Below are 69,280 nucleotides of genomic sequence, written 5' to 3'. Positions count from 1 at the left end.
CTCCAGGTCATCATAGAAATGGGGATACAATCAATAAGATACTCCACCGCCCCCTGCCCCCACCTCAGCCAAATCAGCAACAAAATAGAAACAGAGCAAACCAAATAAGGCTCACACACAAATGCACATACACCCACAACTGTTTGTTGTTGTTTTTTTTTCCACACGCAACTTTTAAAATAATACTATGATAAAGGTAGAAGTTGGTGAAATGGAGACATTTATACATTGCGGCTGGACTGGAAAGTGGTTCACCTTTTCTCGGAAACTACCTGACAAAGTGCATTAGGATCCTTCAATATTTTATCACTTTGTCCAGTAAAATTGCTAACTAACAGGGGTGCCTGGGTGGCTCAGGCTGTTAAGCGACTGGCTCTTGGTTTCAGCTCGGGTCATGATCTCAGAGTCACAAGATGGAGCCCCGAGTTGGGCTTCCGCATAGCTCAGAAACTCCTTGGGACTCTCCCTCTGCCTCTTCCTCCTTCTCTGAGCACCGCCCCGCCCCGCCCAAACACTCTCTCTCTAAAATAAATAAATATCTCTCTCTCTATTTTTTTTTTAAGATTTTATTTATTTATTTGACAGAGATCACAAGTAGGCAGAGAGGCAGGCAGAGAAACAGGAGAAGGCAGGCTCGGAGCAGAGAGCCTGATGTGGGGCTCCATCCGAGGACCTCGGGATCATGACCTGAGCCGAAGGCAGAGGCTTTAACCCATTGAGCCACCCAGGTGCTCCTAAATCTCTCTTTTTTAATCCTAACTACCAGAAAGGATTTTCAGCTTAAAATTGAGGTGTGCACTGTTAATAGGAAAATTGGAAACTGTAAGGTTTTGCGACGAAATAAACACAACACCAGGCAAAGTGGGTGCAAGGCAAGATTTATTAAAAACGCTCTCCAGTGAAGTTTCAGGGCTCAGGAGAAGGGGAGCCAGGAAAGTTGCTCCGGGAGGAGGTGGGCACCCTCGGTCGAGGTTCCGCCACTCTGGAAAGCAGAGTGGCGGAAGTCACGCCCAAGGCAGGGAGGAGGGGGCTTTTAAGGGGTCTTGGGGAAAGCTCAGGGGTCTTCTGGCAAGTTTCCCTTATTTGGATATCCCGCCTGCTCATCGGGATCCCATTGGTCCACAGGAGCCCGGGGCGGGGGTCTCAGATTCCTGCTTGGGCCTTTGTTCTCCCCTCTGAGCTCAGGTCTTGTGGCGGGAACTTTCGCCATCTTTAGTAGCCCTTCCTGCCAGCCCAACAGAAACAATTTTTTAGGAAGCCGCAGTGCTTAATGTGGTTGATGAAGAGTTTATAACCACATGTAAAAAAATACCACGAAACAATTTGGAAAAGACAAGACCATATTATATATACCATATGCTTCCAGATTATAAAATGAAATCCATACAATAGAAGAAGAGTTAGTTTACATGCAGCTCTGAGAAGTGGGAAAAGTTGTATTTTTAAAATGCCACAAGTAAGGAGTCACCTCCTAAGAGAAGGCTTTGTTTATCAAGGGCTTGCCAGTATTTTCCATGGGCCAGGCCCTGTCCTAAGGGCTTTGTAAGTATTAGTTTCTACGTCCAAGAGATAAACAATGGAAGCCACATAGGTAACTCTAAATTCTCTAGCAACCACGTTTTTAAAAATCTAATATTAATTATGCTTTATTTAACCAGAGTGTTCAAAATATTATCATCTTGAAACAAAATCGATATGATTAATAAATGAGATAAATTAATTATCTTATTAAAAATTAATAGTGAGATATATTGCATTCTTTTTTTGTACTAAATCTTTGTGTGTGTGTGTGTGTTTTAAAGATTTTATTTATTTGTCAGAGAGAGAGAGCACAGGCAGGGAGAGTGCCAGGCAGAGGGAGAAGCAGACTCCCCTCAGAGCAGGGATCCCAATGCAGAACTCGATCCCAGGACCCTGGGATCATGACCTGAGCCAAAGGCAGATATTCAACCAACTAAGCCACCTAAACACCCCTGTACTAAGTCTTTGAAACCCAGTGTGTATTTAGCATTTCAGTTCAGTATGCAGTCTTTCATTTCAATTCCAACTAGCCACATTTCAAATGCTCAATAAGCCACATGTCATATTTTGGGTTGGATTGTGTCCCCTCCCAAATTCATATGTTGAAGCCCTAATCCCCAGTATCTCAGAAGGTGACCTTGCTTGGAAATAGGGTCATTGCAGATGTAATTAATTCGGGTGAAGTCTTACAAGAGAATGGTGGGCCCCTATTCCAAAGTGACTGGTGTCCTTATGAAGAGGGGACATTCAGATACAGACATGCCCACAGGGAGAGTACCCTGTGAGGACAGAGATGGAGGTGATGCTCTCACAAGCGAAGAAATGCCAAAGATTGTCGGGAACATGTCAGAAGCCAGAAGAGAGACAGGGAACAGATTTTCCTCCCATGGGAAGCACCAAGCCAGCTGACACTTGGATCTTGGACTTTTCGTCTCCAGAACTGGGAGAGAATACATTTTATTGTGTAAGCTACTTGATTTGGGGTACTTTGTTATGGCAATCCCAGCAAACTACTGTAAGTGGTTAGCAGTTGCCTTCTTTGACAATGCAGGGTTCATTCACTTAGTCCTCCTGGTGCATTCTGACATTGGCATGATTATTACCCCAATTAGGGACCAGGAAACTGGAGTTCAAGGAGCCTCTGAGGTTTGAGAGCCAGCATGCAACAAAGCCAGGATCGGAACCCAGATAGGCTGGTATGGGTCCAGGCACTCACCACCGTGCTGTGTCCTTCTACCTGACAAGTTCCCTGCATCCAGGTTACCCTCAGGTCCTGTCATGCTGACACAGCACTGATGTCTTTCCTCTGAAACTGTAGGGTGAGGCCGCCTCCTCGAACGTCAGCCACTGGCTGGGCATGGAGGACTTTCAGTCTAAGCATCTGGATGCTGAGGCTTTGGGGGGACAGAAGATGCCCCTCTTCCATGATGGGTCTATCTACCCCCCAACCTTCCCAAGCTAGCTCATTCTCTCGGTCCCCCGAGCCATGGGCTGAGAAGCTAAACTATAGGGATGGTGTCGTGATGGTGTATAACCTTAATCTCACATCTTCTGCCCACTCACTGCGCTCACTGTCTCTCCCTCCCACCTTCTGGGTGCTCTGGAAACTCCAGGCATCTGTCGGTGGCCATAGGTGGCCTGCTTGTGGTCCTAATTCAAGCCTGTAGTCTAGCCTGCCAACTGAAGGAAGTTCTGTGGGGGGTGAACAAACGGCATCTCCACTGTTGGAGTGGGATCAGTCTTTGCGGAAGCCCCTGCCAGCTCTGCCCCACCTCATGGCTAATTCAGTCCTATCCTGCAGACGTCTCAGCCCAACAAATGCTACTGGATGTCCCTCCAAATATGTAGAATGGGGCATAGGTTACCCCTGGTGCAGGGGTTGGGAGGGAGTGTCTCCCTGACAGAGATGCCCGGGGTGGGTGTGGCCTCATGCCTGAGCCTGCCTGGGAGGTGAAGATTAGGATTTAGGGCAGCTGGGGGAAGGTTTGTTGGCTCCCACCACCATCTCAGGGTGACCTCAGGGTGGCATGTCCACATCCCCTCTGCTCTTTAACTCTAGGGTGGGAGGTGGTGCAAGGGCCTGAGAAAGAGAGAGAGGTGAACAGTGGGAGCCTGACCAACTACTCTGAAGACCTAGGACTAGGAAAAAAACATAGGTTAGGGGTCTGGGGCCACAAGTGAATTTCTATCTTTCTTTCTCTACAAAAGCCAGGAGGTCTGCCTTTACCAAGCCACAGAACATCAGGCAGGGAGTGTACAGAGCGATCTCTCTCCCCTTGATGTTCTATCCTACCACAGGGCCTTTGCACATGCTATTCTCGTCATCTTGACCATCTTACCTTACCTCCTTCTGCATTGTCTTGTTAGTGCTGCAATTCCTCTGATTCCGCAGTTAAATGCTCAAAAAGAACCCTGTTTCTGTATTCCAGAGTATTGTTCTCATTAGACATTGATTGGCTCAACTATTTGACTCATCCCCTTAACTGTCAACCCCATGAAGGCACAGGCAATATTTGCTGTGCTCACCATTGTACCAGTGTGCTCATTTGCATGTGCAGCAACTAAGAGGCTGGTAAGACCCAGAACTAGGGTTTGAACCCTCATTTGTCTATACCGAAGGCCTGGATCTTTAACTACTACCTGTCCTGTCACCCTGAAGATAGAGTGTTTTAGTAAAGGTATAAGCAAGAACACTGCACTAAGGGGTGTCCTGTCCTGGGATGTCCCCCAGAGGAGATGGTCTTTGAGCTGGGCCTCTAGGTGGGAATGGGAGAAGAATATTCTAGATAGAGCTGACCACTTCAAGAAACTCATAGAGGTAAGAGAGGAGAGAGTGGCTGTAAAGGCAGGGGCCTCAAAAAGATTGAGGTCAGGTCAGGAAGGCACTTCAGGCCAGGCTGGGCACTTCAGGCAATTCGTGGGGGACCTTTGAAAGTTTTAGAAGAAGAAACCGATGTGATTCCCCCAGTGTCAGGAAGAGAACCATGGCCCAGGGGTGAGGAATGACCTAGACAGAAGATACTCAGAACAGGAAACTTGTCAGGAGGTTGTTGCATAAATTCGTGGTGGACGTAGGGGAGGAAGTAGAGGAGCAAATGGTGATCGGGGACATGTCAGAGCCTCACCTCTGTCCCAGACCATAACCCTGTGGGCAGACTTGCCTGGGGAATATGGAAGGCTGAGTAGCGCTCAGGGCCTGGTGTGTGGGACTTATTAAATTAATTATTAAATTAGAAATTCATTCCAACGGAGAGTTTTGAGCACTTCAGATTACTCTGAACAGCAAAGGCAGAAATCCAATGATCCCCAGAATTACTACAATTATACTAAGGCTTGTTCCTAGACATCCCACTTGAACTTCATGTGTTTATTGGTTATTTCTTTACTTGCTTTCATATCTCCCTCTAGTCTCCCCACAGGCTTCCAACTCTATACTTTGACATCTCTGCTGAGTTTCAATATTCATCTTTTGTTACTTTGTTGGAGTTGTAACTTGCGTGTAAAATTTTCACCAGATACTCCTTGTTATTATGGTTCTGAATTATGGGCCAATTTGCCAGAGCAGGGGACATGGAACCTGGGGTTTTCTCGCAAAGGGAATTAAAGCCACACCGAACTGACTATAAACTTTACTTGTTACTTCAACCAGATTTAAAGTTTACAACTTTTACAGAAGTTTTGCTTGTTTGCTTACAACTTAAAATGCCCGTCCTGTCTTAAAAAAAGGGGGGGGGGGCGGTGGCTCAGTGGATTAAGCCACTGCCTTCGGCTCAGGTCATGATCTCAGGGTCCTGGGATCGAGCCCCACATAGGGCTCTCTGCTTGTTGGGGAGCCTGCTCCCCGCCCCACGCCTGACTCTCTGCCTGCTTGTGATCTCTCTCTCTGTCAAATAAATAAATTAAATCTTGAAAAAAAAAAAAAAAATGCCCGTCCTGGCGTGCCTGAGTGGCTCAGTCCTTAAGAGTCTGCCTTTGCCTCAGGTCACGACACCAGGGTCCTGGGATCGAGCCCCACATGGGGCTTCCTGCACGGCGGGAAGCCTGCTTCTCCCTCTCCCATGACCCCTGCTTGTGTTCCCTCTCTTGATATCAAATAAATAAATAAAATCTTTAAAAAATAAAAAAATAATAAAATGCCTGTCCTTCCTCCAAAATGTTTTTTTAATGCTTTTTTATATTTTGACCTGATTTGCTTCTTTAATATTCTCCCTTATCAGTTGAGCTCCTTGGAGGCTTCCTCTCCTAGGAGATGAAGGATCAGTTGGGTGGCCCCCTCTTAGGAAGATTTGATGATGTCATCATCATATGAAGCACTGCTCCACAGGGTTTTCCACATGTCCTATGTCCACACTGTCTAATTTCATAATGTCAAAGATGAACAAAGCTTTGGGGCACCTGGGTGGCTCAGTGGGTTAAGCTTCTGCCTTTAGCTCAGATCATGATCTTAGGGTCCTGGGATCCAGCCCCACATCAGGCTCTCTGCTCAGCAGGGAGCCTGGTTCCCCACCCCCCTTTGCCTGCTGCTCTGACTACTTGTGATCTCTCTCTCTGTCAAATAAATAAATAAAATCTTAAAAAAAAAAAAAGATAAACAAAGCTGAGCACTAGTTAAGGCAGACAACAGTGCAAGTTGGAGCAAGTATCGCCCCTCCCACTCACCCCCGTCCCCCAAGTTAAGCTTATATCCTTTTATCCTCCTACATGAACTGGGAACAGGATCAAAAGTCATGTCCTGGGGTGCCTGGGTGGCTCAGTGGGTTAAAGCCTCTGCCTTCGGCTCAGATCATGGTCCCAAGGTCCTGGGATCGAGCCCTGCATTGGGCTTTCTGTTCAGTGAGAAGCCTGCTTCCTCCTTTCTCTCTCTCTGCCTGCCTTTCCACTTACTTGAGATCTCTGTCTGTCAAATAAATAAATAAAATCGTCAAAAAAAAAAAAAAAAGTCATGTCCTTGAATGTCTGCATTTCAAAGAGATGGCTTTCAGGTCCTTGAGGGACAGTTTTGAGTGGTATATGATTTACATCTCAAAGGAATAGAGAAAGGATATATAATTGCAAACTTTCTCAGTGGGCATATTAGGGGGTTTGGGATTATCCTAGGGACACAGGCATAAGCTGCTAGAAACCAGGCTGAATTTGGTCAAGGGGAAAGTCTTTGTCAGCAGCCACTAACCACATACTGAGCCCTTGAAATGAACTGAACTGAATTTTTTATTTTAGTTACTTAAGTTTAAATAGTGGTCAATTACCACTGCTTTGGACAGCACAGTTTTGGAAGATACTGGTGTTTTTTTTTTTTGTTTTTTTTTTTTTTAATTTTAATTTTTATTTTTTTTAAAGATTTTATTTTTATTTATTTGTAAGAGAGAGAGAGAGTGAGAGCAAGCACAGGCAGACAGAGTGGAAGGCAGAGTCAGAGGGAGAAGCAGGCTCCCTGCGGAGCAAGGAGCCCGATGTGGGACTCGATCCCAGGATGCTGGGATCATGACCTGAGCCGAAGGCAGCTGCTTAACCAACTGAGCCACCCAGGCGTCCCTACTGGTGTTTTTTTTTAAAGATTAATTAATTTATTTTTCTTTTAAATTCAGTTAATTAACATATAATGTGTTATGTGTCTCAGAGGTAGAAGTCAATGATTCATCGGTTACACATAACACCCAGTGCTCACTACATAATCTGCCCTCCTGAATGCCCATCACCCTGTTACCCCAACCTCCCACCCACCTCTCCTCCAGCAACCCTCAGTTTGTTTCCTGTGGTTAAGAGTATCTTATGGTTGATCACATCTTGTTTTATTTTTCCCTCCTATCCCCTATGATCCTCTGTTTTGTTTCTTAAGTTCCACACATGAATGAAATCATATGATAATTGTTTTTCTCTGGTTGGCTTATTTCATTTAGCATAATATCCTCTAGTTCCACCCACATTGTTGCAAATGGCAAGATTTGATGGCTAAGTAATATTCCATTGTGCATATATACCACATCTTCTTTATCCACTCATCTCTGTCAGTGGACACTTGGGCTCTTTCCATAGTTTGGCTATTCTGGAAATTGCTGCAATAAACATTGGGGGCCACGTGTCCCTTTGGATCACTACATCTGTATCTTTGGGGTACATACCTTGTAGTGCAATTGCTGGGTCCTGGGATAACCTTATTTTCAACTTTTTGAGGAACCTCCATACTATTTTCCAGAGTGGCTGCACCAGCTTACATTCCCACCAGCAGTGTAAGAGGGCTCCCCTTTCTCTGCTTTCTGCCAACATCCATTGTGTACGATTTATGTATTTATTTTACAGAGAGAGCATGAGCAAGAGGGGCAGAGGAAGAGAGAGAAAGAATCTCAAGCAGACTCTGTCCTGTGGAGGCTGATAATAATAATAATTATTACTATCTTCCGAACACTTATTCTGTGACTGGCACTGAGTAAGAGAATCTGTTTTTCGTTGCCTTTTTTTTTGACCCAACAACCCAGTGATGTAGGTACTACTATCAACCCTGTTTTGCACTGGAGGAAACGAACTCAGAGAGGATAAACGACTTGACTAAAGTCACTCAGCTAGCAAGCAGCCATGCCAGGTGAGTCTGACCTTAGAGGCCAACTGCTTACCATCTTCCCAGAGGAAGAGCTTGAGGAGAAAGGATAGGGAAGAGGTTTGCTCTTGAGATAAATGTTGGAAATCCCAGGAACCTGAATGCACAGAGAGGAAACCCCTTTTCCATGGTCCCGAGAATGTGGCCAGAGTTCCCACGTGCAGACTCCTTCTTAGTGGGGTAAGCCTGGCATCAATTTTGGCTGCTGGGAGGAAACCAATATGAAACGATGTCGATGGGTGCCTGGGTGCTTTAGTTGGTTAAGCATGCTTGGCTCAGGTTGTGATCCCCAGGTCCTAGGATCAAGTTCTGCGTTGGGCTCCCTGCTCCCCCACACCTGCATGCGCTCTCTCTCTCTCTCAAACAAATAAGAACTTTAACACATAAATAAATAAAACCATGTGGATGATTACGCATACCCCTACTTGTGCAGAGTACACAGAGTTCACATGCCTGAATGGAGAGAGAGAGCATGCGGGATACTTAATACGCGATAACAGCTTTTGTAAATCTGTGAGGGCAACTTGACTCTGAACGAGGTGTATAGCTTATTCAAGTTATACACAGGAATTCACATGCCTGAATGGAGAGAGGGAGCACACAGGATACTTAATATGCGATAACAGCTTTTGTAAATCTGTAAGGGCAACTTGACTCTGAACGAGGTGTATAGCTTATACAAGTTATGTATACCTTATACAAGGCTCTCCCAGCTCAAAGCCTTTGTTCAGCCTTTGTTCCCTCCACCTACAATGCCCCTCAAACCACCATCAAAGCAGCAAAAAATCCTCCGTGGAATCCTGAAGACCGAGTCTGCAGATGCCTGGGTGGCTCAGTTGGTTGAGCGGCTGCCTTCGGCTCAGGTCATGATCCCGGGGTCCTGACATCAAGCCCCACGTCTGGCTCTCTGCTTAGCAGGGAGCCTGCTTCTCTCTCTGCCTGCCACTCCCCCTGCTTGAGTTCTGTCCCTCTCTGAAAAATAAATAAATAGAATCTTAAAAAAAAAAAAAAAGACCAGTCTAATCCCATCTGTGCCTCTTACTAGCTGGGTGGAATCTGGGGCAGGCGACACCCTTCTGTTGGGCCTCGGTTTCCTTGTCTGTTCTTGGGAAACTTGGCCCTTCTGCCCACCCTGCAGGGTGGTCATGAGACCCATGTGAAGGCAATGCAGAGACCAGTGCTGGAGCCTTGGGAACCAGTGAAGCCACTCGGTTCTCATCAGCCGGGAGCACTTAGCAGAAGTGCTGCAGACCCGGGTGGGAAGTGGAGTGTGAGCCCAGAGGGACAAGGCTGGCTGCAAGAGGGAGAGCCGGGGAGTGGCCCAGGCAGCTGGGCTTGGCCTTGGAGCAGAGCACTGTCCTTGCCAGCCTACTGGGACTGCTAAGGAGGACCTGATTTTCATTTGTTTATAAAACCCACTGGGGTTTTCTGATCATGATATCTATGCACTCTCACCATGACCCTGAGATCACGACCTGAGCTGAAACCAAGAGTCACTTGCTTAACCGACTGAGCCACCCAGGAGTCCCTAAAACATACTATTGACACGTTCTTCTTGGTTATTTTGTGTGGCCCCTGGTGCCCATTAATTCCTTGACCCTGTTCCTACCTATTTATAAAGTCTGACTTCATAAATTTGGTCAGCCCTTCTGCTCTTTATGTAGCTTTTATTTTTCCATGACTGTGTGGCCAACCCGTATTTTCCTGTGGATTGTATTTCTTTGCATGTGTGTTATTTTTATATTTAAGGGAAAGGAATCCACAAATATTACTTTAGTTTTATTATTTGTTTGTCTGTTTATTTATTTTTAAGTAAATTCTACACCCAAAGTAGGGATCAAACTCGTGACCCCGACTTCAAGACACATGGTCTACCCACTGACCCACCAGGCACTCCCTCAAGTGGTATTTTTTTTAAAATTTCTTATTGGGATAAAGTTCATGTAACAGAAAATTAACCATTTTAGCATACCATTAGTGGCGTTTTGTCCATGCACAATATTGTACAACCACTACTTCTAGCTACTTCCAAAACATTTCATCAACCCCAAAGGAGAACCCCCATTAAACAGTCACTTGCCATTCCCCTCTTCCCCCATCCTCTGGCCTCCGCCAATCTGCTTTCTATCTCTATGCATTTATCTATTCTGGATAATTCATATAAAATGTATCGTCCGTCATGTGACCTTTTGTTTGTGGCTTTGCTCACTTAGCACCATGTTTTCAAAGATCATCCACATTCTAACTTGTATCCGTACCTCATTCCTTTTTATGAATCAATAATATTTTGTTGTGTAAATAAACCACATTGAATTTATTCATTTGTCTGTTGGTGGACTCTTGGGCTGTTTTTACCTTTTGGCTGTTGTGAATAGTCCTGCTGTGAATGCGGGTGTACAGCTTTTGTTCGAACCCCTGTTTTCAAGTCTGGGATATCTACCTAGGAGTGGAACTGCTGGGCCATATGGCAATTCTATGTTTAACAGTTTTTTTTTTTTAAGATTTTATTTATTTATTTGACAGACAGAGATTACAAGTAGGCAGAGAGGCAGGCAGAGAGGAGGAAGCAGGCTCCCTGCTGAGCAGAGAGCCCGATGTGGGGCTTGATCCCAGGATACTGGGATCATGACCTGAGCCAAAGGCAGAGGCTTTAACCCACTGAGCCACCCAGGCACCCCTATGTTTAACAGTTTTTAAAAAGATTTTATTTATTTGAGAAAGAGAGAGAGAGAATGAGTAGGGAGGGAGCAACAGAGGGAGGGAGAGAAGCAGACTCCTCAGTGAGCAGGGAGCCTGATGAGAGACTTGATCCTGGAACCCTGGGGTCATGACCTGAGCCGAAGGCAGATGCTTAACCCACTGAGCCACCCAGGTGCCCCTCTGTGTTTAACTTTGGAGAAACACAAGTTTGTTTTTCTTTTTTTCCTCAAAGGCAGAAGCACAGATCAAGAGCCTAGGACTCTGGAGGCCCTGCCTTACCCCAACCCCAGGTGTCCCAGCTGGGACATGTCACCATATGGGCCCTGTGGGCCCGGCCAGTTCCTCTGGACAGGACATGCTCAGTGAGGAAGCACAGAGAGACAGGAAGAAAGGATGTCTGGCATACAAGGTTAAGCCAGGCGTAAGGCAGGGTTGAGGAGAGTAGAGAGACAAAAGGCTGAGCAGGAACCTGTTAGAAGAGGCTGGAGCTGTAGAATGAGCAGTAAGACCTTGGAAGAGGAACGCCTGGGAGGCTCAGTTGGTTAAGCAGCTGCCTGCGGCTCAGGTCATGATCCCAGGGTCCTAGGCTCAAGTCCCTTCTTCTCCTTCTCCTTCTGCTGCTCCCCTGCTTGTGCTCTCTCTCTCTGGCAAATGAATAAGTACAATCTTTAAAAGAAAAAAAGAAAAAGAAAAAAGGACTTTGGAAGAGTCCCGTGGCTAAGCCCCACCAAAGCTACCCCTGTCCTTGGAAGGGGGACTAGTTCTTCGAAGCCTGAACTCAGGCCCTGGGGCCTGGTCTGGTGGCAAGGCTGGTCTGAGATCTGTGGCTTGCTGTGTTCAGCTTGTGGGCCATGAGGGGGTCCTGCTCATGGAGGCTGCATTTGGTTGCCAGCTTGCAGCCCAGGCTCAGGAGACCAGGGGTCAGGCAGGAGACCCTGGGGTTCTAGTACAAGGGATGAGCCTCCTAGCTGATCATCCCAGCAATGCATCAGCCCTAGACAGAGCAGAGGAGGAATTTGGCATCATTCATTCATTCATCCATTCATTCATTCGCTATGCACTTGCTCCATGCTATGCACTGGCCCAGTGCTGACACTGTCAGTGGACACCGGATGGGAAATGTCAGGAGCTCCTGTGTGTCCCACCAACTCCTTAGCTATGTACATTCAAGAGCCCACCACACTCTGGGCCCAGGGCCATCTGTGCTCCCAGAGCAGGGACCGCCAGGCTGCTTTCCTCCTCTGCCGTAAGGTACACTAGCAGCCCCGGCTATGGCTGCAGGGCAGTGGTGTCCCAGAGGCCCTGGGTGAGTGCACAAGCCCGGACCTGGCCGGGGCAGCAGGGAGGGACATGCACAAGGGGCTTCTTGCTCTGCTGTCAGAATCACTGTTGCATGACCAAGTTTGCATTGACCCTCAGAATGGGGGGGTCTTCTGAGAGCCAGAGAGAGTTTGCAGGCCTAATGCCTGGCACTCAGGGCCCAAGCAGACAGCTGCAGTCTGCATTACTGTTCTGTGGTGTGTGTTGAACTGGGATGGATGCAAGACCATTTACTAGGGACGACTGTCCCGAGTCTGGACGGACAGTCACCACCCAAGGAGAGAATCCACGGAAAGATGTGTAAGTTTACAAGCTGATGGCAGCAGACACCAACAGGCACTGAAATAACACAGGCTGGACAAGGGCCCCAGAAAACATATGACACATGCCCCGGATCTGGCCAAGGAGTCCCTGCAGGGTGGGATGGGAGACGGCTCTCTAATGACCTGAGAAGGGCAGGGTTTTATTTTTGTTTTTTTCTTTTAAAGATTTTGTTTATTTATTTGACAGACAGAGATCACAAGTAGGCAGAGAAGCAGGCAGAGAGAGAGAAGAGGAAACAGGCTCCCTGCTGAGCAGAGAGCCCGATGCGGGGCTCGATTCCAAGACCTGGGATCATGACCTGAGCCAAAGGCAGAGGCTTAACCCACTGAGCGACCCAGGCGCCCAGGGAAGGGGTTTTGAATTATTCATTAACTGAATTAAGAGAAGGAAGTCCAGAAACAGGGTAAGTGAGAAAGTCAAATTTGGGGACAGATGTAAGAGGTTTACTGAGGCCTAAGTGTGAGATATCAGGGGCAGGGCTGACCATGCTAGGGTGAGCCAGCAGCCAGCTGGGGAGAGATATTGGGGGTGGGGGTGGGGGCATGAGACCCAGAGAGGGCAGTGGGAGATCAGAGCTGTTGTAAATGACAGAGGGTTCTTTGGGGCAGTTGGGGCGAGCAGAGCAGGTGAAATGAAGATGCCTGGGCAAAGCTTGTGGGACACATGTGGGTAGGTCTCTGGTCTCCAACACTTGTTATCAGCACCCATGAGCAGCTGCTGTCTGCCCCTCTCCGCAACCTACCATGCTCACTGGGTGCCTGTGGATCTCATTTCTCCTCATAGCAACCGCCCAAAGATAGATACCGTTATCTTCCCCATTTGTCAATGAGGAAACAGAGCCCCCAAGAGATCTGGTCAAGGTCACACAGTAAGCGCCAGACACAGGACTTGAACTTGGGTCTGCCTTATCTCATAGATGATGCCCTCTTCACGAAAGGACGCTCAACAGCCCTAGTCATTAGTGATGTAAATTAAATGTAAATTAAAACCACAGAAATATCATCACGTACATATTAGAGTGGCATCAGAACATCAAGATAACCGAGGATACCGAGGCAGGGGTGTGGAGAAAATGGAATGCTCAAATGCTCGGATGGGAAATGCAGAACGAGGCAAAAAAAAAAAAAAAAGTTTGCCAGTTTCCTACAACACTAAACAGACCCTTCCCATATGGCTCAGCAGTGATCCCACCCCTGGATATTTATCTTGGAGAAATGAAAACAGGAACAGACAAAAACCTCATGTATTCATATAGCGGCTTTATTAGTAATTGCCTCAAACTGGAAACAACCCAGCTAACCTTCCACCGGGGAAATGGATAAACACAACACAGTGCTTCCACGCAATGGAACACCACTCAGCCACAAGAAGGAGCCAACCACTAACACAGGCAACAACACAGATGGTTCTCAGAGGCGTCATGCCAAAAGAAGAAAGCCAGATCCGAAAGATCACATACCGTATAATTTGGCATTTTCGGAAAAGTCAACTGCAGCATTAGAAAACAGATCAGTGGTTGTCAGGGCTGGGGTAGGGGAAGGATGGATGACAAAGGGCCCGCAGGAGGGAATTTGGGGGGGGAGATGGAGTTGTTGTGCGTCCTGATTGTGGCAGTGGTCCTAGAACTGTAAAGGTTTGTTGAAGCTCTCGGGATTATTCAGTAGAAAGAGAGAATCTCATGGGTGTAAATGACACACCAAGTACTTGCCCTCACTGTGACTCAGCACTGCTTGCTGGAGAGAAACTTTGTACAGAGGGAAGAAAAGCATGCCTTCTATGTGAGGGAACAGCGTGAGCAAAGACAAAGATTTGGGGCAGGGGACTGTGGGCTCAGAGTGAAGGCTTTGTAGGAGAGGAGGCAGATGGGGACAGCTGTGAACATGTCCGTTATCTGGCCAACAGCTCTGGTCTTCAGCCCATGTCTCCAGAAGACTGTAGCAAGGGCAGTTGCTAGAAACAGATGGAACGGTGGGTGGGATATGGCAGATCATGGGGTCAAGGCAACCCAAGCCAGGGAAATCCCTCCATCCTTGACATGGCTCTCCAATGCCCTCTCCTCCCATGTGGCACTTCTCCAACTAAACTCCCCCTACCAGTTGGCCCCAGCACCTTGGTGCCATCTGGGCAAGATACCATGGTAGAACCATAGAGGATGATAGGAACCAGGCACTGAATTTGGGAATCGGTTGAAAAAACTTGCTATCAAGATTCTGGAATAGATTGTTGAGAAGGGGTGCTTGGTGAGCCCTTAAAAAATGGGATCCCAGGGATGACTGCCTTCAGTCTTTCATGTTTTGTTTGCTTTGCTGTGGCTGTCTGGCCACCCCTGGGACACAGTCCTAGTAGTTCCTAAGATGCAGACCCACTGTGACAACTGGGCTGGGAGCAGCTGTCGTAGGATTCCCATTCCTAGGGAGGTTGGAGGGAGTCTGGCCAGGGAAGGCTATGAATTCATTGTGGTCCTAGAGATCAAAGGGGAGGCTATGGGAGCCACAAGGCTTGCCTAGAATCTCTTCGTCTTCTCCACAAAGATTTGGTCCATGCGTAGAACATCTACAGTGGAGCTGATATGTTTGGAATGAACTAGGCTGTAGATGTTGTCAAACCTCAGGACATCTCCATCAAGGGACAGATTTTCAGACGGGATGCCCCACCCAGGACCTCACCCTCCATGGTGTAAGTTCTTGTGCCAGGACCAGGGAGCCATTGTCCTGCCTGAGAGCCCGAAGCCAGTTACACATCCTGTCTGCTGGTGCCAAGAGCCCCCACATGGTAAAACGTGGATGCACATCAGGACTCCAGCCCCCAGCCCCCAGGTCCAAGTGCAGCTGTTTCCTGCCGATATTTCCAGATGCTGGCCTTGAGGCAGGTGAGGCTCCCGTCCTCAGGGACCACATGGGCTTTGCAGCGTTGGATGGGCAACACCTCCACCATGTCCCCTTCCTGCTTCTGTTCACACATCCTGGTATTCAGGAAAATCCCAAGGCCGATGTCTGTCCCTTCCGATGCGAACTGCCATCTGCAGGCGACAGGGCCCCACAAATGACCACCTGCCTGAGCTCCAGGCCCCTCTCAGCTGTGCCCAGGGATGGCATGGCCACCATCCCTACCTGAGCACACAGCCCAGGAACAGGATTTTGTTCTCCACCTGCACAAAGGAGCCTCTGGCCACAGTCACCGTGTGCTCATAATGTGTCCTCACCTGGTTACGCGGGTGGTAGCTCTTGGGCACATCGCCCCCGTATTTGATCTGTGGGTGAGGGTTGGTGAACAAGCACTACACCATGGCCATCCCCCCTCCCTCCTCATCCTCTGGCCATCCTGGTCAGGGTCAGGTGCTTGGGGTTGCCATCAAGTCGGTCATGCTGCGCCCAAACTCCATGGACAGCTGGTCAAGATGGATGAACTTGTCAGCTCCCATTCAAGTTGCCTGTGAGAGGAGGAGGGGGCACTTGTGGCAGCCAGGGAGGTTCAACAAAGAACAGAGAGACCAAATCCCAGACTGTCCTGTGGCATACTGTTCCTTTTCCCTGGCATGCTTCTGGCGCCCCTGGGGGAAGAAGCCTAGAGGCTCGAGGTCTAGGCTGGGTACTCAGCATGTGTACCTGTTCCTGTCCCCAGGTCTGCCCTTCCAGACCCTGCCCCCATCTGTCCAGGTGTTGGCCCACTGGCCATCTTAGTTGGGACTCAGACTAGTACCTCCTGGAACCTAAAGTTGAGGAGAGGCTGTCTCTGACCTGGGCTTCCTTTTCCTTAGAGACTGAGCTTCCAGTCAACCTGCTCCTACAGCTCCAGCACCCCAAGAACTGGGGGGCAAGCCTGTGTCATTTCCTGCCCAAGCTACTCTGAGAAAGCCAATGGTTGGCTTTCTCTGAGAAAGCCACAGACAAAGGATTAGGGTCATTGCAGGAACAAAGTAGAAGAAAGCAGAGGTAAACACCTAACATATTCTATGATAGGTATGAACTACTTAAGCATAAAAGCAATGGAGAAATCAAAGGAAAAACCTCCCAAATGAAATAACATAACACAAAGTTAAAAGTCAAAGATAGCAGCAAACTACAAACTGGAGAAAATGCCACAATATGAGAGAAAAGGTCAATGTGCTTAATATGTAAAAAGCACTTATAAATTAATAAGAAAAATACTTTTCTAGAAAATGGGTAAGAGATACCAGAAAGCAATAAATAAATAAATAAATAAATAAAATAGCCAATTAGCATGAAGAAAAATTCTGGCCTCACCAGTGATAAAAGCAGCCCAATGCATTCCCTTAGATTCAGAGCAATGACGTCATCACACATCATGTAGCCTCTGGAAAACTCTAATGAACACTCATGAAAGGATGGGAGCAAAAAAGGCAAATAACATTTAGGTGTTCTTATGAACAATTGTGTAGACCTTGAGGGCCGGTTCAGACCACGAATGACTTAAAACATGTAAGGAAGAGAACCCAAAATGTCATGTCTCCACACTGTCACAAACCTGCTGTGTGACTTTGAGTCATTCCCTCCTCTGTCAGAGTGAAGTTTCCTTCCCTCTCAGTTAAGACTGCCCATGACCCAGTGACCCCACCTCTTAAGATCCACCTGAGAAAAACATTCACACATTTGTGTAAAGGGAGTGTGTAGGTTTTCCACACTGAAAGGTTTATAATAATGAAAAATTGGAACCAACCTAAATATCCATTCCTAGTGGGTTGGTTAAGTAAATGCTGGCCCCTCCACCTTGTAAAATACTATGCAGCAATTAACAATGACAAGGTTGGGGTGCCTGGGTGGCTCAGGCATTAAGCGTCTGCCTTCAACTCGGGTCATGGTCCCAGGGTCCTGGGATCGAGACCCACATCAGGCTCCCTGCTCAGGGGAAAGCTTTCGTCTCCTTCTGACACTTCTCCTGCTTGTGTTCCTTCTCTTGCTGTGTCTCTCTCTATCAAATAAATAAATAAAATTTTTTAAAAAAATAAAAAAATAAAAAGGACAAGGTTTATTAAAACATCCTCAGATAGGCAAATCTGCAAATTATGCATATTGTCTAATGAAAAGAGTAAGTTGCAGAATAATTCTTACACTATATTCAATCATGCACTCTAGCTATTTCTATTATATAGATTATATTTTATACATATTATATAAAAAATTTTATATATTTATATATCTATTTCTTGTGGATACACGGAAATGCATTGAAAAATGCCTGCAAATTATACAGAAACTGGTGACAAGGGTTATTTGGGAGGGCCTCAGGAGGCTTCAATGTAATCAGTAAGGTTTAGATTTTTTTATACTGAGAGTATGTTCAGAGAGTCCTTGTATAATTAAACCTTTAAAAAATAGCATAACAGGGATGCCTGAGTTCAGTGGGTTAAGCCTCTGCCTCCAGCTCAGGTCATGATCCCAGGGTCCTCAGATCGAGCCCTCCATCGGGCTCTCTGTTCAGCAGGGAGCCCGCTCCCCCCCCCACCCCCCCACCCCCGCCTGCCTCTCTGACTACTTGTGATCTCTGCCTGTCAAATAAATTTTTAAAAATCTTTTAAAAAATAGCATAACAATGGAGCTCTTCACCATGGCCAGACATCCTTTAGTTTTCAGATTTATTTATTTTTAAGATTTTATTTATTTATTTGACATAGGTGGGGGATGGCGGAGAGCAAGCAGGGGGAGCAACAGGCAGAGGGAGAAGCAGGCTTCCCATTGAGCAGGGAGCCTGATGTGTGGCTTGATCTCAGGACCCTGGGATCATGACCAGAACTGAAGGCAGATGCTTCACGACTGAGCCACCCAGGCACCCAGTCCTCAGATTTCTATTTTGAGAGGTTCTTGGAGCCGGTAGAACTAGCTCTGTCCAACTGAGAAAGCGGGAATGCCAGGAAGGGGATATTTAAGTCAATAGCATAGAACTACTCCCCTAGAACATCCTGTATCCTTACAACTACCCTAGAGAAGACGTCTCTCTCTTTTTCTTTTTTTTAAGAGGAAGAAGAAGACATCTCTTATTTTATTTTATTTTATTTTAGAGAGAGAGAGAGATCATGAGTGGGGGAGGGTCAGAGGGAGAAGAATACTCCCCATGGAGCAAAGGAGCCCAATGCGGGACTCGATACCAAGGACTTCGGGATCATGATCTGAGCCAAAGCAGTTGGCTAACCAACTAAGCCACCCAGGCACCCAGAACACATCTCTTAATGACTTGGAGAAACATTCCTGAATTTAACAGTGAACAAAATAGTATATTATAGATGAACTCAATTGTGATTGAGATATATATATATTATACCGTGAGGTTACTTTACATATATATATATGTAGAGTAACCTCACAGTATTGGTAGGATTACAGGTTATTTCTATAACTCTCATGGTGCTTTTGTCTACACTTTCCAGATTTTCCAGGATGAGAGTGCGCCGATATCATGATCAGAAAAACACCCAGTAGGTGTTATAAACAAATGAAAATCAGGTCCTCCTTAGCAGTCCCAGTAGGCTGGCAAGGACAGTGCTCTGCTCCAAGGCCAAGCCCAGCTGCCTGGGCCACTCCCCGGCTCTCCCTCTTGCAGCCAGCCTTGTCCCTCTGGGCTCACACTCCACTTCCCACCCGGATCTGCAGCACTTCTGCTAAGTGCCCCCGGCTGATGAGAACCGAGTGGCTTCACTGGTTCCCAAGGCTCCAGCACTGGTCTCTGCATTGCCTTCACATGGGTCTCATGACCACCCTGCAGGGTGGGCAGAAGGGCCAAGTTTCCCAAGAACAGACAAGGAAACCGAGGCCCAACAGAAGGGTGTCGCCTGCCCCAGATTCCACCCAGCTAGTAAGAGGCACAGATGGGATTAGACTGGTCTTTTTTTTTTTTTTTTTTTTTAAGATTCTATTTATTTATTTGTCAGAGAGGGACAGAACTCAAGCAGAGGGAGTGGCAGGCAGAGAGAGAAGCAGGCACCCTGCTAAGCAGAGAGCCAGACGTGGGGCTTGATGTCAGGACCCCGGGATCATGACCTGAGCCGAAGGCAGCCGCTCAACCAACTGAGCCACCCAGGCATCTGCAGACTCGGTCTTCAGGATTCCACGGAGGATTTTTTGCTGCTTTGATGGTGGTTTGAGGGGCATTGTAGGTGGAGGGAACAAAGGCTGAACAAAGGCTTTGAGCTGGGAAAGCCTTGTATAAGGTATACATAACTTGTATAAGCTATACACCTCGTTCAGAGTCAAGTTGCCCTTACAGATTTACAAAAGCTGTTATCGCGTATTAGGTATCCTGTGTGCTCCCTCTCTCCATTCAGGCATGTGAACTCTGTGTACTCTGCATAAGTAGGGGTATGCGTAATCATCCACATGGTTTTATTTATTTATGTATTTAAGATCTAATTTGTTAGAGAGAGAGAGAGAGAGAGAGCGCATGCAGGTGTGGGGGAGCAGGGAGCCCAACGCAGAACTTGATCCTAGGACCTGGGGATCACAACCTGAGCCAAGCATGCTTAACCAACTAAAGCACCCAGGCACCCATCGACATCGTTTCATATTGGTTTCCTCCCAGCAGCCAAAATTGATGCCAGGCTTACCCCACTAAGAAGGAGTCTGCACGTGGGAACTCTGGCCACATTCTCGGGACCATGGAAAAGGGGTTTCCTCTCTGTGCATTCAGGTTCCTGGGATTTCCAACATTTATCTCAAGAGCAAACCTCTTCTCTATCCTTTCTCTCCAAGCTCTTCCTCTGGGAAGATGGTAAGCAGTTGGCCTCTAAGGTCAGACTCACCTGGCATGGCTGCTTGCTAGCTGAGTGACTTTAGTCAAGTGGTTTAACCTCTCTGAGCTAGTTTCCTCCAATGCAAAACAGGGTTGATAGTAGTACCTACATCACTGGGTTGTTGGGTAAAAAAAAAAAAAAAAAAGGCAATGAAAAACAGATTATCTTACTCAGTGCCCATCACAGAATAAGTGTTCAGAAGATAGTAGTAATTATTATGACTCCTGGCGGTAGCCACCCAAAATGGCCCCCAATGAGCCATACCTCCTGGTTTTCACCCCCTTGATTAGTCCCCTCTGAAACTAAGCAGGGCTGGTCTTTGTAACCAAGAGGATATTGCAGAAATGATGGGGTGCGACTTACAAGGCTTGATCATAAAGATGTTGCCACATCTTCCTTGCTCTCTTGGCTCACTTGCTCTGGGAAAGCCAACTGCCATATTGTCTGGAGAGTGCCCCGTGGAGGAGGAACTGTTGTTAGGAGTACCAATAGCCAGCACCGACTGGCCAGATACATAAGGCAGCTTGGAAGCCAACCCTCCTGCCCCACTCAAGCTTTCAGATGACTGCAGTCCTGACATCTCAGCCATAACCTCGTGGGAGATCCTGAACCAAAACAAGCTAGCTATAACACCCCATAACTCCTGACCATAGAAACCAGGAGACAAGAAACGTTTGGGCACCTGGGAGGCTCAGTCACTTAAGCGTCTGCCTTCAGCTCAGGTCATGATTCCAGGGTTGTGGGACGAGTCCCGCATCAGCCTCCTTGCTTGGGGGCTGCGAAGAGGAGGGGCTTGCTTTTCCTTCTGCCTGCCACTCTCTCTCTGCCAAATAAATAAATACATTCTTAAAATAAAAAAAGAAATGATTATGGCCATTTTAAATGGCTATGTTTTGGAGTAATTCGTTATCATTGATATAGAGATAGCAATAGATAAGTAATACACCCGTCTTTATGCCCATGACCTTCATCCCACTCCACCCTTTATTCCCGCTTTAAGCTGAAGTAGAAGGCAGTCATCATCAGGGCTGGGCTGGACAGAGAGCATAGCCTGGATATTGACCCAGAACAAACAGCAGGGATACACCCAGGTCAGAGGGCCTCTGTAGTGCCTGACCCCCATCATGGGATTAGCCGGCCTCCCTCAGGCCTGCAGATCTCACCGGCCCTTAGGAGAAGACCCATGAGTGCTAGAGGAGCCAGGGCCTGGGGCATGTCAGGCAGTAGCTTTCTCCCTCTGGGAAATGGGATAATAACGAGCCAGTTGCCCAAAGCTTCAGAAAGGACTAATTGTGGATTAAATGCAGTTTGGAGTTCTGTGCCAGACTCTTCCCGCAGGCCTGTGGGGGCAGGGAGGAGCCCCCTTCAGACACTTGATTTCCATCCTCAGAGCCAATTCTGGTGGGAGGGTAAGCTACATGGAACCTGAGGCTCAGAGAAGCTGAGCAATTTGCCTTGCGTCACACAGCCAGCAAGTGTCAGATTTGGGAGGCAAATCACGCTTCTGGCCCAGAGCCCATTGTCCTGGCCTAAGTGAGGGGTAGCTTGATCTAGTCTGGGAGGGATCTTCCGCAGGCAGGCCCCAAGAGTTGCTGACTGTGGGTCAAAGCCAAACTTCAAAAGTGAATCTGGCAGAGGAAAGAGCACTGGACAAGGAGTCAGCAGCCCCAGTATGGCCTGGATTGGCTCACTTCCTCTCTCTTTCTGGGTCTCAGTTTGCTCAGTCACCACAAGAGGGCTCAAAGGTCTTTCTCTAGGCCCCTAACCCCAAGTGAGCTGTTAACCTTTGTCTTCAAGGACACAAGGGAGTATTGATCTCTGGGCTAAGCATTAAATTAGTCCCGACATGATACTGTTACTATACCTATTCCCCAGGTAAAGAAACTGAAGCCTGAACTCAGGACATGATTTGCTCAGCCCAGATCTGAACACAATTCTTGACCCCAACTGTCTGGTTTATTCCTGACCTGGGAGGAATGCACCTCTTTCCAGTGCAGAACACTCTGAGGGCAGGAATCGGGCCCTCCACGGCCTCACCGCTCCCTCTGTGTTCATGGATGCGTGTCAGTCTCCCTGGAGCCCACGCTTGCCCTGAGCAACCACGAGGGAAAGACCCTAAGGACCCTCATAGGCTAGAGAGGAAAACTCATGCCCGCTCCATCTGACCCCTCCAGGCTGTAGCTGAGGTGGTGATCTGCTTAAGCCAGACTCCCCTGACTAGCCCTTGCCTATGCCATCCAATATGTGAGCTAACGCTCGGTGGATGTGGCTTGTCCAAACTGAAACCCGCTGCAGCTGCAGGTATGAAACACATGTGGGATTCCAAAGACTTGTTGCCCCCCCAAAAAAAATTTATAAAAAAAAAACCCTCAGTAACAATTTCTATATTGATTACATATTGAAATGATAGTAGTTCGGCTGTATCTGGTTAAATAAAATCTATTATTAAAATTTATGTCACTTTTTAAAATTTTTGAATGTGGCTACTAGAAAATTTGAAATAACACGTGTGACTCACATTTGTGGTTTTTGTTATATTTCTACTGAAGAGTGCCATGTAGCCTCTGGCCACCAAGACCCTCAGAGGTTGGAAGAGACCCAGAACTGTAGAACTTGGAGGGACCTCAGGGGCCTTGGGTGCTGCCTTTCCTGTGACAAAAGGAGAAACTGAGGCCAGTGTAGGGCTCTTTCCCCCGACTTACCTGGCCCAGTATCTTCTGTTGCAATCAGATCACCCACTTGTCCACCTGTGCTGCCTACAGTGGCCAGGATGGGATCTGACTCTCTGGCCTTGTGTCCAGATCCCGTTCTGTGGCTTCCTACAGGGTCCTGTCTTTTACCCAGTGGCAGCCCTGCCATGCCTACCCCTCCCCCAGAAAGCCAGCCCCTTCCTCCTGGGCCTCTAGTCCCCACCTCAAGGTGATTTGCAGGGTCCATTCCTTGCTGGGTCCCTGAGCCACTGGCCCCTGGACTCGCTTCCCTGAGTTTAAATAGTTATTTGTAAAATGAGGACAGTGATGCCTGCCCCACTGCATTGATGTGGGCATGTTGAAAGTGACACCATCTGCTGTCTCTCTCTCTCTCTCTCTCTCTCTCTCACACACACACACACACACACACACAGCTGTCCACCCTGCCTCAGTCTCCCACCCTCTATACCTATGGTCCCATCAGACGCTTCCTTGAGCTGGGCCGGCCATTGCTCACCCCCAGCAAAGGCCTGGAACCTGCTGTCATGGTGTCCCAGTGTGTACCAGGCTCCACCTACCACCCGATGTATCAGGAGGACCTGCCCATGATTCATACAGCTGTTAGAGCTTGTGGTTTCGGGAAGAGGAAAAACTTCCCAGATCCAGACCCAGCAGATGGGCGTGTAACCAGGCCTTCAGGTGAGGGTTGGGGGTTGGGTGGCCACCACAATGACGACTTCCAGCCACAGACTGTCTCCACGCCACCTTGGACAAGCAGAGAACCAGAGCTCAAGACAAAGGATACACATGATTGTCACTGGCAAGACCCCTTGACTCCCTGAACTCTGGACACTCCTAGAGGCTTCTGCAGAACTCTCCGTTTCATCTTTTGGAAACTGATGAAATGCTGGAACAGGGAAAGAAACATTTGAGGACGTTGCCTGTGCAGGGGAAATCACAAAGTGCCCAATGGTTAGCGTCACTATCATATTAAAATCCCCCTCTGAATATTCATCCCAAGCCCTAGTAAAAGGAGACTGTTTACCGCTGTTCAGCAGAGCACAGTTTTGGAAATTAATCCCCTCCATCTCCTTCTTGCTGCAAATAAAGATAATTTTGAGAGGCAACGTCAACTGGTGTAGTCCGTTTCCACCTGCAGCTCATCAAGGAGCTGACCCTCTTGGGTCCCTAACAAGAGCATCTATGTGCATGGGGCTTTGCACACAGTAGGTACTTGTCTCAGTCTGGTTCGCCCCAAGGCAAACTCAGAAACAAGGACTCCAATGCAGGAAGTTTTTTCCAGAGGTGATCCTGGGAAAACCCAAGGGGGTAGGGAGAGGAGGAGTGAGACGGAAAATGGACGGCAGCTGCACAGGGAGGGTAAGCAAGCAGGTGAGGCAGAGCCCGATCCCTGTGGGGACCAATGGAAGGCAGCATAGACGGGGCACCTCAGAGTTCCCACCTGACGGTTTGAGGATATTTACATGCCAGCTTCGCACGGTCTTGGGTCAAGGGCAGCTCCAGGCACGGTCAATCCTGCAGGCCCTGCCGGCCTGCTGGGCGTGTGGCTCTGAAGGGCCGAGAAGGGCCTTGGGAAGTGGTGAGGCTTTGTTCTGGTTGGAGGCCAAAGGCTTTGAGTGTTCTGGGAGCCCCAGACTCTTCCTCCCCATCCGAACAGAGCCTAGAATAGGGAAGCGGAAGGTCTGAGGCCATGCAGCAGTTGTGTGACCCTGGAGACTGTCTGAACTTAGTGCTCACTCAGGACACTGAACCCCACGTGCCCAGCACTAAGCAGAGCATGCACGTGGACGGCCCAGCTGAGCCTTGGTCTTGTGTGGGGGTAACTGGAGTGGATCTGCTCCTCCTGTAGGACCTCCTCAGCACCCCAAAGACCCATAAACTAGAGCTTTATCCCCTGGGGCAATTGCAGACCACCCTCCCCTCCCCTGCTGCTTCCCTGGCCCAGGCCCTCCTGTCCCCTCCCCTGCTTCCCTACTCCCACCTCCTCTGGCCCGTCCTCCGGCAGCCTGCCTCCAAGAGCCTTCCCCTGCTCCAAAGCCCCCCTTGGTTCCTTGCTGCCATGGAGAGAAATTGTAAACCCCTGAGCTTGAAGTGCAAGTCCCTCTGGGGTCCTTTAGGAGCTGACTTTTCCTTCTCGCCTTCTTATTCCAGGACCCTTGCCTCTCCACTGTTTCCTGTCCAGCTTTTGCTTCTGCGGTATCTTCTGCCTGTTATGCCTTTCCTTGCAGTATCATCCTGCATCCAGTATCTGCCTCCCTCAAAGCCTATTCCAAATGCCTGGTCTGCTCCTTTTTCTGTTCTGTATTCTTTGCTGGCAACTGAGCCTACCCTCCCCGACTGAAGTCCCATACCTCGTTGTCATCTGCTCTCTGCCCAGCTGTTGTGAGCCCCTCACAGGTCCCTGCCTTGGGCTCCTTAAGAGGCTAGTTCATCTTTGTATATTACCCTTGAGCACCCATCATGGTACATTGTACACAGAAGGTGCTCAATAAGAGCTTATCAAAGACACGATGCCAAGGATGTTGGCAAGGGCTACCTCTCCTTTCACAGCTTCCCTCCTGCTCTCTAGTACCCCTGGGTTGTCCCCAGCCTGCCCAGGACATGCCTACTCTCCAGAGTAAGTGTTTCCCAGGGTCCCAGCCTCTACCGGTCCCTGTCAACTCTTACCTGACCTGTGTCCCATCCCAGCAACACATGACTTTTTCACCTTGTGAATTCATTCCTGCACTTGCGTGCTTTGGCTAATGTGTTACCTTCCAGTGAAAATGAGGGCCCAGTCACTTAAGGCAAGTAGGCACTGGAATGCCCTCAAGGGAAGAAGTAACTTTCTCTTGCCCTACTGGCTAGAATGTCAAGCAGATTCTGCTCTAAGTGCAGAGCTCTACACGGGGCTCTCCTAGGACCCTGAAATCATGATGAACTGAAATGGAGAATCAGATGCTTCACCAGCTGAGCCACCCAGGCACCCTTCTTCTCTTCCCTCCTCCCTTCCATCCACTCCCTCCCCTCCCTTCCTTTTCTCTCTCCTTCCTCCCTTTCTTCCTTCCTTCCTTTCTCCCTTCCTCCCTCCCTATTTCTTTCCTTCCTTTCCCCTTTAAACATTTATTGAAAACCAACTGTGTGCCGGGCACTGGCCTGGGTACTAGAGGCTGCTTGTGTCAAGACAAACACAGATCCTGTCTTGGAGGAGCACACCATCAGCGCCTGGCAGACAAGCATCTCTGCAGTTGTGCCCTGGTGAGCAGAACTGAGATGGGGAGCCTGGAGGCCCTAAGCTAGCTTGAGGGCTGGGATGTTGGGGAAGAAGGTCCAGAGGAGGCGGCAGAGCTTGCTTTGGAGTCACTTAGCGATGTTAGGCCTGCAACGGGAAGGGCACTTTATGGTAGAGGGAAGAGCCTGTGCGAAGCCACAGACGTGGGCAGTTGCATGGCTTCTCCCCAGGGATGAGGGGGACCATGGAGCGTTCAGAGCCTAGGATGGCTTCTGGCTATCGGTGGATCACAGGGGCAAGCCTGAGGGAAGGGATCCAGGTGAGGGACAGAGGCCTGACCCAGAGCAGGGACCGGGCACAGACCATGTGTGTGTGTCCTGAGGCTGCTGTGTAACAAAGCGGCACAAGCTGGATGGCTTTAAAACAACAGAAATTTATTCTTTCACAGTTCTGAAGTCTGGAAGGCTGAAATCAAGGTGTCAGCAGAGCCATGTTCCCTCTGAGACTCTGGGTAGAATCCTTCATGGCCTCTTCTTAGCTTCTGGAGGTCACTGTTGACCCTTGGCATTCCTTGGCTTGTAACTGCCTCACGCCAGTCTCGGCCTGTCTTCACATGGCGTTGTCCCTGTGAAGGGACACATGACATTGCCACTTCTTAGAAGGACACCGGCCGTCTTGAATTAGGACCCACCCTAATGACTTAATCTTTACTTGATTACATGTACAAAGACCCTATTTCCAAGTAAGTTCAGTCATAGGGAAGTGGGGGTTAGGGTTTCGACGTTATCTTTTTAGGGGTTACAGTTCATCCCATAACAGAGAGGAACAGGTAGTTCCACTGAATTTCTCCCAGGGCACAATCATGACCCTTGCCCTGGCTTTCACCTGTAGGCCCAGGCCTAGCCATGGGTGCCCCCAGCCCCTGGCGGCAGCGAACGTCAGGACCGGCTAAGACCAACTTTGGTACCATGGCGCCCTCTGCTGTCCAGATGTGGCAAGAGCAGTGTGGCTCCTGGAGATCAAGCAGCCCTGCCCCTTGGAGACTTCATACATTTTTCAACCATTGAGAAGACCTCCATCCCGAGGTTGAGGTGGCCAACTAGAAGGCACCGAGGGTCTGGAGGCTGCAAGCACCGGCCCTTGGTGTCTGACTGACCTGGGTTTGCATCCTGCCTCTATGGCTGCATGGCTGGTTGACCCTGGGCTTGTTGCTTGGTTTCTCTGTGTTTTGGTCGCCTCTTCAGGAGAGCAAAGGGGATTGTTCATGTTCCCATGGGGCATAGAGCTGAGCACAAAGTGCCCGCTCATACCAGACAACTACTCATTGTTGAAATATTATGTTAATAAATGAGTTAATAACTGTAATGTTCTTAAAACAAACCAGGCAGATAGTAAATGCTAATGGAGCAATTTATATTCTTGGCATCTACTATTTGCCAGATTTATTCCCCTTGGATCCCTAAGGGCTTAGTAGTGCCAATATTAATAATAAATAATTAGATGGCATATAATATTATTATCAGTATTTATAGGCCCTTAAGGGTCCAAGGAAATAAAATTAGGAGGTTCCACAAGCCCAAGATATTATTTTATTGCACTAAATCATATTTCTCTTTGACAAATAAAATGTGTATTGGGGGGAGATTATCTCATAAATTTGGAGTAAAAAATATTGGCTCTTTCTTTCTTTCTTTCTTTCTATCTTTCTCTCTTGGCTATCCTTCCTTCCTTCCACTTAGTTCTTTCCATATGAATTAAATAAAGCCTTCAAAAGTGTCCTTATTTCTTGCTGCAAAGAAATTTAGGAGGCTAAAGGGGGCTTGTGAGTTCAAAACTCCCCCAAGCTGACCAACCATCCTGGTTGCCTAAGACTAAGGAGTTTCCTGGGATTTGGGAACTTTCCGTGCAAAAACTGGGACAGTCCCAGCATACTGAGACAGTTGGTCCCCTTAACTTCTTTCCACCCTGCTTGGACCAGAAACTCAGTCCCAGGAGAAAGACTGATTCAAATCCAGGGAGGGGCTTAAGATCTCACTTATTTGGCCGAAAACCCAGTTCTTAGAGTAATAAGATGGTGACCTTCAGTAAATCACTTAACCTCTCTGAGCTTTGGTCTATAAAGATGGGATGTTGTGGATATCCAGACAAGGTGTACAAGTACTTGGCTTGGAGCCTGGTACAGACAGTTCTCCAATAAACTCATTTGGCTGTGGATTCTACCTTTTGTGTCTGGCTCCTGGCTCCTAGTTAGAGACCCACAAGTCCTGTGCCCCAGAGAGGGAACTTGTCCCCCTGGGGAGGCTGAGGGACGCAGGTGGTTAGAGCTGAGGCATACTCACACCGCTGCAAGGCGTCTGGGGCCCCAGAGAGAAGGTTTAGTTTAGGGTCTGATGTGTACTTCAGTTAAGTCCCTTCTGATCTCTCTCAGAATGTCAATTCCCACATCTGTAATATGGGATGGTAATGGTGCCTACCTCGAAGGGTGATCCTGAGGATTAATGGGATTATACAAGGAAACCTCAGCCTGGGCCCAGGGCCTGCTGCTCAGTGCTACCCCAAGAACTCCCCACCTCCCCATCACACACACACACACACACACACACACACACACACACGGACTCTTAATCTGGACGCACACTCCATCCTCCCCAGCCCCTGTTCCAGTCCTACCACTTACTTGCTGTGTGATCTTGGCCAGATGACTTTCCCTCTCTGAGCTCCCTTCCTCATCTCTGGCATGAGGAAATGATAGTTCCCGCATTGCTGAGTTTTGATGAAGATGAATTGAAATAACGCACTCAGCCTAGTGCTGGACACATAACCAGTGTTGGGCTGGACTCAGTGACTGGTAGAGCTCCAGGATGATCGCACACACACATGCTCTTCCAGGTCTTGGTAGTTCCTGGGAGTTCTTCAACCACACAGGGCTTCAGCACCTAACAGGTGTGCGCCAAACCCTGCCACACCGCTGGGCTCCGTCCCACAGACACACTCAGGCACCCCCCATGCTCTCTTGCAGGTCCCCCCATCCTCAAGGGTCATCTCCCACACAGGGCCCCACCAGTCAGCACCACAGAGGCTGATTAACAAAAAACACAACATCAAACGCCTTTACTTCTGAACTCTCCCCTTTAAGGGGAGGCAGGAAATAGAACATTCTTTTTTGGAGGGAAGGGGATTTAATTCTTTAAAACAAAACAAAACAAAACACAAAAACAAAACTAGAATTAGTCAAATACTGATCTGAGGCCCTGCCTGCCGAGGGCCCCGTTCCAGTTTGGCCGTGCCCCCCGCAGCAGACCCCACCTCACCCCGGGAGCCGGGATGGCACCAGGAGGGCCCAGCGGAGGCCGGCGGCACCCCACCCCCTGCGCCCCCACGCAGCCCCTCCTCAGCGATCCAGCTGGCCGAGGGGGCTGCGGGTGAGCGGGGTGTCACCACCTCAGAAAGTCCCGGATGAGCTTCCAGAGCTTAGTGACCCACAGGTTGACGCCGAGGTCCATAAGGTACTGGATCTCAGGCGTGAGCATGCGACGGCAGAGCTGCGCGTGCCTCTGCCCGATGCTCTTCTTGAGGTTGTAGCCGAGGATGGACTTGGCGCCCAGCGGCTGCCAGGGCTGCATGGCCGAGTCCTGGATGGCGGCGGCGTCCACAGCCCGGCCCCCGTCGATGCAGATGCGCCGCATGCGCTCGTTGGCGCGCCGCAGGGCGGCCACCTCCCGGGCCATGCGCTCTCGCCCGAACGCCTCCACCTTGCGCCAGAAGCTGGCGTTGAAGTGGCGGTAGAGGCGGGCGTCCAGCACGTTCCAGGCCGTGGCGCGCCGGTACAGCTCCCCGGAGAGGCGCGGCACCGCAGAGGCGCGGCGGGCGTTCAGCTTGAAGTAGAGCACGTCCTCGAGCTGCCAGCACAGCAGGTCCTTGAGCAGCACCAGGGACTCATCGAAGTACTCCTGCAGGAGCACCAGGTGGAAGCGGCGCTCCACCTCCAGGATGTGCTCCTGCACCTGCGGGTCGCCGGGGTCCAGGCCGCTGTCGTAGCCCAGGTCGAAGAAGAGCAGGTTGCGGAGGTAGTGGGCGTTGTAGCCGTTGGGGTCGTAGTAGCGGTCTGGGTCCTGCAAGAACTCGGCCAGCTTGTCGCGGCCGGAGAGCTTCCACGTGAAGGGCACCACCGAACCGAAGTAGTGGAAGGAGGACTCAAAGAGACGGGCGGGGTCGCGGAGCACGGTGATGAACGTGGCGTTGGGCGGCACCAGCCCGCGGACCTCGTCATAGTGGAAGCGCATGTGGTTGCAGATGATGTTGAAGCAGGCGCCAGGCCGGTAGTCCTGCACCAGGCTGCGAGCGAAGAAGGCTGGGTAGTCGAAGTCGTTGCGGCCATTAGGGAAGGCGAACTTGAGCCCGTGCTTCTGGCCAAAGCGGAACAGGATGTTGAGCAGCGTGCTGCTGGCCGTCTTGTGCGTCTTCATGAACACGATGTCGCGCCGAGGCTGGCAAGCTCCCGCAGAGCTGTTGGCGGGGGTCTCCAGCTCAGCGGGCTCCGGGGAGCAGGACGCTGTGCCTTCTGGGGTCCTTCTGTGGACGGAATGGTGGGGAGAGTCTCAGGGGCTGCTGGGGGCCATCTGGGACACAGAACCCCCAGTGCCCCGGTGTCTAAAGATGGGGGCTTTTGGGGGATGGTGGGGAGGAGGGGAGCCAGGACAGGGGACCAGACAGGCCTGCATCCAAGCAGTCCAAGCTGTCCTGCTTGGGTAGGGTGCTTTGGCCTCTCTGGCCTCACCTTCCTCATCTGTGAAATGGGGGAAATAACAGCCCCTCTGCGGTGTTGGTGTGAGGTCCAAGTGCGACAAGCTTGCTGGTTCCTGTCTCATTCCTGGCCACGGCATTGTCTGTTTATCATTAGCATGAGGCTAGACCACAGGAAATTTTGTAGGTTGGTTTTCAACCCAAAATAGTCAATCACTGGTGATTTCCTCTAGTTCGGCTTGATACCACCAGCTAAGAGCACCAACCATGGCAGGCCTGGGCACAGCAGCCCCATGAGGGGGTGGGATAGCCTCATGGTTAGGAGCCAGGCCTGGGGCGGGGGCGCAGACAGACCCCGGTCTGAATCCAGGCCTTGCGTCAGCTTGCGTCAGTTGAGTTCTCCTGGACAAGTCACCTCCCCCTCCTGGCCCCAATGGAGCCTCAGATGGTGATCAGCCCAGCCCCACACACAGTGTTACTGGGTCCTCACACTTCTATGAGGCAGGCTCTGTTATCATGCCCATTTTACAGAAGACACTGAGGCCCAGGGTTACACAGAGAGCTCTGCCCGTAGCACCATTTCTGCCCAGCACAGCATAATGCAGGGCCCAGGGTGCCCCCACACCCTAGACCCCACCCTTCAGCCCCCCAGGAGAGCCACTCACGTGGAGGCCAAGCCGGCATGCAGTGGGGGGACAGCATAGGAGTACAGCAGCACCAGGAAGCTGGTGAAGAGTGCGCCCAGCACCAGCCCCTTGGCCATGGACACCCAGCGCTTCTTCTGTGGCAGCGGCATCTCAGATACCTGTGGGGTCACAGAGCAGGGCAAGCATCAGGAGTCCAGCCTTGGGGAGCCTCCATGCCTGCCCAAGGCTTGGTGGGGTCATGGGCAGCCTTTGACATTGAGACTGCCCTTTGCAGGCTCTGTGGCACCCCGGCAAGGTCCACAGGAGGACAGAGAGACAAACACACAGAGAGCCACAGCGACAGGGGCACAAAGAGAGACGGTGGGCAAAGCCAATACAGAGAGAGACTGGGGTATGGCACAAGAAGCAGGTTCTACTAACTGTTTCAGTTTTAATGTTTTTAAAAAGATTTTATTTATTTATTTGTCAGGAAAAGAGAGAGGGGGCACAAGCAGGGGGAGCAGTGGGCAGAGGGAGAAGCAGTCTCCCCACTGAGCAAGGAGTCCGAGGCGGGACTTGATTCTAGGACCCTGGAATCATGACCTGAGCTAAAGGCAGCCAGTTAACTGACTGAGCCAACCAGGTGTCCCTCAGTTTAAGTTTTTAAGGGTAGGGTGGGTACGTGGGTGTCATCAGTTTACTTTATACATTGTGGGGCTTCATAATGAAATTTTTTCTAAGACAGAAAAGAAGGCCCTCTTCCAGTGCCCCATTCTTCCCTCGCCCCAGGCCTGGGGCCAGCACTATTCACAAGGAATCATTCACTTTTCAAAGACCCAGCCAGTGCCGCCTGTTCTCTATGCCACCCTTCCCAGCTGCCCAATGAAGGGCTGGCTCCTCAGCTCTTTTCACTGGTCCCTGTGCCCCTGGGTCTCTAGGGCAGGCAGATGGAGAAACTGAAGCTCTGAGTGAGGAAGGAGAGGGTTCAGGTCACCCAGGCAGACCTACCTCCTCTCTCTGACTGCCAGCAGGCAGGGATCCCCAGGTAAATCTGAATTTGAGATAAACAATGAATAAAATTTGTGTAATCTTATTTGTTTTTGAATATTTTATTTATTTGAGAGAGTGTGCGCGCATGCACAAGCATGGAGGGCAAAGTGAGGCGGAGAGGATCTGAAGCAGACTCCGTGCTGAGCACAGAGGCCCCCTACGTGGGGCTCGATCCCACGACCACAAGATCATGACCTGAGCCGAAACCAGGAGTTGGGCGCTTAATCAACGGAGCTGCCCAGGTGCCCCCAAATTTGTTTAATTTTACTACTGCATAGCACATGCTAAAAATTATTCAGCGTTTATCTGAAAATTACATTTAACTGGGTGTCTTTTTTTGTTGTTTGTTTTGGGTTTGGGGAGAAGTTTTTGGTCTAGTCTTTTGGTCTAACTGCAGCAACCCTAACAGCGGGGGACTGAGGCATGAACTGTAAGGGGGGTAGTTCGTGCTGAGGGATGGGAGTCCAAGAGAGAGCTGGGGCTTAGGGCACCTTCCTCCCTCCCCTTAGCTGTAAGACCAGAGCACAAAACTTTCCACTCTGGCTCTAACACACACGGCATGGGGGCCTTGGGCCTCTGAGGCCACAAGAACTCATGCACGCCACCCCGTGACCACACACACGGCACGTCCCTACCATCCCTGGGGGCAGAGGCTAAGTAGCCTGCCTAGAGGAGGACCCCACATATTTCCCTCTGGAAAAGCTACCCAAGGCATCCATAAACCCTTCTTGGAGAAGGGGCACTCCAGGTCCCACCCCACCAGACAGCCCTGAGTCTTCTGCTCATCCTCTAGAAATTTCTCATCACAGGAAAGGACATGAGGAAGCAATGTGCAGAGGAAGAAGCTACACAAAAGAGAAGCCAGGCTCCCTCAGAACAATGACACAGCCCTGTTCCCTCTTAGGTGGGCAAGGTGGACAGAGCAGGGGTAAACGAGAATGGGGGAGAATGTTTCTAGAAGGCAGTTCATCCTAGCAAAGGAGGAATGTATAAGCTCTCCAAATTCCAACGATTCCATAGAAACACTTCGGCAGAGTCCCACATGGCATGGTGTTAAATTTAAAAAATTAGAAACGACCTCAACGTCCATCAGTGGGGGATGTTACACAAACCGAGACCTGTTCCCAGACGGAGTCCTCTGCACACGTTAACAAAACAAGACAGAGCTAAGTGGACTGGCTCAAAAACACACCATTATCTAATAATGTGAAAAAAAAAAAAAAAGAAAGAAACTTCCAGAACACTATGCCCCCAAATCCATTTATGTATACATGTAGTCCCAGAAACAACTGGAAGGCAGTATTCTAAATTTTAACAGCAGTATCCTCTACCTTGCTGGGAAAGGGGGTATATACGGGAATATTTTTCTATATTATGCATTTCTGTAACAACTGCTTTTTTAATCCAAAAAAAGGGCAAAATTCTTTCAACATTTTAAAATAACAGGTGATAATGCAGTGTGGGGTAAGGTGGCTAGCCAGTCTGGTCATGGAAGGGAAGGTGCTTATCCCAGGCTGTGGAGGCCCCAGTCAGGAACCCCCATGGAGTCCCAGTTTCTCATCTGTAAAATTGGGAAGCTGAGAGTCCCCCCACCCCCCGCCGCCATCATTGACTCTTTCAGAGACAGAGGAGGCAAAGAAAGCAATGAGCGTGTAGTTATCTTTCAAAGAGTGTTAGCTGTTTCCCTCCTGAGCCCCCGGGGACCTGGTCCTGATCGTCTCAGTCTTTGTCACCCTCAGGGTGGGCTCGCTGCGGCCCAGTCCCAGCACAAAGCAGCTCCATGCATCAGGTGCCCCAACTGGGCTCCCACCCTGCTGGGGGACCCAGTAGAAAATAGGGCAGAGCAGTAGGCCAGGCCAGAGCCTCAAACTCCCTACCCAAACCCTGAGTGGGGCCCTAGGCCTCAGGTTCTCTGGCTTTAAAACACGGAAGGGTAAAATTCCTGCCCTCCCCAGATCCCAGGGCCCACTCTTGGCCCAGCAGCCCCACTCACCAGGGCACTTGCCAGAAATCTGGGAGGCTGATAGCAGAAGATCTGGGGTGGAGGCCCAGCAGCAGGGGGCAGACCAGCTCCCCAGAACCACCAATCAGGCTCCTCTGGCCTGGCCCAGGACAGCGCCCCCACCCAGCCCATCACGGCTTCACTCATTCATTTGTCCACTCTGCCACTTGGGCTTCCTGAAACCATGCCTGCCCTCGGGTTTCACCTTGGAGCCCCTGTTATGAGCCAGGCCCTGGGCAGGGGCTTCTCTAGAGCATCTCACTGATCCTGCTCAGCTATCCCGGGAGGCTAACCTCCTGTCACCCACATTTTGCAAATGGGGAAATCAAGGTTCCAGGGGGTGATGTGACTTGCCCAGGGTCACTCGGCAAGGCAGGGAGCAGGGCTGAGATTTAGGCCCTAGTCTATCGGCCTCCAATATGCATCCTCCAGCTTTGTCTGTGGCAGCCCCCGCCTGGTGTGTCCTAAGCCCAGTCCCAAGCCTGCAGGAAGTGTGTATGTGACAAAAAGATCGGCCACAGGAGGCCAAAGTGTGGCTAATGGGGCTCTGTCCTAGCAGCACAGCAGGGTCTGGCCCCTGTGGGCTGGGGCAGGGCAGCCAGGAGGAAGAGAGGAGAAACAGAGGGCACTTTGGGGGCTGGTCCCTACTGTCTCAACAGCCTTCCTGCCTGGCCTCTGTGAACTTGGGCATGACGCTCAGCCTCCCCATCTTAGTCTCCTCACGTGTACAATGGGCACACAGCACCAAGATCAGGGCAAACAGGGCCCTTGGTAATCACAGGCATAGTCCCTGGGTAGACCAAGCTCTAGACAGGGGCTGGCCGGCCGCCAGAAGCCTAGCGAAGAGTCATGAGACTGAGATTTCAACGCCAGGATGCACGTACACAGGCAGAGATCAGTACACATTGATTATTATTATCATCACTATTGACCAGGGCCCCGGTTCCCAGGCCTCCCATAAGGGAGGAGAGATCCTGTCTGTGCCCGGAGGCAGACAAGCATGAAGGGAACTCATCCCTGCGCTGTCAGAGCCTGGCACCTAGTTAATGTTTGGTCAATGACCCCCATGACCCTCAGGACAGAGGGAGCTAGAGATAACTTAAGGGTGTGAGAGCCACATGTGTGAGTCACACATCCAAGGGCCACCTGGAGCCAGCACCTGGAACCAGGGTCCTGCGTTTGAGACCGGGTTCAGCCGTTTCCTTTCTGTAGAAGGAATTCTAGGCAAGCCTGTGTCCCTCTCTGGGTCTTAGATTCTCCTCTAAAATGATGATGCCATCCCCCTGCATAAGATGCTCTATTCAGATCTTCCTCATCCCACAAGGAAAGAGCCCAGCACAGGGCTGGAGCAGAGCAGACACCACTGGGCATGGATGGCCATCAGTATAATTAACATCATTATGATTGCCCCTCCCAGGGTCCCAGTCAAGGCCCCTTCAAGGTCTGTGCCCCCTGGCCTGTGATGGAGGCTTGCAGTCAGGGGACAGCCCCAGGTCCAAAGCCATGGAGTACCATGGACAATTACAGTGTGGCCTGAGCCTCACAGTCTCCAATCTGAGAATACAGCATAGCAGGGAGGCTAAGGCTCAGAGAGGGTGGCGTCACCCTCGAGGTCACACAGCACAGCAGCAGCAGACAGAACTAGAACCTGGGTCTTTCTTCCTCTGCCCAAGGTGGTGACAGTCCCAGGCACTCAGGGCCGATGGTCCCTCCCCTTCTATTCCTATCCTTCTTGGTTACCCTAGTGACATTGTCCTCCATCTACGCTGACAGCTGGCTCCAGGCCAGGCCCAGCACTCCTCCTGTTCCTTTGGACCAGCACCCTCTAGAGAATGAAGGAGAAACAGGACTCATCCCCACAGCAGGCACACAGGGAAACCAAGCCCGGGATGGTAAACCATCTGTCCTTTGGCGTCACTGCCACAATCAGGCAGGCCTTGGTCCCAGGTGTCCTGCTCCCCCCAGGGACCCCTGTGCTGGGGTGGAGGAAGACACACTCACCTTGGGCCGCAGCTGGCTGCCCCTCTCCTCTCCCTGTCTGAGCCACATCTGACTCCCAAGCCGTCTCTGCGGTCACTGGGAAACAGGAACGCTCCAATGACACCCAGCAGTGCTCAGCTGGCTCCCTCATGCTCCAGCGAATGTGAATATTCATGAGTTCCCTCCCTGGGGATACCAGGTGGCATGTGTCTGTACCCTGCAGGTACTGCCTGGGCCCTCTGCCAGGGGCACATTCCGGGTGGTCCCTGACTATCTCTAGACCCCAGCAGCCAGACAGCTCCTTTGCCCCGGGGCTCAGCCAGGTCTCGGGTGTCCTTGCACCAAGGACACAAGCAGCCGCAGAGCCCTGCAGAGAGTCAGGGAGGCTAACTGCTCCTCGAACATCTCGTTTAAGTCCCATGGCTGCTCTATGCATTAGTCCACTCTCCAGGTGAAGGAATAGAGGCTCAGAGAGGTGAACTCACCCGTACAGGGTCACACAGTTAGCCGGGGACTGTCAGAACCAGACAGGAAAATCCAAATGCAGACTTGCCAAATTCCAGGGCTTAGAGATACTGAGACACAACCAGAGACCAAAGTTTGTCTAAAATCAGCAGAGCCCACAAAAGCAAGCAACTCACCTGGGAGTCCTCCTGGGGGCAGAGAACCTGACCAGCTCTGCGAGGATCAGTCTGATGAGATTTCACCTCTGAGCCCCAAGTCCTTCATCAAAGAGGCAGTACAGATAGATCATGCCTCTCCTGTCGGCATCCTGTGTGGGGATCGATGCACGGGACACCACGCGATTCAGGCCCGCTGCAGGTGCCGATCATTCCCAAGGTCTTGGCAAGAAGAGGAAGTTCTCGGAGCCCTGTCCTAAATCCCAAGGGCCCTCAGGTTCACCCAAGGCGCCAAAATCTCTTGCACCCCTCTCTTAGCTGGGTTTAGGTTTGTCTTCGGGTCTGGGTTCGGCCTTGCCATGAACAGAGGATACCTAGAAAAGCACCTCACATCCTTCCATCAGGCACAGGGGTCCTGGGGATCAAGATTTACTGGTAATTGACCATCTGTTGATAGTGATCATTATTGTGATAGTTATTAATCTCACACTGAGCACTTTCATAGGCTGACCAGCTGCCAGCTCCTCTCAGGGAGCAGCAGGCATCTGACACCACTCAAGACGTTTTGCCCTTTCCCCCATAGCCTCACCTAGCCTGGGAGCAGCCCTCAAGGCCCCATGAAATACCAGAGCTTAAATAGCCACAGGGAGGACCAAAAGTCCATAGCTGGATTGCTGGATTGGCCCAGGGCACGGGAAAGAGCTGTTCCATCTGTTCTAGACTGAGTTAGTGGAAAAACAAATAAATGTATGGGGAGGAGGATGAGTTAGGGCAGAGCCGGTAACAAACAGCAGAGAGGTGGTTTATAAGTGTGGACTCTTGACCACAGTTCACTCTTGTGCTCAGTCAGGACTTCCCACACATCACACACCCTCATGATCCTTGTCACTAGAGGCGCCGTTTCCACCCCTACTTTACAGAGGAGGGAGCTGACGCTCGAGGATGCCATGTGACAAGCCCCGTGTCACCAGAGGTTAAGGATCTTGGGCAGGAGGGAGTGGAGATCAGGCTCCTGAACAAAAGGTGAGGTCATGGTGGGGTGGGAAGGCAGGCAAAGAAGAGACACGTGAAGCAGAGCTTTCTAGAGTAGGAAGCATTGAAAGCAGAACCTACGCTTCCAGCCCTGCCACAGGGTTCTCCTCTCAGGGTATGATAGTGACATTATCTCTGGCAGGTTCTCCCCCCATCCCAGCCAAAGAAACAAAATATAGAAAATGTTTTTAATTATAAGGGCAGTACATATAATTGAAAAAAAAATTCAGACAAGTACACAAAACTGTAAAGAAGACAATGAAAAAAGCCCCATTCCCAGAGGTCACTGACCTTACAGCTTTAGCACAAGCCTCCCTACATTTTTTTCCGTCTATAAACCCATACAGATGATAGAAGGGTCCCATTTTGTCTTACGCTTGCTCCCTCCTCCCATGTCAACAGGTTGGGGACATCTTTTGTGACCCCAGTGAGTCTACAGTTGATCTGTTCCACTGCACCGTGCCCCGAGCTAGGGTTCATGATTCCCGGGCCAGAGTTCTGGGCTCACAGTCCTGGGGGTGAGAGGAGCAGGCGGCTGCAGGTGCTGTGATGGGGGACAGGCTGGTAGGGCTTGCTGGAATGCAAACACCTGATCCAGCCTGAGGCGGACAGGAAGAGCATGCTCAGGGAGGCTTTCCTGGAGTTAGGGATTCCTGATAGTGGAAGAGGCTATGTGCTCTCTGATTTCCAAAGGCAGCTAGTTCCCTTTTCTCCCTGAGTGTGTGGCTGAACTACATTTCCCATCCTCCCTTGTGGTTCAGCGTCCTTGTGTGACTGAATTCTGGCCAACGGAATGTGAGCAGAATAATAGCTGTTGATGTCAGGTGGGCGGGCCTTCTCTGTGGTCTCCTTTGGCATATGCTGGATGAATGGGGCCGTCTTCAAAGATCTGGAGATGGGTGGGTGGGGGGCATAAGAAGGGAGAGGCTGGTATTGGCATCACCACTCCCTAAACACCCAATTAGATTTCATGAAATGACAACTAAACTGCCATTGTGTTAAGTCTTTCCAAACTTGGGCCTTTCCTAAGCAACTAGGCTTAACTAATGCACCTGTTACCCTGGAATGAGCCAGACAGAGAGAAAAGCATGTGCAAAGACGCAGAAACTAACAGATATTCACCTTGGCCAGAGTGTGCAGCATGTGTGTATGTCAGAGGCTGGGTTTGCAGGGGGAGACTAGAGGGACAGCCAGAAAAGGGACAGGGGCAGGCAGGAGATGCAGGGTCTTGAGGAAGCATACTAAGGAATCTGGCCTGGATCCTGTGGGCAATGGGGAACCCTGGAGAGTCTTCAGCAAAGAAGAGAGGAGATGGGATTCCCATGAGGCTGCTAGATGGAAAGTGAATGGTAGGGGTGGGGAAGGACTGGGAGAAGCCAGTAGACCTTGACAGTGGTTGTTACAGCTGTCTAGGTATGAAATGACCTGGACGAAGGAGAAGCCTGGGAATGAACTGGAACCATCTGTAGGCCATGGCATAGACAACATTTGGTGAATGATAGGGTGTGGAGGAGGGAAGGGAAGAACCCCTGTTGGGGTGACTAAGCGGGGAGTTGGCTGGGGTCGGAGCTAGTCCCTGAGTGGGGGAAGCTAAGAGAGGGGTATGTTTAGTATTGGGGTTGGAAGGGCAATGTCAGTTTCAGTTTAGGACAAGTTAAGTCTGAAGGAATGCTTGTAGAATATGCAAAGAGCAGTAAGATCCCTTACCTGGAGCACAAGAGGGAGATCTCAGCGGAAAGAGACTGGGAGGCATGGGCACAGAGGTGAGAACTGAGGTCAAAAGAGCAGATGGAATCCACCAGAGAAAGGGGGAGGAAGGTGAAGAGTCCTGCCGTAAGAGCAAGAGTCTCCCAAGGAGATAAAGATGAAGGGCCTCTAAAGCCATGGACTGTAGAACATTCCATGGAACACTACTCCCCAAGAACCGTTCCCTGACTGATGGGCATCCCTGCTGTTTGCTCAGTGCACACACAAAGGAACAGGATTCTATAAGATAAGGTAAAGGGGTGAGGGTGTCCTAGGGCTGTTCCTTGTACCTGGAAGGGAATCTCGTGGGGACACTGGAGGAGACTTTCAAAGTGGAACAAGACTCACCCTACAGTGCTTGGGCTGCATATTTGACAGCAACTATTACAGGCCTAAAGGCACCCATCCTCAGACCCAGCAATTCCACCTATGGCCATTTGTTCACAGAAGATGACCTAACAGGAGATCTGAGGTGGGTGCAAAAATATAGCAAAGGGAAAATGTAGAAACAAATGTCCAATGATAGGGAATGGTTAAAAATATTACATGATATTCACCCCACAGTTTATTATGTACTCATTTAAATTATGTCTACAATATATAATAAAGTAAAACACACACACATGCACGCACATACACACAATTTTGTTTTACAAAGAGTCTGTATTACTTTGAAAAAAAATTAGAATGAAAAAGATGCTTCCATTTTTTTAAAAAACTGCAGTCTGGCTGGAGGAAGAGAGAGAATTGGCCTACCCCACCTTGCTGTGTGACCACGGAGCTCTCTGAGCCTCAGTATCCAAAACTGGGGAAGAAACAGCAGGCGCCCAGGGCAGAGAAGCTGGGAAGTGTGGACTGCACAGTTAAAGGTGCAGACAGGACAGGTTGGCCCTCCAGCCAGGAGCTCTGGCACAGTGTCCTGCAGGGACCCAGCAGAGGGGTGCCCCTCCGGAGTGGAGTGCTGGAGGAGACATGGGGAGGATCACCCAGGGAGGGAATTCAGCTGAACCCCAAGCTGCTGGCTCACAGGACCACCCCCAAACTGTCAGCCCTGACGTCTTGCCCTCCTGCCTGCCCCCTGGGCTGCGGGGATGACTGCCAGCTGGGTCCCAGGTCCTGCAGCTGATTGAAAGAGGGCAATGTTCTTTGATGATTCAGAAGGCACTTTCTCATCTTGCAGGGTCACCTATTTCTACCGTTTCAAATGGCAACCATGCCTGGAACTCCCAACAGACTTCCCAGGGTCACCTGCTAGCCATGGGATGGGTGGGAACACTGAGGCTCAGAAACTAGAAGAGGAGTTCACCGGCAGTCAGAACTACAAGCAAGCTCTTCCTGCTACACCGCCTTGTTTGGGCAAAGTCACCACCAGGGCTGAGTTGACCCCAAGTAGCTTCAAAGGCGCAAAACACAGCTTAACCAAGAAGTCAGTGGTTTCTTCATTAGCTCCCAGTTACTGGGAACACAGGAGGTGAGTATGTGGAAGTTGGTAATAATCGTTCTCTGTATCCTCTAGCACGGCTGAGATGTTTTTTAAAGGAATGTCATGCACTTGTTTGCATAAAAATATGTAACAGTATGAAGGTTTTTAAAAGGTCCTGAGCACCTGCTGTGCACAATGTCCGGGTTCTGCCCACCAGCCTCTCCCCTCCTGGAGAGGCTGAGATGCTCTAGCTATGAATTCTGACTCTACCAGTCCCCAGCTGGGTGATCTTGGGCCAGTGACTTCCCCTCTCTGAGCCTCATTGTCTCAACAATGGGAATATTCTGCCCCTCTCAGGGCTTACTAAAAGGATTAAACTGGAAGAGGCATGCAGGACCCTTTGCTCAAACCTTGGATCATTATCATGACCCTTCTAGACCCACTTGGCAGATGAAATAGGACCCATCAGTGCAGACTCCTGGAAGGCAACCCTCCTCCATCCAAACCCCTATATTTCCCATGCTCCAGACCTGAGTTCCCTCATCCCCAGATTTTACATCGGGGGAAACTGAGTCACAGGTAGGAAAGGACTTGCCTAACATCTCATGGCAGTTCAGGGAGGGCACTGTTGGAATCAGGTCTGGGAGTGCCCAAGCCACCTGGAGCTGCCAGGTGGGAAAGAAGTTATCATCTGGGGCCCCAGTTCTTCCCAACCATCACTAACCACCTGGTGATTCCTCCAGCCCCCAGCCCACTGATGCCCAAGGGTACGTCTGCTCTCTCCTGCCCTCCCTGTCTAGAGTAGAATAGCCCTCCTAAGAGGGCTTGTTCTTCCCCATATTCCTCATCCAGTCCAAGTGAAGCAGGAAGCCCTTCACAGGCCTGCTGCCGCGCCTGCAATTCCATCTGTGCCTCATTCGCCTAGGTTAATCACTGCCTCTCACCACAGTGACACTCAGTCCCCTAGGGCCCAGAGTGGGGGCTGTCAGGGAAACACTCTTTCTTGCTGGGGAACAAGAGGGCATCTGCCCCATGTCTCAAACAGCAGTCCCAGGCCCACTGGACAAGGGGATATGCAGGAAGCAGGCTCCTCTGTCCACAGGGAGCTTCCTTGAGGCAGGGCTCCGCCTGAGTGAGAAGCAGGGAATGAAGCAGCCCGAGGTGGCAGCTGGAAACAGGGCTCTGTTGTCTCCGCTCTCAGGGTAGCAGCTTGCCCACCCCCTGAGTGTCAGGCAGAGCTGGGAGCTAGGAAGGCAAGAGGGGGGAGGGGTCCTGAGCTAGGGGTTTGGGGCAGCACAGACCAATCTGGGAGCCTAGGACCCCAGAGCAGCAGAGAGGTCTTGAGCAGGGCTACAATCCTGAGATGTGGGCTGGGACAAGACTCCTGTGATTCATAATCAACTCAGCCACCTTTGAACTATGTATGACCTTGGGCAAGTCACTGAATTGCCCTGGACCTCAGTTCCCCCCAAGGATAATGGGAATGCCCTCTTTCACAGGACAAAGTACAGGGGCTGCTCTGGCCCAGGCCGGCCCGTGGCCTTAAACCTCTCTGGGTCTCAGGTCATGCCCCTGGTAAAGGAAGAGGTTGGATTCTCCCAACTGGACTGTCCTCCTGAGGATTTTCATGGCACCGGTCACCTTGGCAACCCAGGGGATCGGGTGTCAGGCCTGCAGCCCTCCCTCCCTCCTCCTGGTGTGGGTTACTGCAGCCAGATGTGCAGATGCTACTGCGGCCTCCTCTCCAGCTCCAGGCAGGTGGGAACAGGGAGCCCTACTGGGAAGAGACCAGTCTTGCTCTGTGCTGTGACCAAGTACCTGCTTGTTAATGAGGGCAGACCAAGCTGTATCCCCTCCTGACACTGGTCCTAGAAAATCAACCGGCTGGATTTCCTATGGACCCTTCCTGGATATCAGGGCTTGTCCCATTTACAAGCTTCTCTTTGGTGGCCTTGGGCCTTCCTCAAGCAGAGGGGGATCCATCCCTCCCCCTAGCCCCAGCCCCTGGTCTGATGCCCCTTCCCCCCAACCACTTCCGGAGAGCACTGGTGGGAACAGGGGAGATCCCTGCCCTTCCTCCCCCAGGTCTCAGGCTGCTGTGTCCAAGATTAATCATTAATGGACTTCCAGCTCCAGCCCAGTTCCAGCCCCACCCACCCTGTCTGAGGACTGGGACAACCCTGGAAAGGGGGCGATGAGGAAAAAACCAAGGGCAGGGCACACACCAACGTACCCCCGCAGCTGCCGACCCTCTGTCAGCCCAAAGGGCACTCATTCCCTGGAGCAGCTGTTGGCACTCTCGCACCACCCAGGTCTGAGAGTGACTCCCACGGTCCCGGTTTGGAGGTCTGGGTAGCGCTGGCTGCAGCCTCAGGCAGGGCACAGACAGGCAGTGGGTGTTGGGCTCCCAGAACATACCTTAGCCCCGTTCTCCTCGGGCCTGGCGTGGCTGTTTCGGTCCCGGGCCCGCGCCGCCCGGGCGCTCACTAGGCGGCGGGGCGTACCCGCCCAGGCCCCCAACTCCACCGGACCTGAACCATGCTCCCGCCGCCGCCTCCGCCACCACACTCCCTCCGGCCAGGTGCGGCCGCCAGCCTGGCCCATCCCCCGGTGCTGCGGCCAATAGGCGGCCAGCCACGGCCCCCTCCCGGCCCCTCCGCTCCTGCCTGGGACGCACAGAAGCCGCATTCAGCGTCCCTGCGCGAAACGCTGCGCCCCCGCTGCCGGCTCAACAAGGCGCGTTTGTCTCGGGAGCGCCAACGGGGCCATTGTCCCACTGCAGGACCCTGAGGCTCGGCTGAGCTGCGGCCCGGAAGGGGATTCGAGGGTGCCTGGGAAACGGGGTGGCGTGGTGCTGGTGATGAGGGCAGCCCAGCTCTGGGCAAAGGGAAGTGGCTAGACTAGTCACTGAGCTTTTACTGGGGTCTCTGGAATCCTAAATATCCAACATAAGGTACGGCCTCCTGCTCAAGTCAGTGCGAGTTGGGGACACATTTTTGGGGTCTAAATTGTGGATGGGGGCAGGATCCCTAGAAGGAAGCTCAGGCAAGGGACCTATCTCCAACCAGTCTGGCCACTAGGTCTCCGCTGACCCCACCTCTCCAGGGTGTCCACAAGGGGTGCACCACCCAGATGCAGGCGCCGCAACCATGATCCACCTTCTTTCAGTCCCCAGCTTCCCTCCTCACTGCCGAGGAGGACCAAGGACAGGAACTCCTGCCCACCTGGGCCGGGAATGCACAGCTCCAGCGGTGGGCATTGCAAAACCTGCTCCCCACTCGGTGGGGCATGGGCTGCGCAGAGCCCTGCTGCCCCCGCCATAACTGGGCGACGCTGGGACGCTGGAATGGGGAAAATTCCACATCTGCATGGCTGCCAGGGATTTTCCTGGATCCAATTGGCTCACTCTCCAGCCTTGCCTTAGCACCCTTGCCATGGCCCTGATCCCATCCCTGCCCCGGAAGCACATCCACCAGCCCCACCCTCACCAGCGTGCAAGAGTATAGCACAGCCCTCTCCACCCACAGCAGGGCCTGGCCAAGACAGGGGCCTTGGGTTCTCTGCTCTCCTGCCAGAGCCTGCCCAAACTCACTCCCACCCCTGTCTGGACCCTCCTCCCCCAGCCAGGCCTGCAGCCACTGCCCAAAAAACTACAGAGTGTGGGCACAGTTGAGGGGTATAGGGCCAATGCCCTCAGGTGCCTAGACATGAAACCCAGTTCCAAACCCACATTCCACCACCCTTGCCCTGCTCCTGAGAGCCCTCAGCACCCTGAGGGGGCTATTCAGAAATTCCCTGCTTGATCTGGGAGGCGCTGAGTGACCATCCCAAGTGCTGGTTTCTGGCCCTGGCTCTGCTGTGAGGCACTGGACCTCCGGGCAAAGGCAAGTCTCTCCAGGCCTGAGCAAGAGCACTGTCAGGGGCAGGAGGGAAGCTGCAATGACGGCCCAGCAAGGGTCACGAGTCAGACTGCATGCAACACCCACAAGGGGTTACTGGACAATTCTGCCCATGAGCCTACAACGTAAAGCTAAGTACCCACGACTCAAGCTGCACAGAGCTCTCAGGTGCTGGCTTCTCCGTCCTAGGCTCACTCTAGCAACCAGTTACCACAATCACAGCTGGTGTTAGAGCACCTTCCTTCCCAGGCACCCGGCCCTATGGAGTCTGCACAACACTATCACTGAACCCTCCTCCCCCACCCCCATCCCCCAGAGACGTACCAGAACTTCTACCCCTAATTTACACAGGAGGAAGCAATGTTCACAGAGGAAAAAATACCTGGGCTGGAATGTGAACCAAGCGCAGACTCCACTTCACTAGGTGGCCCTTCTCCAACCCCATGAAGGCTCATGAACACAGAATTCAACTGGTTCTAAAACTCCAGCTGTTTGATAACAAATGCTTCCCCACCCTCGCCCCACCACAGCAGCGGGAGAATCACAGGTCCAATCCTTCAGGGGAGGTGAGCACTGCAGGAAGCCAGGAGAAACGGAAGCAGCCCCTGAGAGGCTGCTCAGGCCCCTACAGCACCCCCAATCATGCCACTGACTCCTGGGAGCATCAGGCTGGGCTGGACACAGAGGCCTCTCCTCTGCCCAGTCACCAGCAGGGAGCTCCATCCAACGGAGGCTGGGGCTCCAGCCAGAGAGCGTGAGAGGAAGCCAGGGCCGGCAGGGGGAGGAAGGGGATGAAAACAGAAGAGACTCTGGTCTGCCACCAAGCCTGGGTCCTCCGGCCTGCCTGTGCCAAGTCCAGCTGCTGGGAGCGGGCCACACCCATCCAGAGGCTGCCGCCACTCACACTGGCCTGGCCTTCTTGGCCTTCTTCTGAGACCTCACAGCCTCGTCGTGGGCTTTCCGCTTCTCTGCCAGTTTGTTGGCCTGTGAGGAGGAAGGGGGGATCGAGCTGTGATTGTGGGCTGCTTCTCCTCCTACTCAAAGCTGTCCCTTAAAGGTAGAGCTTCCAGGAAAGTTAAAGAGGCAAATGACCAAGAGGAAAAACAACTATCTAAACAACCTCAGGCAATAAAATGGGCTTTTTACCTTTGCTTTCAGGGCTCTATGATTAATGGGCCCATAACAAGTTAGGAGGATCGCAGGCTCCCGAGCTAGAAGCAACTGCCCCGTTTACCTTACTCCTTGGGAAAGCTGAGTGCCAATCACCTTCACCAGGCTGCTGGGGAGGAGTCTTTCCCCTGGGGCCCATTTGGAAATATCTACTACAAAACACACATGGGCCTTTCAATCTGGCCAATTACATGCCTATGAATGGACCCTGCAGGGACTTCAGAGGAGGCAGGCTGTGCTCAAGGGTGTTTTCTAAGAATGCCTCAAATTGAAAAACAAACTGATTCTATCTAGAGAACAGATCACTTGTATGAGGTCATAGCAAGAAATTCACTCTATGATTAAATGAAAAACACCCTCTAAACCACCTGTACGTAGCATGATGGTTCCAAAACCCTGTGTTATTTACACACACAGAAGAAACTGGGGCGCTATTCTACAGATCACCCCAGAAGCAGAACTGTGAGCCACTCCCACATCATTGATTACAGAGCTGTGGTGTGCAAAGAACTTCAAAAAATTTTATTTATTTATTTATTTATTTTTTACGATGAGCACCTCTGGCTTTGTGAACAAGAGGAAACAAAAGAGAACCTAACCAAGACCTCCACAGTCCCTCCTGCTTTATGCACATCTGTTAAGCGGTCATTTGCGAAAGCGGGCCTGGAGTTTGCTGAGACAGCTCTGTCCCCAGACGCCAGTAAACTCAGAAAGAGCTGGGTGTCAGAAGGAAACTGATGCTCTGAAAAAAGCCCAAGTACAAGCTGCTGACACCAAGATGCCGACACAGGCCTGCATGGGGGCCCCAGCGGCTGGGCCAGGCCAGACCAGCAACCTCAGAAAAAAATCTAAGAAAGGGGGGCGCCTGGGTGGCTCAGTGGGTTAAGCCGCTGCCTTCGGCTCGGGTCATGATCTCAGGGTCCTGGGGTCGAGTCCCGCATCGGGCTCTCTGCTCAGCAGGGAGCCTGCTTCCCCTCTCTCTCTCTGTCTGCCTCTCCGTCTACTTGTGATTTCTCTCTATCAAATAAATAAAATCTTTTAAAAAAAAAAGAAAGGACCCGGAGTCTGCACAGAAGACAGTCAGCCGGCCCCCAGATTCACCTGGAAGTCTCAGGCAGGTGACAGGGACTCACCTCTCGGATTTTGCGCCTCTTGCCGAACATGATCTTGTTATAAAGGTACTTTTCCCGCTTCTTCATCATCATGATGGCCAGGCGCTTGGCTTCATTCTCCTCCTCCTGTGCCAGCCTCTCCTTGTCCTCCAGCTTCACGGTGCCTTCCATCACTCTGGGTTTCTGGGGACACAGGGCAGACACTTGTGGATGCTGGGTCCCCCACCCCCACTGGTCCCCTGGTTCTTGCCATTCTGCACCAGGGCTGGCACCAAAGATGGCCAGTGGGGCACCTCCCAGCAGCTTCCCAGTACCTTCCCCTCCAGCCTCTGCTCCTCCAGGGCTGTCAGCCGGGCCTCTTCTTCCTTTTCTGAACCAGCCTCTGCATCTTCTTCCTCCTCCTCTTCATTTTCTCCCCCTTCATCACCATCACCATCATTGTCTTCCTCCTCATCCTCCTCTTCAGATTCATCCATATTTTCTATGAAAGGGCAGTGACTTCTGAAAGCCCTGGGAGCCTCCTCTTCTCCTTGCAGGCCGAGCACTTGGGCCCAGGCACCACACTCTTCAGCCACGAAGACGTTCCAAAGAGGATGCAGGGCTGTCCCAACTGGGACTCCCCCGGCACCTCTCCCTACAGCCCCAGCTGGCTTCTGAGGAAACTCCAGGCCCCCAATCCCAAGCTCTGCCACCTCCTACCTAAATACCCACGACAACTTCCAGACCACTCCTGCTCAGTTACTCTGAACATCAAGGAACAGCAGACTGTAGGACACACGTGTTCCCTCTCCTAAGCCTGACTGTCCCATTCTGAGGAGCTTGCCACCTCTGCAGCTAAGGAGGGAAACAAGGTGAGGCCAAAGCCAGCCCGGAGAAACCCACCCATGCCATCGCCTGGCCCACTCACCTGGGTGCTCCCCCCGCTGCAGGGCCAGCAGCTTCAGCTTCTCGGGAGGGACGTAATCTCCCTCCTTCTCCGAAACGAAAGGTGAGAGGTGTGGCGGCAGCTGCACTCCGGGGAAGTAGTCTGCCACGGGGAGGAGGAGCCGCGCATTCACACAGTCAAACACCCACTGGGGCTGCACGTAATACCTGGCGACAGAGACAGGTCATAGAAGCAACCTGATACCCCCCGCCTCTGGGGATAAGACAGACCTCTGCCCCCCACCCCGAAATCCAAACAGACGGAAGAAGATGAGAGCCCTGGGGATCTACCTGCCGATAACAGGCGTCTGCTGCCCAGGCCGATCGACAATCTGGTGGGTGATGCAGGAGTCTGTGACGTCATATGTGGCCCCAATGCAGAGAGACTGGTCCCAGGACACATCCCCCCCAAAGCTCCTACAGGGATAGGGGGAGAGCACAGGAGTATCCAGCATGAAGCTCACCCCCCTAGGACACACCCATCCCCTCCCCAACACCAGGATCTCCCCACATGCTGGTGCTGGACGCTCCCCACGCCCACCCTGGTGATTCTGCACCACAGCCCTGAGGGGTGCGTGCTGCCACCATCCTGTGTTACTGCGGGGCATCTGGGATGGGCCCCAGCCCAGAGCAGAGCACAGCCAGGGCGATCAGCCTCTCACCTAATGACAAAAGCCAGGGCCTCGCGGGGCACCTCACGGTTCAGGAAGAACTTCAGGCCCTCAAAGAGTTTCTTGTGCTTTTCCTGTGCCTCCAACTCCTTTCTGCGGTCCTCCTCCTGCGCTGTCATCTCCTGCCACGAAAGAGGCCGTGGTGCCATCCAGCCTGCCCACACCCACGCTGGAGGGCAGCAGGCGGAGATGTCCCCCAGCTTCCACCCAGAGCGCTCAGTCCCAGCACGCCCCCCCAACCCTGACATGCAGTCCTCACCCCATCAGCAGGAAACTCATCCACTTCAGCCTCCTCCTCCGCAGGCACCACCATGCGGGCCAGACTGTTACCCAGGGCTGCCAGTTTCTATAGGAAAGAAGCAGGGCCACTGCTTACAGATAGGAGGTCTTGGCTCGGGACATGGTCAGTGGCAAGGTAGGGATAGCAGGAGCAGTGACAGTTCTGGGACATCAGTGGTCTTGGGTTCCAAGGGCAAGCCCTGAGCCCACCCGTCTAGCCATGCATATCCACACCACCAGGCCAGTGACCACCCTTCTAGGAGGACGCAAGGCCAGTACTCTGGAAGCTTCTCTCACCTCCATAGAGCTCTCGGAGTCCAACGCATAGGTGTCCTCACTGGTCTTCGCCTCTGTGTAAGCCTGCCCCTCCAGCTGGGAGGCAAGGAGAAGGTCAGAGGGAGAAGATGCCAGAGCCCCCTGTCTCTGTGTGGGCAGCAGGACCGTGGCCCCTGCACACTGAGAAGAACCTGGGCTGGGCTGGGCTGGGGCCCTACCTTGGGCGGGTAGTGCAGGTTGAGCGACTGGTAGAGGCGGAAGTTGACGAAGCCCAGCAGTGTGGTGTAGAACTCAGTGAAGGTGGCCATGACCCTGTAGTCAACATCTGTCGGGTGCTGCAGGGCACAGGGGACCCGTTGGCAATGCAGGTGCAGGTAGGGGGAAAAGACGGCACTGGCAACCCCCACGGGAGGTGACTCCAGCCCGCCCAAGGCTCCTCCATGGCAGCCCTGCCTTGAGACCCCTACTCCATGAGAAGAGGCTCTGTGGCGTGTCCCACAAGCACTCTGGGGGAGGCACTGGACAGGGTTCCCCAGGGTTAGGGGCATCCTGAGGCCAGAGCCAAATCCCCAAGCCATAAAGAGGAAGATGAAAGGGACTGGCTGAAGCTCCCTGGCCCCTGCCCCAGTTTTCACTCATCCTGCAAGTCCTGGCTCAAACCAGACTTCGGTCACAGAGGTGGCCTTCCACCACCAGCCTGGCCAGAGCTCAACCTTCGCCATGAGTCATCCCACAGTCTTCATTTAATGTCTTCTTCTGGGCTCGCCTGCTAGCCTCCCTGTGCCTAGCTCCATCGCCACCCCAGCTGGGAGAGTCGGCCCTGCAGCAGTCTGTTGGCCTGGGGGGTTACAACTCAGCACCCTCACACCTTGGCAGGAGCCTTGGAACGAACACTCAATTCAGAGGCCCAGGCCAAGGTCCAAGCCAAAGACAAACGCACAACTCAAGGAACCAGGACAGGATGGGACAACTGCCTGACTCGGCCCCAGGAAGCTCTGGAGAAATGGCAGGAGAAAAGCTGCCTGCTTAGGGCAAAAGCACATGGCTACCCTTGAGAGATACCAACCCGGCAAGTACGGGGCATGAAATGATTCATCTCTGCCCTTGAGGAGTTGATAAAGCAAAACAGGGGAAGGATCTGAGTGCCAGACAAAGTGTCTCGACTCTTGAGCAACACTGCCCCCACAACCAGGGAGGCGAGCCCAGCCCTGCTGACCGCCCAGGAGCTGGATGGCAGAATATGCTGAATCATGTCAAAACCGGTAGTGATCACAACATCCCCTTCATGCCACACGCGCCCATGACCTTGAGCTGTTTCTCTATTCTGCCATTAGGCAGTGTGAGGTTACAGGGACCAAGACGTACTCCACCCGTGCCCCCACTCACACCTCCATCCTTCCAAGAACATCTGCTAGGGAAGCATCTGAGGACTAACTCCGTAACTCCATTTTCCGTAGCACAGTGCTGAGCAGGGTCCCATCGCTGCCCCTCTTCCCACCCCACCCCACTACTTGCCTGGGTCCTACTTTGAGGAGCCCAGCACTAGCTATTCAGGGTGAAGAAGGTACACGAGGGCCTCAGTAATGACCCAGGACCGGTCCCCCATCCTCCAGCTGAGAGGAAGTAGTGACAGTGAGCTGGCCAGGGAGGAAGGAGGAACGGCGGCCTGTTCCCTTCCCCCAGGGCCAGCTGTGCGGAGGCTGGCCTCTACAGGGCCCTATTCACCACCAGGAGAACATACAAAGACCAGTCTGAGCAGCATGGGGGTGGCACATCAGAGAGAAGGAAAAAGAGGGAGGGCTAGAGAGGAAGGAGGCATGGCAAGAAGAGAGGAAGGAAGGAGAAGAGGGAGGGGCCCCAGGCTCTGGCACACATCTGGGCCCTGGAGAGTGGGAAGAGAAGACTGCTGAAGGCCAAGGCGCCTCTCACCCATGGACTGCAGCCTGCCCGCAGACAGCTCCACTACCCTGCAGTCAGAGTGGGTTCCAGCCTCGGACCCCTGCCAGCCCAGAGTAAAGGGGAGGGGCCCAGATCCCCAGCTCGCCCTGCAGCACCTGCTAACCTGGTCAGCAAACAGACTGTCCAGCCAGGCTGGCACACCTGCTGCTCAAGGCACAGGCAGGAGACCCGGCCAGACACAGGCCCAGAGGATGACAAGTCCGGCAGAAGGAGAGTCTGGCTAAGACTATGCGGGGGACCAGAGGTTAATGCTGCCCCCTAAGGAGGCAAAAGCAGGATTTCTCTCTGTGAATCCCTGCCCAAAATACCCAGTCTAAACCAAGATAAACAGGAAGTAGTGCCTTGTGCTAATAACATCTCATGTCCTCATCCTCCCCCACCTCACCCAGTGCCCCCAACCCTGGGTAGGAGTCAGGAGAAGCTAAGGGGTTAAGCAGAGCAGCCTGGCCAAGGTCTGGCAGCCACTAGCGACAGAGCCGGACGACGATCCCATGGCTCTGAAGGCAGGGCTGGGCTCAGCTACTTCCCGAGCTTTGGTGGCTGCTTACTGGCCACACGGCATTCCCAAAGGGCCTAGCGCCAAGCACTCTACAAGATTTTTTTCCCCTTACATCCTCAGGACAAGACTTAGCAAGCGGAAAAACATCATTCATGAACCGAGGCACAGAAAGAGGCAGGAACATGTCCAAGGTCACCCAGATGACTGCACACAGGCAGGCTCGAGCTGTCATTATAACACTGTGCAGGACATCCCTCACCCCCACATGATACCCCTGCTGCACTTGGAAACCCAGCACATGCTGGACTGTGCAAGACAATAAAATCCTCCCTCTGCCCAAGTCCTGATGTCTGTTAGGAGCCAGAGAATGAGCAACGCCCCAGCACAAGCCCCTGCCTGCCCCACAGGTGTACTCACATCGTGGGAGAAGGCATAGGGTGTGATCCACACAATGGGCTGCCCCAGTACCTCGGCCTGGTAGTAAATGCCTTTGATGGACAGGAAGACCTGGGGGGAGGGCACAGTAGGGTGAAAAGCACTGGGAGGCAGAGCAGGGAGAAGAGCAGCAACCCCTCCCCCAGGTGGCCCCAGGCAAACCTTTCGCAGGGCGCGGGCGGCAATGACATAGTGTAGGAACTCCACAGTGAGCCGGCGGCACAGCTGAATGGTCTGCACGTGGCACTTGCCAGTCCGTGGGAAGGTGGAGAAGAGGAAACACATGGAGAGGGCATCATCCAGGTCCCGCAGAGCATCTATGAATGTGGGGTACCTGCAGGCCGAGGAGAGCGGTGCTCACAGGCTTGGGCAGCCTGGGCTCGGGGTGGGGTGAGGAGGCTAGATTCCTCTTCTGATCTGTTAGTCACCCCCAGAGTCCCCATTCCCAAGCAGGTCTTGCCACTCTTATCTCCTGATCACAAAGTTGGGCAATGCCCAGGGGCCTGGCAGTGGCAGCTTCCCCATTGGAGAAAGCATGGAATGAGGCCAGGCCCATTTAGCTCTGAGGATCAGAGAAATCCCAAAGGGGGTCCTGAACAGTCACTGCCCACCAAGGACTCAGCCTGGACCCACTTCTATTTGTGGTCAAAGAGAGTGGACCGAGTCTATTTTTCAAGGTAGGAACCACAGTTCAAAGCAAATACAGTCGTAATGTTCAAAACCAAAAACAGAAAAATATGCTGCTGCCCTAGTGTGTGATGGTGGAAAATGGGGGCCAGCCTGCACTCAGCAGCACTCACGGCTTGGCCCGGCCACAGGTCACCAGAGTGAGTTATGTCTCGTCCCTCCTCACCCGGCCCTTGGTCTGGATTGCAGGAGCAACTGGAACCAAATGCTAAAAATGTTGGAATTTTTTCAGTCCTGGGCAAGGAAAAGCCAGAGCAAAAAAACGCTTCCAGGAATCCTGTGACAAATTAAGAAGCTGACGAGAACATGCCATCCTTGGCAGGATCCACTACTGCATGGCTGCCCTGCTGAGGGACGGAGGCCTGGGTCATGAAGAGGACATTGGAGTATGTGTAATGACACCTGGATTCCCACCCCAGCTGTGACCCAGGATGAATCCCTGGGCCTCACCCAACTCCAGTGATTTCATTTGGAAAATGACACTGTTGGACCAGACTGTTGGTTTAAAACTGGGCTCCTGTAGCTCCCTGGAAACGCCTAGGGATAAGTGGTCAGACAGGGCCTCTGGCCTCCCTCCCCTAGCCAGAGCGGCTGTCGGAGCCTCTGAACCCAAACTGCCTTCCAGGAAGCCTTCTTTCACAGAAAGCGTTTTGCTGCTTCAAAAAGGGACTCTGAAAGCCATGAGACCAGAGACGGCCATGGTCGTTCCAGCCCCAGGTGGCGTCACTCCCTGCAGTGCGCCAGGAGGAACCTGCCAGTCTTCACGGCACACAGAAACAGAAGAAAGGCCGCAGGGACCTCTCCAAAGCCAATAGGAGGAGGGGCATCTGGTTTTCTGGTGTGCAGGCAGAAACTTCAATTGGCCCCTTGTGGTGTCTCCTAAGTGTCCTCTCTCTGCACTTCACGCACAAACACACTAACCTGGCCAGGACCTTTGAAGGAACAGCACCAACTGTTTCTGAGACACCAGCTTTTTTTAAGGCGATGGCAAAGGAGATCAGGGCTGGGGTGGGGGGTGGTGGATTTGGAACTCCATAACCACACTGCCACCTGGTGTGGGCATGAATCCAGATACTTGGCTTTTTCCTAGTGCAAGTTTTGCATTTGCTCCACATGACAGCTGTGTGTGAACAGGCAGGACAGGAGCTATCGTCTCTCTCTCAGAGGAGGACGTACTCAGAGCAGGAACCGTTCTCAGGCCGCCCAGCTTGCAGGCTGCAGAGCTGTGGTGAGGACACCCCATGTTGGGCTCTTAGGGCTCTCTCTGTGCTAGCCCATGGCGGGCCTGACTCAGTGACGCCAAGTCCATCCAGCCCAGAGTGACTATTCCCAAGCCGTGAGCCCCCAAGGGAAGATGACGTTCATTAGCCCGGGGTTTCTGAACCTTACCACCACTGACAATTTGGGCCAAGCTGTTCTGTGACGGGGACTGTCCTATCCACTATAGGGTGTTTAGCAGCTTCCCTGGTCTTTACCCACTAAACACCAGTAGGACTCCTTCTCCTGCCCCACATCCAAGTCATGAGAAGCGCAAGTATCTCCAGACATTTCCTTATGTCTCCTGGGGACCAATTCTGCTACTGGTTAAGAACTATAGCCTTAGGGGCGCCTGGATGGCTCAGTGGGTTAAGCCTCTGCCTTCAGCTCAGGTCATGATCTCAGGGTCCTGGGATTGAGCCCCGCATTGGGCTCTCTGCTCAGCGGGAAGCCTGCTTTCCCCTCTCTCTCTCTGCCTGCCTCTCTACCTACTTGTGATTTCTGTCTGTCAAATAAATAAATAAATAAAATCTTAAAAAAAAAAAAAAAAAAAAAAGAACCATAGCCTTAGCCAATGGATGAGTGGGACTACTGAGAAGGCTGGGAAAGAACACTTAAGATTAGGGTGCGTGGGTGGCTCAGTCAGTTAAGTGTCTGCCTTCGGTTCAGGTCAAGCTCCCAGGGTCCTGGGATTGAGACCTGCATCGGGGTCTCTGCTCAGTGGGGAGCCTGCTTCTCCCTGTCCCTCTGCCTGCCACTCCCCCTGCTTGTGCTCCCTCTCTGTCAAATAAATAAATAAAATCTTAAAAAAAAAAAAAATCAGAGGCACCTAGCCATGCCTGCCATGTCTGCCCCACATGCCTGGGACACAATCCCAGAACTCTGGCTCTTAATAACCACAGGGCCTTTGCATCTGTGGTTCCCATTGCTTGAACCATACTTCCCTTGACTGACTCAAATGTCTACCCCTATAAACCCATAGGTAACATATTTCCCCCAGGTCCCTTCATGCAGTTAGCATCCCACATGGTACTTGCTGTGACTTGCAATTCGTGGTTTTTTTGGTCTGCTTCCTCCAAAAGGCTACCAGCAACTTGAGCAGAGTCCTGGTGTTAGGACTGAGTCCCCAACTCACCGCTCCTTCACAATGTGGTCAAGTTTGTAGTTGGGCTTGTTGTCCTTCAGACGCTCCACAGTGTTCCACTCACTCTTCCCATAGGCCTTCCGGAGCTTCCGGACGAACACCTGGGAGAGAGGAAGAGATCTCTTCCTCTGATCTCTTCCTCACTGATGCTGGGGCCAAGGGCTCCTGGAGACCCTTCTTCCACCAAGGAGGGACACATGAGGTGGGAGGAGTCTCAGGACCTCCTAAAGCTGATCACAGCTGTCTGATTGTGCCAGCTGATGCCCTCAGCCTGGGATGTATAAAACAGTGAACTCCCAAAAACATCCCAACTGGCCCACACAGATGAGCACAGCCAGCTCTCTGCAGCCCTGTGATGGATGACCAGACATGACCACTCTGATGTGCTGACTTCACCACATGAAACATGAAAACATCATGTTTTCAGCCCTATTTTCCAACTGAGCCCAAGTGACCTACTTGCAAAGCAGCACTGGACCAGGAAAGCTGGCCTTCATTCTGAGCACCAGTCTGTGTGGGCATGAAACAAGCCACGGGTATAGGGGCAAGGTCATGTAGGAAAATGCAGCTGAAGCCAGGCATGGGCCCACAAGGTCCTCCAAACCAACTGATGTCTTCCCTGTAAGTACTTTTGGCCAAGACGGCCTCTAGTGCTCTTCAGAGGCTCCAAGGCTGCGGAAGAACCAAGACAGCCATTTCCCACAATGGGCCCACTTCCAATGCAGTGGGTTTAAGTAGTTTAAAAAAAAAAAAAACAACCCAGCAGCAAAACAGAGCCAGCCACCCATCCCCTGGACTTGAATATTCCAAGGGCCAGCAATTGGGGCTGGCCAGTCTCCTGTGGCCACCAGGTGGCGCCTAGCTCCTCCCAGCCCAAAGCTCAGCTGGGTCCCACTGCTCTCCCAGGCTTCAGTAACAGCAGTCTGCTTTCAATGATCAGCATTTGGTCCAATGAGGTCTCTGTTTTCCCTATGGTACTTAAGCAATGAATGGTTTTCATTTATGGAATGGAAAGCCTGGTCTCCTGAGAGCGATTCCAGAAAAAATTTGAAAAGGTGCAGTTTCTCTGGGCGCAGAAGAATACATCAAAGAGGGCGCCTGGATGGCTCAGTGGGTTAAGCCTCTGCCTTCAGCTCAGGTCATGATCTCGGGGTCCTGGAATCGAGTCCCGCATCAGGCTCTCTGCTCAGCAGGGAGCCTGCTTCCTCCTCTCTCTCTGCCTGCCTCTCTGCCTACTTGTGATCTGTCAAATAAATAAATAAAATCTTAAAAAAAAAAAAAAAAAAAAGAATATACCAAAGAGTCCCTGAACGTACTTTCTTTGCTTCAAGGGCAACACATTTACTCTCTAAAAGATCCAGGCCAAAGGAACAGCAGGTAAAGCATGAATCATTTGCCAGGTTCTGTGCAAATGATTTCCACACGTGATCTCAGTTAATCCTTGAGACATTCCTTTGAGGTAGAATTACCTCACCCTTCTTGCTCAGAAAGGTTAAACACTCTGCCCAAGGTCACAGCTGCTGGGTCACAGAGCAGCGACAAATGCCATCCAGACCCCAGAGCCCCGGCCTCACCTTGTATTCCCGGAACTTGTTGACGATGGGTTCATGGAGGAGGAACTTGATGTCTTTAAGAAGGTAAAAAGTTCGGGCCGCTGTGGAGCCCTTATTAACCTTCTTCTTATGTTTGGGCTCATGGGGATAAATGCCCTTCAAGATGCACAGCCGCCTGGAAGACGAAGACCATTCCTTCTGTCAGTAAACGCGCTGAGCGCTGGCCACATCAGGCCTGCAAAACAGCTGGGAATGGGGAAAACGGGCCCCACCCTTGGAGAATTCATGTCCCTGTGCAGGACCTGATCAACACAAGTCCCCAAAAATCACCTAATGTAGACTGTCACACATACCAGAAAGGAAATAATCAGGATGCTGACGGGGCCAGATGGCAGGTACCCCTTTGAGCAAAGAGAGTCAGAAAAGGCCTTGCTGAAAAACTGACATTTCAGCCATATAAAAGGTAGAGGGAAAAGCATTCTAGAAGGACAGAGGCTGTAAGGATGGAAAGTGCTGGGTGACCAAAAGTGGGCCAGAGCAGGGCCCACAAGCTGTGGAAAACTACACATCTGACTCTACAAGGAGCTGAGAGTCCCTGGCTGCAGGGGCTCTCAGGATCAGGAGTCTGTTCTGCCAGAAGGGAGGGGACAGGTGACAAAGACCCAGCCAGAGAGCAGCAATGCAAGGTAGCAGTAGGCCCATTCTGATGACACATTGTGACATGACCCATTCTTCAGCTTCCCCGCAGACCCACCCTTGGCAAAGCACTGCTCATTAAAGCAAAGCCAGACTAGGGCTATCAGAATTCTAGACAGAATTTGTGGCAGTGTAGGTTAAGACATGGATACAGCTGAGTTTTCACCATCACTGAGTGTGACTCACCACCCAGGCACCTCCCTGCGGTTCCCCTATTCTACTTCTCTCCACCCTCACCTGAAGTCAGCCAGGCTCAGCTGCAGCTTCTTCCGGGCTTTGTTTCGGGTGATGTAGTTGGTGGCGGAGCCTCGTTCATACTTGGGGAGGGAAAAAACCAAATGACCATTAGCACTGATTGCAGTGATGACGTCAATTTCTGGGCATGCATCAGGCCAGAGGCAATAATCACTGTGGACAAGTAGCCAAGAGGCTTCTGGGACAGGAAATGCTATAGAGAGGGAGTCCACCTGCCTGAGCAAGCTCTGTTGCACTGTTCTTGCAGTAAATCAGTGTAAAGGACACACACATCTGCATGACGCTCGGAACCATGAGGTTGCTATGGATCAGGTGCTAAACCAAGCACTTGGGAGTGGTTCTAAGTACTGGCCATTATGATTAGTGATTTCCACACATTATTTCATTTAATCTCACAACACCGTGCCATTAAAATTTATTTTACTGAGAATAAACAGACTCAGTGAAATAACCTATCCAGGTCACATAGCTTTTAAGGGCTTCGATTCAAATGCAGTTTGGAATCCTGTGCCTCAGTGCCTAATCCCCTAAGCCAGTTTTTTCAACGTTTTCATTGTAACCAACCCCTACCATAAGAAGCCTTTTTAAACTGTCTCCCCCCCTTAACTGTCCCCTCTCACAGCCCCATGAAATGTTACTACAGACATACCAAAGATGTGTTATGTAATGTGTTCTTTCTTGTTTTAAAAATTTTGTTTATTTACTTGAGAGAGAAGGAGAGAGAGAGCGTGCGTGTGCTCAGGAGGTGCAGAGGAAGGGCATCTCCAGCACACTCTTCTCTGAATGCAGACCTGATTATCTGAGATTACAACCTGAGCCGAAGTCAAGAGTCAGAAGCTTAATCAACTGAGCCACCCAGTCAGCCCTGTAATATGGTCTCTTTTTTCTTTTTTTAAGATTTTATTTATTTAGATTTATTTATTTATTTGTCTAAGATATATTTATTTGACAGAGATCACAAGTAGGCAGAGAGAGAGGCAGGCAGAGAGAGGTGGGAAGCAGTCTCCCCGCTGAGCACAGAGCCTGATGCAGGGCTCGATTCTAGGACCCTGGGATCATGACCAGAGCCGAAGGCAGAGGCTTAACCCACTCAGCCACCCAGGCGTCTGTGTAATATGGTCTTTTAAAGGGCCACAAACCATTGAAATATCTAAGACCCCTTCAAAAGAAAGTCAACAAAACCAAGAGACAACCAACAGAGTTGAGAGAAGATATTTGCAAATAACATATCAGATAAAGGGCCAGCATCCAAAATCTATAAAGAACTTATCAAATTCAACCCCAAAGAACAAAAAATCTAATCAAGAAATGTGCAGAAGACATGAACAGACATTTCTGCAAAGAAGACATCCAGATAGCCAACAGATACACGAAAAAGTGTTCAACATCCTCGGCATTGGGGAAATACAAATCAAAACCACCTCACACCAGTCAGAATGGCTAAAATCAACAAGTGAGGAAAAAACAGATGTTGCAAGGATGCAGAGAAAGGGGAACCCTCCTACACTCTTTGGTGGGAATGCAAGCTGGTGCAACCACTCACTCTGGAAAACAGTACTGAGGTTCCTGAAAAACCTGAAAATAGAGCTTCCCTATGACCCAGTAATTACACTACTGGGTATTTACCCCACAGATACAAATGTACTGATCCAAAGGGGCACCTGCACCCCAATGTTTATAGCAACAATGTTCATAACAGCCAAACTACAGAAAGACCCTAGATGTCCATTGACAGATGAATGGATAAAGAAGATGTGGTATATAAATGAATATTACACAACATTCAAAAAATGGAATCTTGCCATTTGCAACACCATAGATGGAACTAGAGGGTATTATGCTAAGCAAAATAAGCCAATCAGAGAAAAGCAATTATCATATGATCTCTTTGATATGTGGACTGTGAGAAACAAGGCAAAGGATCATAAAGGAAGAGAGGAAAAAATGAAAAAAGACAAAACCAGAGATGGAGAAAAACCGTAAGAGACTCAATCTCAGGAAAAAAACTTGACAGTTGGAGGGGTCACGGGTCAGAGGAATGGGGTAGCTGGATGATGGACATTGGCAAGGGTGTAAGTTATGGTGAGCTCTGTGAATTGTGTAAGACTGAATCACAGACCTGTACCCCTGTAACAAATAATACATTGTACGTTAATATAAATAAATTAATTAGGGGCGCCTGGGTGTCTCAGTCCCTAAGCGGCTGCCTTCAGCTCAGGTCATGACCCCAGTGACCTGGGATTGAGCCCTGCATCGGGCTCCCTGCTTGGTGGGACGCCTGCTTCTTCTTCTCCCATTTCCCCTGCTTGTGTTCCCTCTCTCACTGTGTCTCTCTCTGTCAAACAAATTAATAAAATCTTTTTTAAAATTAATTAAAAATACAAATAAAGGGTCACAAATCACTGAAATCTAAACCCCTTCAACTAATTCTTGTGGGTGATACCCAGTTGAGAATGCATTCTATTCATTGGAAAATGAACTCCCCTCCAGCATTCATTCAAAGGAAAATAAGAGAACCTCTACTACGTTCCATGTATTAAGCTAGATGCTACAAGGGCAATGAAGACAGAAGACCTGGTCTCTACCCACTCCCCAAGGAGCATACTGTCTGATGCAACCATGTGGATGTCTGCAGTGCCAACATCCTGTCTCGTGTTCGCATCTCTGTATCATTGATAAAGAGCAATAGTGCATTGTACCAAAAATGTCCTTTCCAAACAAGATCACTGTCTGCAGTAAGGCAGCAGGGACCTTGATGGCCAGGTCTAGCTCTAAGAAATAAATCTAGAGGGTGCCTGGGTGGCTCAGTGGTTTAAGCCGCTGCCTTCGGCTCAGGTCATGATCCCAGAGTCCTGGGATCGAGTCCCACATCAGGTTCTCTGCTCAGCGGGGAGCCTGCTTCCTCCTCTCTCTCTCTGCCTGCCTCTCTGCCTACATGTGATCTCTCTGTCAAATAAATAAATAAATAATCTTAAAAAAAAAAAAAAAAAAAAAAAAAGAAAGAAATCTAGAGCCCCTCAAAGAGTATGTTTATGACCCCCACCTTCCGATTACCCCATCACAAAATACAACCTTCATTTATTCTTTCTTCCAGAAACTGTCTACTGGGGTTATAAAGATGAGCTTTAGCCTGTCTCAGAAAGTTAGGTCTTCCTTAAAAGTGTTTTCCATTGCTTTATATCACACATATGTCTGTCATCACGCTTATCCTTTTAAACATCAAATAGATAAGTAGTTCTCAGCTGGGGTGATTTTACTTCCTGGGTGTGTGTGGGATGGAGGGAAGGCAATTAGGCATTTTGGACTGTTGAGTGCCAGTGGCATCTAGCGTGTAAAAAGTTAGGATGCTATTAAATACCCTATGATGCTCACTCAGGACAGCACTCTCTACAACAAAGAGTTATATGGCTTGGGGCGTCAGGGTGGCTCAGTCGGTTAAGCATCTGCCTTCAACTCAGGTCCTGATCCCAGGATCCTGGGGGCTCCTTGCTCAGCAGGGAGACTGCTTCTCCCTCTCTCTCTGCCTGCTGCTCCCTCGCTTGTGCTGTGTTTAAAAAAGAAAAAAGGGCGTTATCTGACTCAAGACGCTTGTGAAACCCAGCATTAAAAACTGTTGTGATTTGTTTACATAGCTGCATCTGTGCTGCAAGGGAGATTTTTCCATCTTCTATCTTTGTAATTCCAAACACTGACACTTACTGGTTGTTCAACACTGTGTTGGCTTAAACATAAACAGGCAACAGAAACTTTCAATCTGAAGGAAACAGGAGACAACTACATCTTCCTCACCTTCATCCCTTCCCCAGTCTTTTCACACCACCAAGGTGATTCTCTATACAGCACGAGAAATCCTTAAAAAATTGACTAGGGTACTTCCCCTTGAGACCTACTGCACCTGGAGTAAAATCCAAGTCCCTCCTGGTGGCTCACAAACCTTGCACATCTGGTCCCAGTCTAACCACAACCTCACCATTCTTCCCTTGGTTTGACTATCCCCCAGCCATCCTGATGTCCTAATTTCTTGCACACAGAAAGCCTTTCCCACCTAACGGTCTTGGCACTGTGTGTCCTCTGCCAGGTTTGCTCACTAAACACTCCCACCGCCCAGAACCCATTTGGATCTCCTGATCTTTCAAATTTCAGCTTAAATGTCGAGTCAGAGAGACCTTCCAAGACAACACTAACTGAAGTGAGTATTCTTTTACATTCCCCACCCTTTCACATCACATTTAACAACATGTGATTGTTTCATTTGGTTGTTTAGAGTCCTTTCCCCGCCAGAAAGTGAGCTTGGGGAAGGCAGGGACCACACCTGACTGTTTATGTTTCCCTCCCAGTGTGCAGGGTAGGTTCAACAGAGAAGGGATAACAAGTTTTGGAGATAATAAACTTGACATAATGGTAAACTTTACGTAATGTTTATTACTGTTTCAATAAGCAGTTGACTTTCCGCCCGGTCTGCATTTAGGGTGAGGCTTTCTTTGGCAACTCCCAACTTTCTTCTACAGCCCTGCTCCAAGGTTCTTTCCTGTACTTCATCGGACAAGGACTGTCATCCTCGGACCCCTTCTCATAGCTGTCTCTCATCCCGTTGATCCCAGCAGTTTCTGAACGCACGAAGGGCCACACCAGAAAGGTGCAGTCCTCTGGCACCCTCGCTTCCCCCTCCCTCTCATTCCCCTTCTTCCCAGCACCACGCCTCCCCGGCTCCTGCCCCATTCACCTTCTTCTTCTCCAGGCCTCCCATTGCTCCACGATCAAGGGTCTACGAGCGCCGCGCGGGCAGACAGCTCCACTTCCTCCCGCACGTGCCCAGCCTAGGGCCCCGAGGCCCCCACGCCGCGGGCCTGCGCGGGCTGCCCGATGAGGTGCCTGAGGGAGTCTAGGGAAATATTCGGCTTTCCTCCTCGAAATTTACAACGGAACTTTCTGAAAAAAGTCACTGAGACCGCTTTTTAGAGTTCTTTCTCATCTCTGGACATATAACAGTTTTAGTATTTAAAAGAACGCAGCTATTCAGGCGTTTCTATAGCCATCTGGTGACGATCGCCTGTCTCTATGAGCCCCGTTGCATGTTGGGATGGAAGGTGGCGGAAGGCTTAGCGACCCCGCAGTGCCTTCTGGGATGCAGAGGACAGCCACACTCTGAGGTGAGCGAGGGCCGGTGGGTTGTCATCGTAACGGTTGCTAGGCGCCCTCGGAAAGAGGCTTCTTCTGAGAAAAAGCTGCGGCCAGGGGCGCTTAGTGAGGCTGGGCTGTGTTTTCCTCCCGCTGCTTGTGGCTTTCTCTTTGGCTCATTGGCTGTTGGAGGGGGATAAAGTAGATCAAAAGCAAACTTTTTTACTCAGAGAAGTCTAGTGACCCGAGAGGCCACTTGTATGTTCTGAGCCTTAGCAGTAAATTGAAAAATGACAAAAGGTGAAGCAGAGCTATAGAACTTGTGGTATATTTTAAAGGTACCTTTGGGGGCTCCTGGGTGGTTCAGTGGGTTAAGACTCTTGTCTTCCACGAGGCGCCTGGGTGGCTCAGTGGTTTGGGCTGCTGCCTTCGGCTGGGGTCATGATCTCAGGGTCCTGGGATCGAGCCCCGCATCAGGCTCCCTGCTCCTCAGGAAGCCTGCTTCTCTCTCTCTCTCTCTCTCTCTCTGCCTGCCTCTCTGCCTACTTGTGATCTCTGTCTGTCAAATAAATAAATAAAATCTTTTAAAAAAAAATAAAAAAAAAATAAAAGATTCTTGTCTTCCGCTCAGTTCATGATCTCAGGGTCTTGGGATGAGCCCCCCATCGGGCTCTCTGCTCAGCAGGGAGCCTGCTTCCGCCTCTCTCTGCCTGCTGCTCTGCCTACTTGTGATCTCTCTATCAAATAAATAAATAAAATCTTAAAAAAATAATAAAAAAGTAAAGGTACATTTGGCACATTTGAGCTTTTAACATGTACATATACCGGGTCTCCTGGGTGGCTCAGTGGGTTAAGCCTCTGCCTTCAGCCCAGGTCATGATCCCAGGGTCCTGGAATCGAGCCCCGCATGGGCTTTCTGCTCAGCAGGGAGCCTGCTTTCCCCTCCCTCTCTGCCTGCCTCTGCCTGCTTGTGATCTCTGTCAAATAAATAGATAAAATCTTTTTTTAAAAAAGTACATATACTTTCTGTATTGTGTTCCTCAAAGTATAATTATAAGGTTTATACAAATATTCACCACTGCCTTCAGATGGTGTGTGGTGTGGAGAACAAAGGCAAAGGAAATAGAAAAAAAAAATGTAAATTTCTTCATAATGTACCTTATAATGCCCCATTCACAAGTACTTGGGACAGACACGGTGATGATCCTCCAGAAATTCAGCTGCCTCAATGTTAATACTTTGCTAAAGCAAAAGGCAACCTTAGCTTGACCTCCAGGATCCTGTAAGTCTTCTTTAACATATGAAAATCCCTTTGGAAACTTCTTTTTTTTTTTTTTTTAAGATTTTATTTATTTATTTGACAGACAGAGATCACAAGTAGGCAGAGAGGCAGGCAGAGAGAGAGGAGGAAGCAGGGTCCCTGTGGAGCAGAGAGCCCAACACGGGGCAAGCTCCCAGGACCCCGGGATCATGACCCTAGTGGCAGAGGCTTCAACCCACTAAGCCATGCAGGCGCCCGGAAGCTTCTTTTATCTCTACAACTGTGCCCCCTCCCCCACAAAATACGTGTTAGCAATCATCCTCCAAACATATGTCCCACTGATGTACATCTAAAGGGTCTCATGACTAGTATTCTACTAGACAGTAGTAAATGACCTCTCAAGGTCCTGGAAACCTTGCTTCCAAATTCTGTAGGGACCTAGGCTATCCCTCACCCCCCTCCCAATTTGAAAGTATATAAATTAGTCACTCCTCATGACCCCAGTACACTCCTTCGGCCCAGGGGTCCTGTCCCTGTGCTTTAGCAAAATCACCTTTTTTGCAACGATGCAGATGTAAAACATCTCAAGAATTCTTTCTTGGCTGTTCCCTCCGGACGCCAATATCTCACATCATTTTGGTGTTCCAACATGCAGCCTGAGTCTTCTCATCTGGACTGTGAGCCTTGGTACAAACTTGGTAAGTAATTTCTCTTTTCTTCCTTTACTTTCATTGCAGGGGCTTTTCAAGGAGTACAGTCTTATTGGAACACTATTATGTCAATTGCTCAGGCTGCGATCTTCTAGCTTGTGGCTGCTCTATGGGAAGGAAAAAGCCTGCCTTTTGGCTGGGAGTTAGTTCCCTGGCCGAAATGGTAATAAGACCCAGAAATTTGATGTCCTCTTGTAATGCCCAAATTCCGAGACCCCCCAAAGATGACCACCAGAGTCCGGAGTCAAAGCCAAACAGCAGGGGTCATTTTTTTTTTTTTTTAAAGATTTTATTTATTTATTTGACAGGGAGAGATCACAAGCAGGCAGAGAGGCAGGCAGAGAGAGAGGAGGAAGCAGGCTCCCCGCAGAGCAAAGAGCCCGATGTGGGGCTCGATCCCAGGACCCTGAGATCATGACCTGAGCCGAAGGCAGTGGCTTAACCCACTGAGCCACCCAGGCGCCCCCAGCAGGGGTCATTTATTACGAGTTCGAACCCGGACCTCTGCGCACTCGTTGCTGGTGATACTAAGAGGTCCCAAGCTCAAGATCACAACCCTTTTTATACACTATTTTTGGGGAGGCAGGGACTTATCAAAAAGCAACTCTATAATATGACTGGCATGCTACAGAGTGGGGAAAAGGCTGGGAACAGATTATTGGTTAGGTCAAAGGGCTGTCATTCTTCAAACTGCTTAGTTGGTGCTGCTAGGGTATGTTTCACCTCAGGATTGGCCGGGGTCTCCCTGTCAAGCCGCGGGGTGCCAGATAGTTATTATCTCCTGCACCCGAAGCTGGGTGGGGGGTCCTGGAGCAGTCATTCTGTCATGTCCAATTCTGGGTGGGGGTTTCTCTGGTGCCAGATGGCTGTTATCTCTCGGCCCAGAGCCGGGTGGGGGTCCGGGAGCGGCCACTCTGCTAGGTTCAATTCTGAGCGGGGGTAGTGTGGTTACAGAGTGCCTATAGAAAGTTTGCTGGTAATTTTCCATCTCCTCATGGGTTAGCAAGCGAAGGTACAGAAGCAGAAATAGCGGTAATGGTTATCATTTAGGCATCTCACTCTCTTCATATCTGTCCTTATACAGAGTTGTCTTTTTGGGGAAGGGGTAGTACAGGAGAGCCACCAAAGTCACTAGGACAGCTGCCAATCTTAAGGCTCCTATGTGAGGTTTCCTCCTCATTGGTCTAATGTGGTCCTCTTCACATCTCTGGTCAAGCCACTTCTGGCCATGAGACCTCCACTTGGACCTAACCAAAACCAGTACCCACGCAATTGAATTAAAACCCAACCTGGGACATTTCCTAGGAAAGTTAGCTGTAAGGACTACACGTGTTAGAATGTCACTTAGATCACAATGGATTTCTACCTTAACTGTTTTCTGTCAATGACCCCTACTAACTACTTCAATTATAAAATTGGGTAATTTCCTCTTGTAAAACTTCTCTTGTGTTTTCCATGGGTTAAAAAGGGCAGATTCTTCATGGCAAGGTAAGGCATGACATGGCATCTCAGTGCATACACCGGCACCTATTTGTAGTCTAGAATGCCATAGGGAAGGAAGCAGGAGGATGATGGCATCCATCTTATAGGCTGTGGTGATCACAGTGATTTGTTCAAGGGACACCTGGAACCATTGACATGTCCTCGTGGGAAGCCCCTGGGAGTCGGGGTGGAGAAATAGATTTTCTTGGCAATGGACCAAGAAACTCTTCCTCAGTTCACAAGGACTCTCCCTTGGAATACCTTTTAACCCACTGGAAACAATTCAGATTGCAAAATTTAGGAAAGGACTGACCTTCTGTAACACTGCTTGACCTCAGTCTGTCAGTCTCTTCTGCAGAAAGCAGGGCAAATAGATGAAGGTACCCTAGGTCCAGGCCCTAAGGGATGCAGAATGTTTGGCAGCAAACCAGGTTGATAAACTCTCTCCTGCCCTACTGGATGATAATTATCTAAACTAGCCTCCTCTTATCAATCCAGGTTGCCAAAACACAGGCCATCCCTAATGAAAGGGATAGTGATCCTCTCTTATTGCTCCTCCTCCTCACAGATGTGGGGCCTTCTCCTTCATTCATCTCCCGGATAAATGGCTGTGATAATTGAAGCCAACTGTGGTTAGTCTACCTGGGGATGAGAACTTTAAGGAATATTCCCCCAACAGCTGCCGAAACTCCTTTCGTTTTGAGGAAGTTCCATGTCTTCTGATGGGGACTGGATATTCCTGTGTTGGCAGAAAAAACAGTATCTGCTCACCTGTCTGAGCAGACAAGCTTTAGAACCAGCAGTCCTGGGGTGCCTGGGTGGCTCAGTGGGTAAAGCCTCTGCCTTCAGCTCAGGTCATGATCTCAGGGTCCTGGGATCGAGCCCCACATTGGGCTCTCTGCTCGGCAGGGAGCCTGCTTCCCTCTCTTTCTCTCTGCCTGCCTCTCTGCCTACTTGTGATCTCTCTGTCAAATAAATAAATAAAATCTTTAAAATAAAAAAAAAAGAAGAAGAAGAAGAACCAGCAGTCTTGTTTCTCTGCCTTCCAGCAGCATGTTGCCTCTTCTGCCTCCCCCTCCTCCTGTTCCTGTACCACTTTGGGTGCTGCCTGCATAACTAGTTTCTCTACCGTCCTCAGTGCCTCTGGCACCATTGGCTCCTCCACCTACCCTCACCATCAAGGAGCGAAGAGCACCTCCCTTGGACTTAAAACCACCCACTTCAAATTGCCCCACCGGTGCCCCACGTAAAAATTGACAATGGGAAACAAATTGATTGACTTTTAAGTGGACCCGGGTGGAACACAACTCAGTATTCAAACTACTCTAAGTTTGTTGGTTTAATTAAGATAGGCATGTCTTTAGAGTTATCAGGATTAAATATGAAACTTCTATTCTACCAAGGCTTACTGAAGGTCAAATAAGCACATGTTATCTCTGTTGCAATTTGTCAGCAAAAAGATGACTTAGGGGTGCCTGGGTGGCTTAGTTGGTTAAGCAGCTGCCTTTGCCTCAGGTCCTGACCCCAGGACCCCGGGACTGAACCCTATGTCGAGCTCTCTGCTCAGCGGCCAATCAGCCTCTTCCTATCCCTCTGCCCTCCACTCATGCTCACACTTTCTCGAATAAATTAATTTTTTTTAAAAAGATGACTTAAATGATGTTTAATTTTTTCTGTCTCAAGTTTTCGTGCATAATTGTTAAGATAGCTTTCAAAGTCTGAAACTTCAAAGTTTTGCTTGGATGATAAATTGGAATTGAATTCATTGGACATCTAAATCTTTTCCAGTTGAGATAAAATACTAAAGCACTGACTACTGACTGTAGGTTTGCACTTTGGCTTCTTATTACAGAGAAAATAAGGATATTTGAGTCTGCTGGAAAACATGCTTTGTGTTTGATTGATTCATAAATCTGCCATCTAAAGAATTCTGGTATAACAGTTCACAGTTGGTTACTACTTAGTTTCCACTGGATACTAAGGTTTTAGTTAAAATTCTGCTAAATGTAAGTAAGACTGGTGGAAATAAGAAAAGCAGCTCTACTGTAGGAAAGTTGATGTGTAAGAAAGGTACAGAGAATGGGAATACATTTTTATCGAAGGAAAGAGAAAGTAATTTAGTCCTAAAATGAGACTGGTTATTTGAAAAAGAAAAGGCTTGAAATTAGAATCTGAATGCGAAGGAAGTATAAGGTTTGTGAAGGGAAATGGAAAGGAATTTCATATGTGGTCAGGGCAGACTAAGATTGAAATGAATGGATTTTAAAAGTACACTGGTGGGGCTCCTTGGTGGCTCAGTGGGTTGAGACTCTACCTTTGGCTCAGGTCATGATCTCAGGGTCGTGGGATTGAGCCCTCTGTAGGCCTCTCTGCTCAGCAGGGAACCTGCTTCCCCCTCTCTCTCTGCCTGCCTCTCTACCTACTTGTGATCTGTCTCTATGTCAAATAAAGAAATAAAATCTTTAAAAAAAAAGATACCTATGACTTACAGAAATATGTTTATTTGTAAGGGCTAAAGTATTCATTTGTGTATATGAAGGGATATATATGT

General features: G+C 50.6%; 2 protein-coding genes and 2 long non-coding RNA genes across 7 annotated transcripts; 1 reads left to right on the top strand and 3 right to left on the bottom strand.

Moving 5' to 3' along the window:
* Positions 1-13,696: 13,696 nt before the first annotated feature.
* On the bottom strand, positions 13,697-25,660 carry LOC131811480 (uncharacterized). The gene is made up of 2 exons (XR_009345954.1): positions 25,577-25,660; positions 13,697-24,569 (listed from the first exon to the last, which is right to left on the bottom strand). It is a non-coding gene; the product is annotated as an uncharacterized LOC131811480 (long non-coding RNA).
* A 93-nt stretch (positions 25,661-25,753) lies between these two features.
* Positions 25,754-28,339, top strand: LOC131811128 (uncharacterized). Its single transcript, XR_009345818.1, has 2 exons — positions 25,754-26,146; positions 27,012-28,339. It is a non-coding gene; the product is annotated as an uncharacterized LOC131811128 (long non-coding RNA).
* An 864-nt stretch (positions 28,340-29,203) lies between these two features.
* Positions 29,204-45,540, bottom strand: GAL3ST1 (galactose-3-O-sulfotransferase 1). 4 transcript variants are annotated; one of them, XM_059139317.1, is made up of 4 exons: positions 43,761-45,540; positions 32,498-32,540; positions 31,529-31,668; positions 29,204-30,692 (listed from the first exon to the last, which is right to left on the bottom strand). In XM_059139317.1, the coding sequence occupies exons 3-4, from the start codon at positions 31,657-31,659 to the stop codon at positions 29,555-29,557; spliced, it is 1,269 nt and encodes a 422-aa protein (XP_058995300.1). In that variant the 5' UTR covers positions 31,660-31,668; positions 32,498-32,540; positions 43,761-45,540; the 3' UTR covers positions 29,204-29,554. The 4 variants fall into 4 exon arrangements, with proteins under 4 accessions (XP_058995300.1, XP_058995297.1, XP_058995301.1 ...); XM_059139314.1 differs by lacking the exon at positions 32,498-32,540 and having other exon boundaries at positions 43,761-45,535; XM_059139318.1 differs by lacking the exons at positions 32,498-32,540; positions 43,761-45,540 and adding an exon at positions 37,163-37,678.
* Positions 45,541-45,706: 166 nt separating this feature from the next.
* PES1 (pescadillo ribosomal biogenesis factor 1) lies at positions 45,707-63,038 on the bottom strand. Its single transcript, XM_059139313.1, has 15 exons — positions 62,882-63,038; positions 58,141-58,220; positions 57,229-57,382; positions 55,646-55,755; positions 52,729-52,900; positions 52,549-52,638; positions 49,892-50,008; positions 49,695-49,769; positions 49,378-49,464; positions 49,110-49,240; positions 48,739-48,864; positions 48,431-48,615; positions 47,838-48,004; positions 47,545-47,706; positions 45,707-46,225 (listed from the first exon to the last, which is right to left on the bottom strand). Exons 1-15 carry the CDS (start codon positions 62,903-62,905, stop codon positions 46,142-46,144), a joined length of 1,764 nt encoding a protein of 587 aa, XP_058995296.1. The 5' UTR covers positions 62,906-63,038; the 3' UTR covers positions 45,707-46,141.
* Positions 63,039-69,280: the final 6,242 nt, after the last annotated feature.

This window comes from Mustela lutreola, chromosome 11 (genome assembly GCF_030435805.1).
Source record: "Mustela lutreola isolate mMusLut2 chromosome 11, mMusLut2.pri, whole genome shotgun sequence".
NCBI classification, from domain to species: Eukaryota; Metazoa; Chordata; class Mammalia; order Carnivora; family Mustelidae; genus Mustela; species Mustela lutreola.
This window is presented reverse-complemented; position numbering and strand designations above follow the sequence as displayed.

Bases quoted from the DNA above. Each gene is read 5' to 3' on its own strand.
- GAL3ST1 (XM_059139314.1), bottom strand. From the start codon at position 44,030: ATGCGGCTTCTGTGCGTCCCAGGCAGGAGCGGAGGGGCCGGGAGGGGG. The intron at 31,669-43,760 runs GTATGTTCTGGG...GTGACCCCACAG, and splicing joins CCGAGGAGAACGGGGCTAAG to GTATCTGAGATGCCGCTGCC. The intron at 30,693-31,528 runs GTGAGTGGCTCT...TTCCGTCCACAG, and splicing joins CATGCCGGCTTGGCCTCCAC to AAGGACCCCAGAAGGCACAG.
- PES1 (XM_059139313.1), bottom strand. From the start codon at position 62,905: ATGGGAGGCCTGGAGAAGAAGAAG. The intron at 57,383-58,140 runs GTGAGGGTGGAG...TTCGTCTTCCAG, and splicing joins CTGAGCCTGGCTGACTTCAG to GCGGCTGTGCATCTTGAAGG. The intron at 52,639-52,728 runs GTTTGCCTGGGG...CCCTCCCCCCAG, and splicing joins CCGCCCGCGCCCTGCGAAAG to GTCTTCCTGTCCATCAAAGG.